Source organism: Engystomops pustulosus, chromosome 6 (assembly GCF_040894005.1).
Source record: "Engystomops pustulosus chromosome 6, aEngPut4.maternal, whole genome shotgun sequence".
NCBI lineage: Eukaryota > Metazoa > Chordata > Amphibia > Anura > Leptodactylidae > Engystomops > Engystomops pustulosus.
Window position 1 is genome coordinate 154,870,390 of NC_092416.1, and position 72,089 is coordinate 154,942,478.

A 72,089-nucleotide genomic window follows, 5' to 3' on the forward strand; every position below is an offset into this window, starting at 1 on the left:
GAAGCTGTTCTCTTATCTTTGGGGAAGGGATATACCATATATATATCAAGTATATAAATGATAAGAAACTAAAAACAGAGAGTGTGGGTCCCCTTAGAAATAACATGGGAGTCATGGTGGAAGGAGATGAGGAAAGGGCCAATCTACTGAATGTCGCCTTCTCAACTGTCTTTACCCAGGAAAATCCCCTGGTGGAAGACACAATGAGGAATAATGTAAATTCTTTTTGGAATGTCAACAGTTTAACCCAGGAAGAGGTACGGCGCCGCCTCGCAACCACTAAGATAGATAAATCACCGGGGCCAGATGGCATACACCCCCGGGTTCTTCATGAATTATGTACGGTGACAGACAGACCGTTATTTTTAATATTTGAAGATTCACTGAGGACTGGTTATGTTCCACAGGACTGGCGCATAGCAAATGTGGTACCAATATACAAAAAAGGATCAAATAGCGATCCTGGAAACTACAGACCCGTGAGTCTAACTGCTGTGGTGGGGAAAATATTTGAGGGGTTTGTTAGAGATGCTATCCTGGAGTATCTCACTGTGCACAACCTTATAACCCAGCGTCAGCATGGGTTTATGAGAGATTGGTCCTGTCAGACTAATCTGATTGGTTTCTACGAGGAGGTAAGTTTAAGACTGGATCTGGGGGATGCTGTGGATGTTGTATATCTGGACTTTTCAAAGGCATTTGACACCGTGCCACATAAAAGGTTGGTATATAAAATGAGACTGCTGGGAATAGGAGAAAATCTGTGTATTTGGGTAAGTAATTGGCTTAGTGATAGAAAACAGAGGGTGGTCATTAATGGCACATTCTCAGATTGGGTTGATGTTACCAGTGGAGTGCCACAGGGGTCAGTATTGGGGTCACTTCTTTTTAATATTATTATTAATGACATTGTAGTGGGTTTACACAGTCAAGTTTCAATATTTGCAGATGATACTAAGCTGTGTAAAGTAATAAATACTGAGGTCGATAGTTTAGCATTACAGAGGGATTTGTGGAAGCTTGAGGAGTGGGCAGAGAAATGGTTGATGAGGTTTAATGTAGATAAATGTAAAGTTATGCACTTGGGCCATGGAAACAAAAAGTATAATTATGTTCTAAACGGTCAATTACTTAGTAAAACTGGAGCTGAAAAGGACTTGGGGGTATTGGTGGATGGTAAACTTAATTTTAGTGACCAGAGCCAGGCGGCTGCTGCTAAAGCAAATAAAATTTTGGGATGTATCAAGAGAGGAATAGATTCTCATAATAAAGACATAGGGGGATATTTATCAGGACCTCTGCGCACCGCCAGTGGCGCAGAGGCCCTGAAATAATCGCAAATGCTAGCTTATTGCTAGCTTTTGCAATTATTTTCCCCAATCCGCCACCTTCACGCCAGTGGGGCGTGAAGGGGGGGCGCGGCCGGATGGGAGTGGGCCGGCGCAGGGCGTTACTGTCCCCGCGCCTGCGCACTTGCTGCTGCCGGCGACTTTTCATACGTGAAAAGTCGCCGGTTGCGTTTTTTTTACGCCAGGCCCTGCCTGGCGTAGGATAAACGCTGCGCAATTGGCAGCCCGATACATCAAGAGGCAGAAGCCTCTTCATGTATCGGGCTGCAAATTTGCAGCGGCGGGGCTATCATACACTGGCGCACGAGCGCCAGCGTATGATAAATATCCCCCATAGTTTTGCCCTTATACAAATCCCTGGTCAGACCACACATGGAATATTGTGTACAGTTATGGGCACCAGTGTATAAAAAGGATATAGTAGAGCTGGAACGGGTGTAGAGGAGAGCAACCAGGATTATTAGAGGAATTGGGGGATTAGAATACACTGACAGATTACAAAATTTGGGATTATTCAGTTTAGAAAAAAGACAACTGAGGGGAGACCTTATTACAATGTACAAATACCTGAACGGACAGTACAAGGATCTCTCCAAAGATCTTTTTATACCTCGGCCTGTGACCAGGACAAGGGGGCATCCTCTACGCCTAGAGGAGAGGCGATTCTACCATCACCATAGACAAAGGTTCTTTACTGTAAGAGCAGTGAGACTATGGAACTCTCTGCCGCAGGAGGTTGTTATGGCCGACTCTATGTACATGTTCAAGAGAGGCCTGGATGCCTTTCTGGAGAGAAAAAATATCACGGTTTATGGGGATAAAACATTTATTTAATTCTTAAAGGTTGGACTTAATGGACTTGCGTCTTTTTCCAGCCCTATATACTATGATACTATGTTTATTTGCTTTAATAAACCCCCCAGCGGAGAATCAATGTCAAAAATCTGTGAAATTGCTATTTCATGTAGCCATAGATTCGATGACATGTGAGGTCTGCATCTAATTTCCTATCCAGGATTGGAGACAACTGGTGTAGATCTTTTAACAATAATTTATTTGTTATTCTGGCCGGATGGCATTTCATTTTCTGTCGTCTCTTGTGCAAATAGAGATAAATGTTAAAGGAAGGGCAAGAAATTTGTATTTGTCATATGGCTGCAGATTGGTGAGATTGTGAAAAACTGAAGGGCGCATACTCAAGTAAGGGAAGGGAATATCATTTGTAGACTTTTACAGACTGGAAAACATTATTATGAGTTGCAATAAATGCCTTAAAAATTAAACATTTTAGTTAACATTTACTTTTAATTATGTATATCTCAAGTTTTAAAGGGTTTCTCCGGGATTGACGAAAAAAGAGGTTGTGGCTTATCAGTACTAAATGATGGAGCATGTGGCAACCGGATACTACACGAATCTGCATAGATGATGTTACTTCAACACAATTTTTGGGGAGAGATTTATCAGAAGTGTCTGAGAGCAGAACTGTTCTAGTTGCCCATGGGAACCAATCAGAGCTCAGCTTTCATTTTCCCACAGCTGTTTATGAAACTTAAGCTGAACTCTGATTGGTTTCCATGGGCAACTAGTATAGTTTTACCTCAGACTCTTGCAATAAATCTCTCTGTTTATGAGTAACACGCAGCACAGACGTCTTGGCGCCATTTTCACACCTTGTGGCTTTGCTTCCAGGAGACATAGTTCACAAAGCCTACCTCCGTTTTATAACTTCCGTCATCACTGAACTTTTCCTGTTTTTCTTTCCATATATTAGTGTAGCTGATTAAGCTGTTATCTGACTCACTTCTTGGTTAAGGAAATTAGTATTTTCTTGTGAATACATGTATTAATCACTAATTCTCAGACAATATCTTTGCAGCCACCATGGCAGCCTTGGCACCTGGTTACTCTTTGATGAGAAATGTAAAGGAGCAGTCTCTGTCTTAAAGGATGTGGCCGTTTCTTTCATATTTTGGTTTCCTGCTTCTGGCAGGACCAGCAGAGAGGCTTCCAGATCTAACCTGTGAAAAATATAGCAACACTGCGTCATGTACACCAGAATCTGCATATAGAATCCACCAGGCCTACATATAGTGCCATAGGGCTAATATAGGAAGCAGTGGCGTAACTAGGAGAGACGGGGCCCCCTAGCAGTGCAACTGCATGGGGCCCCCCTTCCCACTTAAAAAATATACATATTAGTATACCAACACATGCGAGTTACAATCGCATATAAATACACTCATGTGCACACACAGCATATACACACACATACAGTGTACACAGACACCATATACACTGCACAGATACCGCATATATACATCACAGTATATGTTGTATGCATATTATGCTGGACATTTGCAGTACAATATAGATATAATGGTGCATATTCTCCATTCTTTATTGAGTCAGGTCGGATGATGGGGCCCCAAGACACTGTGGGCCCCATAGCGGCTGCTATGGCTGCTACCACTGTAGTTACGCCCCTGATAGGAAAACTTGATTAACAGAACCCCCTCTGATGCCAAGTAGAAAAGGTCTACCTCTAATAGGAGATATGGAAATCAATATGTGGGGGGTAATATTCAGCTCCCATGTCTCGGGATAGAGAACAAGAAGCAAGAGACTCACAGGTTGTCGTAAAACCATTTGTGCCTGTAAGGGAAGCCAGGCGGAATTTCTTTTGCCGGTGGCTCCTCTGCCCACTTATCGGATCACTCCCACCGTAAACCTGCAATTCTGATAATAGAAGTGTGACATGGGAATATAAATAGGCTTATTATAGTCCGCCGTGTTCTGCTGCAATGAGAATTCAGTCACATAAGACATTTTCCCTGGTTGGGCTCACAATGTTATTATCCTGCTCCAGAGACAAACACTCCTATAGAGAGATTTCACATGAAACCAGCAGTGTATAAAGGCTTGAATGGAAATCAATAATCCTACATGTGAAAAACCTTCAGCTGTTCTCCTTACCGGATTTGACCTGTCAGACTGAGTTTCCTTGAGCCACCAGACAATATTTAAAGTCTATTAAATAGACCCTAGTAGCCCCCAAATTGGGTTGTCATCTGCTTGACCTTTGAGGGTCAAGTATTGGTTTAGAGTCTGTGCCCACTAGTGGATCTTTTGATACTCTGGTGGGGCAGTCCGACACTGCCTGAATATGCAAAACATCAGTAACCACCATCTCTACCTCCAACCATCTCCAAATCTTCACACCCATTAATCCTTGTTGATCCTCTGATTCCGGCACAGTTCTCATTTTTATTACTGCTCCCCAGAAATTATTACTGTTAGCTTTGACACCCAATATACTAATTAGTCTACTAATGGCAAGTGGGCAGTTTCAGCTAAAGACCGCCCATCTGACAGTAGAAAATCTTATAAGCAAATTGGTTGGAATTGCTTGGGAACAGTGGGAGCTTGGAAAAGAAATTCCAATCAGTGGAAGAACACCTATTAAAGTTTACTATGGGTATGGGGTGCCAGATTAGCATCTACAATGATGTATGTACCTCACTCTGTCTCTGTATACACTAATTCATATAATTACCTATAAATATTGTATGTTCTTGTCTCATGTCAGATGTATAGGTGCTATATTTTGCCCTTGAAGATATGTCCCTGTCTCTCCCTCCCTGCATACCTCTTCCTGCCTCTAATCATGCTTTGAGAAGGGGACATGAAGGTGACACTGGCATGACGCGACTCTGCCAGCGAGGGATTAATTACCGGCCTCTCAGCTCGCTGTTGACACAGAGACACAATCTCAAGAGGGGGAGACGAGGATCAGATCAGAGGCTGTACCTGCCTGGGAGGCAAGGAAGGGACGTGCACAGAAGCTTATTACGGGCTCCTCTGTCCTAGATAGACTCACCAACGCTCCTCTTCATATCCTAGTCAATGAAAATATAATTATTACCTCATCCCAGACATTATATACAGATTATATACACACCACAACCATAAAGGCAGTCAGTCATCTCAATGCCAGGTGACCATTTGTGGTGGGCTTCATGTCCACAATGTCCAAGCTGAGGATGTTCTGTCCTGGAAATGTCCTTCATTACCGTCAGGCCGTGATATCTAAAAATACTAACATAAAACTGTATAACATTTACCATGTATGCCGGTATAAACTCCTGATGCACATACTAAGGATTCATTACATGATGAAGGGCAAATGGGTGTTTGTATGCCTATTTCTGGGACTTTTTCTGGTGTTTACATCAAACGTAGGGCAACTGGATCTATGGGGTTGAAAAGATGGCCATGATGTTCTTTCAATGCTTTTTTGACGCCCTCCATTTTAGGGAAATTAACAGTCTAGACCTTGATAGGTGAATGTGCTTTGTTATGTAGATCAGATCTACACTGATTTTTTTTTTTATAATAAGACCCTGCTGAAATAAGGTGCAATATGGGGTAACTGAACACATTTAGACTATATCCACAGAGTCATGGAGTCAGCGGTGTCAGAATTACAAAGTAGCCGCCAAGCTGTTTATACCGTTCCTAAAACAGCTCCGACAGATAAATCACGTGTGACAGTCCAGTTTCCAGTGAAGACTCAGGTTACATGTGAGCGCAGCTAGTGACAAGTGTGTAGATGGGGTTCTATGTGCCATAGAGGCACTGTGCCACTGGGGCTGTCCTTAGTATGGGTCCACTATATGGCCGCCATAAGTATGGGCTCACTATGTGGCTCCACTTGGTATGGGTTCACTATATGGCCTTCCTTAGCATGGGCTTACTATGTGGCTGCACTTAATTTGGGCTTATGATGTGGCTGTCCTTGGTATGGGTTCACTATGTGGCTACACTTGTTAAGGGCTCATTATGTGACTGTCCTTGGTATGGGCTCATTATGTGGCTGCACTTGGTATGGGTTCATTATGTGGCTGTCCTTGGTATGGGTTCACTATGTGGCCGTCCTTTGTATGGGTTCACTATATGGCTGTCCTTGGTATGGGTTCACTATGTGGCCGTCCTTGGTATGGGTTCACTATGTGGCTGTCCTTGGTATGGGGTCACTATGTGGCCGTCCTTGGTATGTGTTCACTATGTGGCTGTCCGTGGTATGGGGTCACTATGTGGCCGTCCTTTGTATGGGTTCACTATGTGGCCGTCCTTTGTATGGGTTCACTATGTGGCTGTCCTTGGTATGTGTTCACTATGTGGCTGTCCTTGGTATGGGTTCACTATGTGGCTGACCTTGGTATGGGTTCACTATCTGACTGTCCTTTGTATGGGTTCACTATGTGGCTGTCCTTTGTATGGGTTCACTATGTGGCTGTCCTTTGTATGGGTTCACTATGTGACTGTCCTTGGTATGGGTTCACTATGTGACTGTCCTTTGTATGGGTTCACTATGGGACTGTTCTTGGTATGGGTTCACTTTGTGGCTGTCCTTGGTATGTGTTCACTATGTGGCTGTCCTTGGTATGTGTTCACTATGTGGCTGTCCTTGGTATGGGTTCACTATGTGGCTGTCCTTTGTATGGGTTCACTATGTGACTGTCCTTGGTATGGGTTCACTATGTGGCCGTCCTTTGTATGGGTTCACTATGTGGCTGTCCTTGGTATGTGTTCACTATGTGGCTGTCCTTGGTATGTGTTCACTATGTGGCTGTCCTTGGTATGTGTTCACTATGTGGCTGTCCTTGGTATGGGTTCACTATGTGGCTGTCCTTTGTATGGGTTCACTATGTGGCTGTCCTTGGTATGGGTTCACTATGTGACTGTCCTTTGTATGGGTTCACTATGTGGCCGTCCTTTGTATGGGTTCACTATATGGCTGTCCTTGGTATGGGATCACTATGTGTCTGCACTTGGTATGGGTTCCCTATGTGGCTGTCCTTGGTATGGGTTCACTATGTGGCTGTCCTTGGAATGGGCTCACTATGTGGCTGTCCTTGGTATGGGCTCACTATGTGGCTGTCCTTGGTATGGGTTCACTATGTGTCTGCACTTGGTATGGGTTCCCTATGTGGCTGTCCTTGGTATGGGTTCACTATGTGGCTGTGCTTTGTATGGGTTAACTATGTGACTGTCCTTGGTATGGGCTCACTATATGGCTGTCCTTGGAATAGGTTCACAATGTGACTGTCCTTGGTATGGGTTCACTATGCGACTGTCCTTGGTATGGGCTCACTATATGGCTGTCCTTGGAATAGGTTCACAATGTGACTGTCCTTGATATGGGTTCACTATGTGGCTGCACTTGGTATGGGTTCCCTATGTGACTGACCTTGGTATGGGTTCACTATGTGGCTGCACTTGGTATGGGTTCCCTATGTGACTGTCCTTGGTATGGGTTCACTATGTGGCTGCACTTGGTATGGGTTCACTATGTAGCTGTCCGTGGTATGGGGTCACTATGTGACTGTGCTTTGTATGGGTTCCCTATGTGGCTGTCCTTTGTATGGGATTCACTATACGGCTGTCATTGGTATGGGTTCACTAAGTGACTGTCCTTGGTATGGGTTCACTATGTGACTGTCCTTGGTATGGGCTCACTATATGGCTGCCCTTGGAATAGGTTCACAATGTGACTGTCCTTGATATGGGTTCACTATGTGGCTGCACTTGGTATGGGTTCCCTGTGTGACTGACCTTGGTATGGGTTCACTATGTGGCTGCACTTGGTATGGGTTCCCTATGTGACTGTCCTTGGTATGGGTTCACTATGTGGCTGCACTTGGTATGGGTTCACTATGTGGCTGTCCGTGGTATGGGGTCACTATGTGACTGTGCTTTGTATGGGTTCCCTATGTGGCTGTCCTTTGTATGGGATTCACTATACGGCTGTCATTGGTATGGGTTCACTATGTGACTGTCCTTGTAGTTCATAACATTAATCCATATGACTTCACTTTGATGTATGTTTCTGATGTATTTGTAGGAAAGATTTAGGATTGATTTAGTGTAAGATCATTACGTACCATAGATGTGACAGCACAAAATATCACACGTGCGGCCACTATTGTGTCACATGTGCCCATTTTCTGGCCCAGCTGTGCTTTTCTCCATGTGACATAATTTAGGGGGCGTTCCGGTGCTCAGTCGGACCGTGCGCAGGATTTAACATGCAAAGTCTGTCGCACGCCCTATGTTGAAGATGCACCACAAAAATCTTGGTGAACTCTTTCGGGGCAATGTAAGGAAAGCGACAGATTCATGATTTCTGGCGCACGTTATGAATCTGTTGCACCCAGAATTATTTACGGGCTGAGCACTTTTACTGCAGTTTCCTACATTCTTAATAAATGTAAATTCTTAATTAAGGGCTTTGCGCCACACTTTTTTCAGAATTTGCATGTTTTTGTGATCAGGGAAACGACAGATTCATGATGTCTGGTGCACAATCCTAATGAATCGGTTGCCCCGAGCATTATACGTTCGCAGAGCACTTTTAGTGAACTTTCCGACTTTCTAAGTAAATGTGCCCCAATTTTATTATCCCTGTACTGTGACATCACTGTGTGTATTATCCCTGTACTGTAACATCACTATGTGTATTATCCCTGCACTGTGACATCACTGTGTGTATTTTCTCTGTACTGTGACATCACTGTGTGTATTATCCCTGTACTGTGACATCACTGTGTGCATGATCCCTGTACTGCGACATCAGTGTGTGTATTATCCCTGTACTGTGACATCACTGTGTATTTGTACTGTGACATCACTGTGTGTATTATCCCTGTACTGTGACATCGCTGTTTGTATTATCCCTGTACTGTGACATCGCTGTGTGTATTATCCCTGTACTGTGACATCACTGTGTGTATTATCCCTGTACTGTGATATCACTGTGTGTATTATCCCTGCACTGTGACATCACTGTATGTATTTTCCCTGTACTGTGACATCACTGTGTATTATAACTGTACTGTGACATCACTGTATGTATTATCCCTGTACTGTGACATCACTGTGTACATTATCCATGTACTGTGACATCACTGTGTGTATTATCCCTGTACTGTGACATCACTGTGTATTATCCATGTACTGTGACATCACTGTGTGTATTATCCCTGTACTGTGACATCACTGTGTGTATTATCTATGTACTGTGACATCACTGTGTGTATTATCCCTGTACTGTGATATCACTGTGCGTATTATCCCTGTACTGTAACATCACTATGTGTATTATCCCTGCACTGTGACATCACTGTGTGTATTTTCTCTGTACTGTGACATCACTGTGTGTATTATCCCTGTACTGTGACATCACTGTGTGCATGATCCCTGTACTGCGACATCAGTGTGTGTATTATCCCTGTACTGTGACATCACTGTGTATTTGTACTGTGACATCACTGTGTGTATTATCCCTGTACTGTGACATCGCTGTTTGTATTATCCCTGTACTGTGACATTGCTGTGTGTATTATCCCTGTGCTGTGACATCACTGTGTGTATTATCCCTGTACTGTGATATCACTGTGTGTATTATCCCTGCACTGTGACATCACTGTATGTATTTTCCCTGTACTGTGACATCACTGTGTATTATAACTGTACTGTGACATCACTGTATGTATTATCCCTGTACTGTGACATCACTGTGTACATTATCCATGTACTGTGACATCACTGTGTGTATTATCCCTGTACTGTGACATCACTGTGTATTATCCATGTACTGTGACATCACTGTGTGTATTATCCCTGTACTGTGACATCACTGTGTGTATTATCTATGTACTGTGACATCACTGTGTGTATTATCCCTGTACTGTGACATCACTGTTTGTATTATCCCTGTACTGTGACATCACTGTGTGTATTATCCCTGTACTGTGATATCACTGTGTGTATTATCCCTGCACTGTGACATCACTGTATGTATTTTCCCTGTACTGTGACATTACTGTGTATTATAACTGTACTGTGACATCACTGTATGTATTATCCCTGTACTGTGACATCACTGTGTACATTATCCATGTACTGTGACATCACTGTGTGTATTATCCCTGTACTGTGACATCACTGTGTGTATTATCCATGTACTGTGACATCACTGTGTGTATTATCCCTGTACTGTGACATCACTGTGTGTATTATCCCTGTACTGTGACATCACTGTTTGTATTATCCCTGTACTGTGACATCACTGTGTGTATTATCTATGTACTGTGACATCACTGTATGTATTATCCCTGTACTGTAACATCACTGTGTGTATCATCCCTGTACTGTGACATCACTGTGTGTATTACATCCCTGTACTGTGACATCACTGTGTGTATTATCCCTGTACTGTGACATCACTGTGTGTATTATCCATGTACTGTGACATCACTGTGTGTATTATCCATGTACTATGACATTGCTATGTAGAATGTCAACAGATGTTATGCCTATTTTTCTGAACTAAGATACAAGAGATACAAATAAGTTCTAATCAGCGCGTTTTATCCCATTCATCATAAGATGTGTATACATTACATTTAGCAGAAATTGTTGAAACAGCTGCAAGACGTCTTGTGGGGCCTCGGGATCATTAGTAGGAGCACAATTTGTGTGAGTTATTGGGAAAAGAACTTAATGTACATTTCATTGTGGAGAAAAATCCATGGAATGTAAACAGATATATCACCACATTCTTTTCTTTGGTGTGGTTAACAAATATGGCATCGGCTAACCGAGTGTGATAAAGTGTCTTGCTTATCTAATAAAAAACATATTTTGGTGTAATGGACGCTTCTGCTTTCTTTAAACAGACTCTGTCAGGTCTAAAATACCAGAAACCTACTTTTATGCTCACAAACCAATGAAACAATGCACATATTGGGGCAGATTTATCAAGCAGTCTGAAAGTCAGAATATTTCCAATTGCCCATGGCAACCAATCACAGCTCCCCTTTAAAATATTCATGAGCACTGGTGAAATGAAAGCTGAGCTGTGATTTGTTGCCATGAGCAATTGGAAATATTCTGACTTTCAGACTGCTTGATAAATCTGCCCCATTATTGTTTATGGATCCTCAGTGTGCAAGTGCAGCAGGGGCGGAGCTAATTTGCCTAATTTGCCTTAAGACAACTGCAACAACTCCAGTTTTTGCCTCCAGTTTTGGAGGCATTTTGTCCCTTTCTCTAGGGGATACCAGAAGCTCTCATCTGCTGTTGCTTAGAGTTCTCTGTCTCTTCCTATTGTTTCTACCTGCCTCCTCGCTATTCACTGGTGCATTCAGCTGAGCCGGGATTTGCATTTTAATGAAAACATCAGTCATTTTAATTGTCGGAGGAGAAGGTTTTTTTGGCCTATTAATTATCTTGACATTTATTGCCTTCTTCGATATATCACGGCAGAATAGAATGGGAAACACTTCATTTACTGCTTAAATTTCACCTACATGTATGTCGGGTTCGTGTCTAGCACATCTTTCCTCATGGCCAGTTGTTGCCCGTCTGCTACCAAATCAAAATCTTTCTGGAATAGATTTACTGGTTTGGCTTAATCCCACATCATGTTATAAAGGCTTCTTGTCAAGGGTCCACCTTTCAAGGTAGCAAAAAGAGGTGCGTTGTCTGCCCATCTGCCGCGATTCATGAAGATCGTGCGCCCGATTTCCTGCATGCGTCGCTTCCCCGATCAGGTCCGGCGGAGTTCACCATCTTCCTCCCGGTGTATGCAAGTGCATTGGATGCGACACAAATTGATTCGTTAAATCCTGCGAGTTCTTCGAATCTGTTGGATCCTCCATTGGCCCACCCCTCGATTTGTGTCGCATGAAAAAGCCGGCGCGATTGCCATACAATCCAATCACGTGCGACGCATTCTCCGGCACGATCCCCGAAAACGTAGGAAAACCCATCGAAAATGTGGCCACGGGACCTTAGTAAGTAAGCCCCATTGTTTTCCATTTCCCCCCTATTTGCATATCTCCCAGAATCCCCTAGTGGATCATCTATGGCTTTAGATCTCCACACGCCTATGAGGCGCCCTTAATTGGCAAACTCTCCATAAGGAGAGCTCTTACTTCCAAACCAAATAAAAAAATACAGCCTACTTAGAAAGCTGGAATTCCGCAAGGAACTCACCTCTCCTGAAAGCCCAAGATGTGCTCTCACACATAATGTTGGGGGTCGATGCTGTCTACCATAAAGCCCACTCTGAAAAAAGATGAATCCATCTCTGCAAACCTTTTACAACCCTTTAAGCCATAAGGCCCCCCCAACGGTCAAGATTTGATGTCTTCCTCTTTCAAAGCTTGCCAAATTGCTCCCAGCTCCCTTTTGGCCATTGGCACCTGTCCTTGTTGTCCTAGGAGCCACTCCTCTGAAGATGGTGGCCGAGGTTTCAGGGATGCAAGAAACTTGATGGCCACATATACTCCCCTAGGGGGTCTTCCAGAAGCACCAGCCACACCTTGAAAAACTCCTTGTGAAAACAGGGTTGTAGATACTTTATGAGTTGTAATGTGACGATGACCCAGACATAGGGAACTAAATAAATTCCTTATCAGAACCAGAAATAATAGGATGTGCTTAAAATTGGGAGAGTTTAGTGTGTGAAAATGTGCTGACACTACCAAACAGTCACGACTCCTGAGGAACGTCTTCAAATGGAGGTTTTCCACTATACGGCTTTTGGCTTTGATGCTGTGGCTACTGGTCATCAAAGAGGTGTTCCTTTGGCATGCAGCAAACACCTACCTCCTTCCACCCTGTGCCTTTACATCTTGCACAAAGGCCTTGGAAAGAATGGGTACTTCACATGATCTCCAGAAGGAGGGTAAGCAAGAAGAAGTACCCACCAGCAACTCCAAGAAAATCCCACAATCCCTTTAGCTCTAAGATATGCCGATTGACCTCTTAACAGAAAGCTGAGCTTCTAGCGGCATCTGTTGGAAGATGTCTGTCCTTTCCATCAATGCCCAACCCTTTGCCAAGCCTTGCCATGTCACTAGGATGTAAGCTGATACAAATGCACATGGCTGTTTTAGGATATTTGGCTCTAGTTGGCTGGTTGGCTTGATGACGACCAGATTTGGTGTGTTATAAGAGCCCCTATTGATGACACACTGAGTGTCCTATATTTTAGAAAAATTCCATAGATTTAGAGAACTCCTTCAACATCTTGGAAGGAAAAATAAAGTAAAAAGAACAAAAACAAACATCTGGGGATTAGACAAGGACACGCAAGTTTAATACATCGAAAGTCTATTGACCGAAAGGTATTAGAAAATTCATCAACAATAAATTGTAAATTGCGTTATATTCAGGCCTATGATTTCTGGATGGATTTTCGAAGTATGAAGTATTTGCAGTCAGCTCCCAACAATACATAAAATTACAGCTGCGCACACAAGCTGCGCACAGATTGCTTTTGGTATTAGATAATAATAATACTTAGGCAGCACTTTTCTCCCATGGGATTCAAAGAGCTTTTCAAGCAAATCCACCGAATAAATGGTTGAGTTAAAGATTCAGTCAATATGATGAAATGAAATTAATTGCTGCCAAATGCCTGAGTGAACAGATGTGTTTGGAGTCGGCTTCTGAATACCTCCGTCGAGGGTTTCTTATGGGTTGTGCGGAGTGGAGGGTCCTAGACAACAGGTGCAGAAGGGACTTGAGCACCAATTTATATGTTAGATTTACTTACCCTTTGGCTGTTTATATAGTTGACATTATGCTCCCACCGCTTTGAGGTCCTGAATAGTAGGGGAATTTCTGCAAAGAACTTTTATGGTGGTTTATAGGTTCCTCCGAGGCTTAATGGGCAAATTTGGTTTCTATTAAAATTGGTTAGAGGTAGGTCAAGGGATGGTCTAGAGCTTGTAAGTTGAGGCTCAACAGTGTGTGCCTCAACCATCCCTCCAGCCCATTATAAGGAACACATACCTAACTATATAGGTTGATGTGGTGTTGATGCACTGAGCACCTTAATATGGGTCAAATATCAGAATTTACTATTTCTAGAATCCATAGTTTATGATAATAGGTTCTTGTTACAGGGCCTATATTAGCAAGGCCATATGGAGGGCAGAATGGGCAATTGTCAGGGAGATTTGAGGGAACTACTAACTAGAAGAAATCAGTGTCAAGTGAAGTCCAAGCAAACTTGATGGCACTTAGTAGGCTCCTACCCAACTCCTAGGGAACTTCTGTACCAGGGGATTTCTCAATGGCTTCTGGGGCTACTGGTCATCTACAAAGGGTCCCTACAAGCTCTTGGCATACAGGATGTTGAGGGACAATCTGGTAATGCTAATTTTTAGAAAAACAGAACTGGTATAGGAGAATCCAAAACTTATGGAATGTTGAAAACCATGGGAAATGGTCTCCACCGGTCTAAACCAGATATTGTAAATTAAAATGTAACTGTTATTTCAGATTATTTTTAATATTATATGTGTGTGTGTGTGTGTGTGGGGTGCTATGAACATTTGTCTAATTCATTAAGATATTCTGATTTACTTGTGTTATCAAGGCTGATCTGTCTGTATTTGATTACACAGCTCTGAGCAGTTAGTGTTAACCCTTTCTCTCTCTCTCTCTCTGTCTGTAGTATGGCATGAGAATTATTTTCAAACATCACTCGGAAAGTGAATTGGTTAATCCTCATTGCTCACAGCTGTGTAAACAAACACAATGAGATTAAATGTAAGCCACACACTATACAGGCGGTATATGGGATGTGCTTAAAATTGGGAGAGTTTAGTGTGTGAAAATGTGCTGACACTACCAAACAGTCATGACTCCTGAGGAACGTCTTCAAATGGAGGTTTTCCACTATACGGCTTTTGGCTTTGATGCTGTGGCTACTGGTCATCAAAGAGGTGTTCCTTTGGCATGCAGCAAACACCTACCTCCTTCCACCCTGTGCCTTTACATCTTGCACAAAGGCCTTGGAAAGAATGGGTACTTCACATGATCTCCGGAAGGAGGGTAAGCAAGAAGAAGTACCCACCAGCAACTCCAAGAAAATCCCACAATCCCTTTAGCTCTAATTTAGCTGGTCATCTACAAAGGGTCCCTCTTGGCATACAGGATGTTGAGGGACAATCTGGTAATGCTAGTTTTTAGAAAAACAGAACTGGTATAGGAGAATCCAAAACTTATGGAATGTTGAAAACCATGGGAAATGGTGTCCACCGGTCTAAACCAGATATTGTAAATTAAAATGTAACTGTTATTTCAGATCATTTTTAATATTATATGTGTGTGTGGGGGGGGGGGGGGGGTGCTATGAACATTTGTCTAATTCATTTAGATATTCTGATTTACTTCTGCTATCAAGGCTGATCTGTCTGTATTTGATTACACAGCTCTGAGCAGTTAGTGTTAACCCTTTCTCTCTCTCTCTGTCTGTAGTATGGCATGAGAATTATTTTCAAACATCACTCTGAAAGTGAAGGGGTTAATCCTCATTGCTCACAGCTGTGTAAACAAACACAATGAGATTAAATGTAAGCCACACACTATACAGGCGGTATATGGGTCTCTAGAAGAGGGAGCATTATAGCCTTTTTTTTACAAACTATGCAGAATTTCTTAATAAAGTATATTAAAGGAAACCTACAACCTGGATGAAGTATTGTACACCTAGCACACTGACATACTGGTGTGTGCCTACTATGGTAGAATCCACTCTTTTTTAAGCTTCCTATGCCATTGTGTTTAGGAAAAAAAGGCTTTAAAATTATGCACATTAACACCTATGGAGCCCCTCAGATTCATTTGCATAATTTTAAAAGCTTTAAAAAAAAAAAAAACAGGGCATAAGAAGCTAAAAGAAGAGGGGGCACACACCAGTATGTCAGTGTGCTTGGTTTACAACCCTTCATCCTGGTGGTAGATTTCCTTAAAATAAATGGTCACAACAATCCCTCAAAAACAATATTTAAAATGATCTCAAATGACGGTAATGCTATAAGGATACTTACACATCGCATATCCAACAAACGTTCTACTTGACAATGCATAATTACTTGACTCTACACTCCTGATCTTACATGATCTGCTGTTGATCTGTTGGCTCACATCATACACATAAGATGGTTGATGGGTTTGGGTTATTGTCCTCACATGTACATGGGGACCTTCAGTTGACAAGTCATTCTGAAGGCAGACTATGTTTAATATGTGAAAAAAGTTACCTACTCAAGGCATCTTAGTTGTTGTTTTAGTGTTGTAGCTAAGGCCATCGATGGCCCCGAGTATAATCGGCCCGGCGGTTATAAGAAATGTTGTGCACATAAACATCACCGTCACTAAGAAATCCACACAAGTAACTGCAGCACATGCAAAATCCTTTAATCTCTCTGTACAAAGCCATCTGCTGCCTGTCACCTGGACCTGGGAGCTATGTCCTTGTTGTTTCCCATGTGTCTGCGAGCCAGGAGGGCAGGGCAGGTCTTGGCAGGGCCCTGACCACCGATCCTTTTAATACCAGGAGAGCTGCATTCCTCCTTCTGTTGTGGGGTTGGAGGAGATCCAAGGCTGTTAGAGAAGAAGGCCCCTGAGAAGTTGTAAAGGTGACAGTCCAGGTGATCTCACTGCAAGAAAAATTGGGTTTTATACATCGCAGGGGATCATTTTAAAGGGGTCATTGGTGGGGCATTTTATGAAATTATAAGGGATGGATTCCTGCCCTTCTCAAATTGTTCTGTAGCATTTATCACCATTTTCTGGTAGATCCCATACAATGCCTTAAATACTAGTTTATAAGATCATAGATTTGTTATTTAGCCTGTCTTAGGCCGCATTCACACTGCCGCAAGGGGGGCGTATATACGGCCGATGTATATACGGCCGATATACGTCCCCCATAGACGGCAATGGCCACGCTGCGCCCAACGGGACCGGTACGGTGCAGCACATGTGCGCTCTCCCCCTCCTCCTTTCCCCGTGTGCCCGCCGTGCTACGGTACGGCGGGCAACAGTCGTGTGAATCCAGCCTTATACTGTGGATATTCTCTACAACAAATAGTAAACCAAACGCTTGATAGGGCAGAAGCAGATTTACCCATCGGACAATCCAATGGATTCGAACAAACAGCAGGATTTAACTTTAAAATTGTGTCACAAGCCAAGCACTTACATGCACCGGGAAGAAGAAGGTGAACTCCGGTGGACCTGAGCAGGGAAGCGACACATGCAGGATCTACATAGATCGCGGCACGGTGCATCATCGTTGGACAGTCCGGATCAGGGATGGTGACAAGGACGGGTAAGTAAATGTGCCCAATAATGTCCATGAGGATATACTGACACTTTCTCTATCATATAACAGCATTTAAAAGGAACCTGTCACCACATTTTCACAAATACAGCCAGTGATAGGTTCCCATAGAGCCCTACTGACTAACTGACACTCTTCTTTTAGCTAAAAATTGTCCTGCTCCCATCTACATCTTTCCATGTCCCATGCCGCTTCTCAGCTTGTGACCATGTGAGCATAACATCTAAGGTTATGTTTGCAATGTCTGCCACATGTATGTATCTGATAAGTGGCAGCATCATGGCATGATCACAGCATGCCTCCATGGACTTCTACTCCTCCCCATCCTCCATGGAGGCTGCTGCGATTTCATGTGATCAGATACATACATGGGACTGTGCAAATGTAACACGACCCAAGATGATGTCACCCTGGTCACATGACATGAAGTGGCCAATGATGTAACAGAGCTCTCTCTCTCAATGTTCCACATAGCACCATGTCCTAGCAGTGAGACCTGTCAATCAGGTACCAGGAGGTAGGGAAATGCAAGTAGAATATACTATCTGGGACTCACTTAGTGTCATTGAACTCACATCAGGTGAGTTGTAAATAAGTTTACAAACTGATTTTTATTATTGCAGCCAATGCTTTTTTAACAAAGTTTTTAATGAAATATTTATTTTGGGTGGGTTAATTTGCATTGCGGGTTCTCTTTAACATTATTCTCTTATCTCCTAGGAGGAATATTAATATGGGATCTGGAGCACGGCCTCTGGTGCTCTGCCTTCATCTATCTATAAGGTCAAGGTTATACAGTGAGTGGCCCTGGATGTGCACGGCATACATAATGGGTGGTAACCATAGGGCTGCACAATGTATGGACAGTAATGTCATAATCGCTACTGGAAAAAAGGCAATGGCACTTGATGGATCTCATCTCCCAGTATCCGGCTGTTTATAGGACAATTCTCCTTGGAATAAGAGAAAAATTTGGCACAAGAGGTTTTCTCTCTAGAGTTTGTTTCCATATAAACAGTATTGTAAGAAAGTGTGACCTTCATGTAACCTTCAGGTGCGAGCAATAAGAGAGCGGATACCACTTACCAGCTCATGGTACTGAACATGATGTACGGATGACTAAGGACCAGACCTGTAGGTAGAAAGCAGAATATTCACCCTGGTGCCATATCTACCTATTAATCTATATGTTTTTATCATAAAAAAGTCTATTAAAAAATCACATTGAGATCTTTCACTGCTATAAAGTCACCCAGGACGATTTCTATCATGCAGAGCCGGATTCATAAATTGTGACATTTAGTGTATAATAAGTTGCAGGTCACTGCAGGCCCCTGCTGGTGTGTGTGCTGGGACTGTTTGTGCATTTTTTGGGACTTTTTGAAAAAAAAAAGTAAGCACAGCATATGAACATTTATTAAAGGGCCAAAGCCATTTTAATGAATCTGACAGAACCAAAGACTGACATATTGGGGGATTTTATCACGGCTTGTATGTAGTGATGTAGTTTACCTTATTATTGCCATCTTTTCTGGTTGGCACGGAGGAGGTGCCGCCGGGCCATGTGCAATTCTACGTCAGGTCTATGCCCTTCCTATTAGGAGGCTGGAGCCTGATAGATTGTGTGTCGGGGGACTAGGCACCATCATACGCAGGCACACATAGCGCCAATGCATGATAAGTGTACCCCATAGAAGCTGACCTAGTGATAAATAACCCCCATTGTATCTATCTATATAAAATATATCCATATCAATCTATGGTATCTTTATATCTCATGTCTGTCTAATTTTCTATCATAATCATCCATAGTATCCATCAATCTAATATCTATCCATACTACCATACACAGCTATGTATTATTCTGCCTTTATATCAGTTATCTCTTCCAGGTTCAGGCACAGGCTACAGCACGGTTTATGCCGCTGGAGATATATCAGGAGACAGGAGCACATATGTTTATAGATTACCAGATTATAGATTATAAAGTAAGGTTCTGTTCACATGTGTATTATGGTCATATCTTAGAGCTGGATCTGTCACATGATGGCACCGCCTGACCCTAGTGACTTATAATGAAGTCCATCCTAGTTCCATCATAGATCTTTCTATAGAGAGGAACAAAGCTACAAGTTTTCCTATTCTTTGTATCAGATGGAATCTTCTATGGAAGTTCCCAGCATTTATGTGAACATAGCCATCCCTTCTATTATAATAAAGAATATCTATAGGACTGTATCTAACATTAGGGCAGCACGGTGGCTTAGTGGTTAGCATTACAGCCTTGCAGAGGATCTGGGTTTAAGTCCAGGGTCACCATCTGCAAAGAGTTTGTATGTACTCTCCATGTTTGTGTGGGTTTCCTCCGGGTGCTCCGGTTTCCTCCCACATTCCATAACATACTGGTTGATTAGATTGAGAGTCCCATTGGGGACAGGGACTGATTTGGGAAGCTCTATGCAGCGCTGCGTAATCATTATTATAATCACTGCCTATAATGCCCAAGAACTAAGGATTTTTTACAAGGATATTTGCAATATGGGAACCAAACACCACCGTACAAATTCTACTTTGTTATTTATATATATATATATATATAATTTTGCAGTGGACATGGGACATTTCAGTCGTTTATTGCTATTTCAGCCTTTGGAAAGTTTGTGTATAGGTATTTATGTAACTTGTATACATCTGTTTAGCTAGAGATATATATATAGTAGAAGGATTGTGCTACATTGTGTCTTCTCTATGTATATGTTACTACATATAAATATATACTATACACAGGGCTGGAAGATATTTGCGGCAGATGTATGTGAGAGCCCCGGCGGGTGTGATGTGTATCTGTGGACCTCCAGTCGCCCCCCTCCCCTCTCTGCAGAGAAGATTGATGCTGTGTATTTGTAATCTGCTGTAGCACACAGCTCCCCGCTGCTCCCCATCTCCCAGCATGCTCTGCCTCCACAGGCAATGGAGCTCAGCCTCAGCGTGACTGGACTGCAGAGTCTCCTTCCCCATCTCCACACCTCCCCCTACATGTCTCTTTTATTACAGGGGGGTGGGGAGTCCCCTCTTTACTTCCCAATACACCTGATATCGGTTGTAGAGGAGAAACATCTTTGCACCAGTTTTGCAGGAAATGCCAGGTAATGGCAATGTAATAGAATAAACTGCAATATTCTCCGACATCCAGAATCCAGGGCACATGATATAATCTGTATAATCCCCTGCAACAGCTCCAGTATATTTCCCATGACACGTGCAATCTTCCCTGTCGGGATCATCACCGCGCTGTGATAGTCTAAGCTGCTGAATGATGCTCGGCGTCTCATTGAACTTTTCAGTGAGGCCCTAATTTTTTTGTGAATGTCATGTACAACATTGATTTCCTCCCAAAACGTGAAGTATTACTGCATAACTGCATACACTATTTCATAAATAATCCTCATACATAATCCTGTGCTAATCTCATGTAATTATTACAAATCCATGTGCTACCTGAGAAATAGATCTCTTCAATCCCTTTAACTCATCTATCTAGTACATTGTTCTGTGCTGATGAGTAGAAACAACTCTGAAACAGCTGTGTACAGGTAGGTGACTTACCTCTGATGGACAACTAATTTGTACAAATGTTTCCCTTGAAGCATTTCTGGATCTCCTTAATAATATTTTATATTCTCAAAGCTATGTTAAAGGTAACCAGTTTCTTGTTCTGTGCTGATAAGAAGCAACGACCCTGAAACAGCTGTTACTTCCCTCAGAGGGACAACTAATTTGTGTCAATTTTATGGATGTAAATTGCTGGATCTCCTTAATAAGAGCTGATATTCTGACAGCTATGTGGATGACGACCCTATTCTTTGCTGATGAGAAGTAACAACCCCGAAACAGCTGTTCACAGATGGGTGACTTTCCTCTGAGGGACAACTAATTTGTGTACATTTTACCCAGAGAGCTTTGCTGGATCTCCTTAACAAAAGAAGATATTTTCGAAACTCTGTGAAAGGCAACCAGTTCCCTGTTCTGTGCTGATGAGAGGCAACAACTCTGAAACAGCTGTCTACAGATGGGTGTCTTCCCTCTAAGGGAAAACTAGTTTTCATACATTCTTCCCACTAAGCATTCCTGAATTTCAGAGCTTATGTTCTCAAAGCTATTTAAAAGGCAACCAGTTCCCTGTTCTGTGCTGATGAGAAGCAACAACCCCGAAACAGCGGTCTAAAGATGGTTGACTCCCCTGAGGAGCAACTAGTTTAAGTAGATGTTTACCAGAAATTATTGCTGGATCTCCTTAATAAGAGCTGATATTCTGACTTCTATGTGGAAAGCAACCCTATTCTTGTGCTGACGAGGGGCCACAACCCCTTAACAGTTGTCTACAGATGGCTGCCTCTGCCTTTTGTCACTACTACATATAAGGAGAGATTCCTGGGTCTATGTTATTTTGCAGAATGAATGGGATATTCCTATGTAAAGTATTTTTATTTATTCCCTTGCTATGTGATTGACGCTAGATAGGTTGGGATCTAACTGTTGCCCACATCAACCACTAGAACAAGTAGCTGACTATGTACTTCACTATTTCTGGCAGTGCCGCCAGAAATATGACCTACTGCCCCTCGATTCAGTCTCTTCCTGGCTGTAGTCTTGTCAGGGGATCTCAGAGGTTGGACTTCCACCTACCTAACCTTTACACCATAACATCTTCTTAAAGGTTTTGTTTATCGAAGACAGTCTCTTTCTAGGGCAGTTATTTCCAGTCACGTAGGCTATAAATATCCCCCCTCAGCCGTCACTTCAAAGGAACGGTTGGACTATGATATGACCATGCAAATTAGTGACCGACCAAGTGATATATGGAAACCTCTTGTAGACCAGACTGGATTGTTGTTCAGTAGAAGTTTTCCACTGGTTTATCAAGAGTAGACTTCAGGTGGAAACCTCCCACTTTGACGTCTACCTGTCCTTATTTCTCATTATGGCAGATTATCCTCAGCTTACAATATATAGCAAGCACAATGGATACCCCGGCACTACCTCCTCCTTTCAGGACTGGTATAAGTAATACTTCTTACCTCACTGTTCTCCTATAATCAGTGCCATCAGTTTTGGTGCCCAATGCCAGCAAACTGTCAAGTAGCCACTCTCCAGTGTTCAATGTCCATCCCCTCACTTGAAATGTCGCTATCATTGGGCACCAAAAAATAACACAGGAGAGGGTAAGGAAAACTGTGTTGGTATCAGGAAAGCTTCAACTACAAAGCAACATATATAATGTTACTTTCTGCAGGATGCCTCAGGAAACCCCTGAAGGGAGTAATGTGTGCTTGTGCGTTCATCAATTATGTGCCATATATATGTACAACTTATGAGTGGATGTCCAATTTGGTAAAATTTGGTAACAGGACACATGAAAACATTTCTCTTACACAATGAATATAGGAAGACTATACATAAGACTCTACCTTCTCAGACTTCTCGAGAGTGGACATAGGCTTGGTTTCAATTCAACTTCTCGTAGACCTAGACAAAATAAAACAGACTTATTGGAAGATCTCCCAACAGGATTGTCTATGGATATTAGCATAATACTCCAAAATCTCCCTTAGTCTTAAGTAATGTACCTATGTCTTACCTCTATGGACACCTACTCACCCTGGTGATGCTGATGCCACATGCAGCCCCCGTGCCGAGTTATCATCAGATCCTTCAGGAAGTCTGAAAGATATTAAAAGATCCAGAGATGAAACGAGGTAAAGGGAAACCGACTGAAGAATCCTAATGTGGATTGATGAGATTCATTTCTGTAGATTTGATAGTTGGGTGAGACAATGAGTACTAGGTGCTGGGTGGTGTGCGGCTGGTTCTTGGGATTTAGTGCTGTCAATGTTGGGTGCCAAAGTCAAAGAATACCTACGGCTGCACTTTGTTGAAGAAGTGTCGTCGCAGCAGCACAGCAAGGGTACTGATCACCATAACCGTGGTACACATTCTGCCAGGAGCATCACCAGCATGGCATAGCACCAGTTACTTATCTACTGCATCGTGAAGCTTCGGGCATAGAATAGAAGCACAATCCTAGTTGTGGTACCCAAGCAATCTCCAGTCTTTCTCAGCCCTGAGAGTCTCCTGCTACTTTCTTTCCGTAACTGCCTCTGTCATGGGTTTTTAGAGAGGATTATGGATCAGTTGAGATTAGTGGACTACACAAGTTAGTGACCTCCGAGGTGGTGTGAGCGAGGGCAGGCATTTGGCTCCTGGCATAGATTCCTAGTTTACAGACACGCTTTAAGCATCGTCTGATGCGCACGTCATGTAATAGTCAGGTTATAGCACATCTTATCTGAAGGCTTCTGGGTCACTGGATACTTATATTCTTCGATTCACGTACACCTGTAACCAGAATAGTTGTATGAGCTCTAACAATAAATTAAAAACTCATGTGACAAAAGGGGAACAAACTAATATGACCGCCAACACAATGGCGCTTCCACCACTAACATTGTGGAGGGCTGGTGTTAGATGCGTTAATGTGGGGATCCACAGGTATGCATCAACGTGGCCAATAGGAGGGGGAGACAAAAAGCGCAAAGGATTCAAGTGTATTGTTTGATAAGGAAAATATATAATAGAATGTCTCTCACCTGGTTCAGTGAAAGATAGAGCGTAAAATAGATGGAGGGACTGCTGCCGACGGGACTCAGGTCCGGGCAAACCAGAGTTGACGGACTTGGCTGTGTGCTGAAGAACCACAAGGAGTCGTCCCGTTCTGGAGGCGCTGTCACACTCAGAGAATAGACTGGGATGGTCTATCCATAAAACCAGTTTTAATAAAAAGTAAAAGGTAAAACACTACGCGTTTCGGCCCCGGGCTGGAGCCTTCGTCAGGTGGATAATTACCACCTGACGAAGGCTCCAGCCCAGGGCCGAAACGCGTAGTGTTTTACCTTTTACTTTTTATTAAAACTGGTTTTATGGATACACCATCCCAGTCTATTCTCTGAGTGTGACAGCGCCTCCAGAACGGGACGACTCCTCGTGGTTCTTCACCACTAACATTGTGCAACTCAACACCCTACAAAGGGTTTTCAGGATTGTCTATGGCTTCCTAGAACTTCCGAATGTGGTACAGACTATTTATATTTACCAAGTCGCTTCCTCTTTTGTCGTTGATGTATTAGGACAATGTGTGTTCCACATGTGTCCTGAATAAATTAGCTTATGAAACTACACCAAATAAGCGTCTCTGACACCCTCCCACGGTGTTGTGACCACCTTTGCTCATGGCTCTGAAGTGGCAGGCTACCCAAATTCCAACATTTTCCACTACTTCATTTTTATTATTGACTCCAAATGGTGTTTATTCTGTTTTTCTCTTAGTATAACACAATGGGGATTATTTACTAAGGGTCCGCGGCCGCACTTTGTCTGATTTTCCGACGTTTTCGGGATTTGTGCCAATGTGACAGGTATTTAACTGGGGATTGTGTTGCACAAGGTTGGATTTTGGCGCAATCGTCCAGGCTTTCATGCGATAGAAGTCGGGGGGGGGCGGTCCGTCGGACGATCTGACTGATTCGGACTAAGCGCGGGATTTAACTTTAAAATTCTGTCGCAAGACAATTCACTTGCATGCACCCGGAAAATTATGGTGAACTCCGGCGGACCTGAGCGGAGAGTGAAACATGCAGGATATTGGGCGCACAATCTACGTGAATCGCGACACAATGCATGATCATGGGACATTCAGGATCGGGGATCGGTACATGGACGGGTAAGTCAATGAGCCCCATTGTTTTCCACCAGATATTTTTTAAAAACTCAGACCATACTGAAATAAGTTTAGGCCACTTTGAACTCTTATCTTCTGTCCACAGAATAGGGGATAAGTATCTAAACAATGGGGTCTGGCCACTAGACCACAAGAATGATGACTTAGAAGTGCCCCTTGATTCTGCACATAAATGGGGTGCAGGTGTGCATGTTCAGCTAGCGCCCCATTTACATCTATGGGACAGCGGGAAGTAGTCATCGTGGAAGTCTCATAGATGTGACCAGTGCCCTGTCCATTACTCCCTGCAATAAGGTATAGCCCTTGGAGAGGGGAGGGGGAGCAGTGAGTAACAGCAGCTATAGGTCTCCATCCACCAGCACAGAGAGATACAGGCCGAAGCTCACTGAGGTGTCAGATTATATAGAAGGTCTATGGAGAGGGGAGGGGGAGCAGTGAGTAACAGCAGCTAGGCCTCTATCCACCAGCACAGAGAGATACAGGCAGAAGCTCACAGAGGTGTCAGATTACATAGAAGGTCTATGGAGAGGGGAGGGGGAGCAGTGAGTAACAGCAGCTAGGTCTCCATCCACCAGCACGGAGAGATACAGGCAAAAGCTCACCAAGGTGTCAGATTACATAGAAGGTCTATGGAGAGGGGAGGGGGAGCAGTGAGTAACAGCAGCTAGGTCTCCATCCACCAGCACAGAGAGATATAGAAAGAAGCTCACTGAAGTGTCAGATTACATAGAAGCTCTATGGAGTGGAAAGGAGTAGTAGGGAGTCACAGCAGCTAGGTCTCCATCCACCATAGAGAGAGCTACAAATTCACAGAGATTGCAGTATCTAAAGAAAATTAGGATCATGAGTCACATCATAACCAGCAACACTTTCACTCCTTATGTACACTCATCTCAGCAAAGTTTACTGAAAGGTGAGGTATGTGTTTTGTTGGTTCTCTGGCTTCCTGGATTGTGCAGAAGAATTTCGCACACACTTCACCGTCTCCTGGCACAAGTGCCTAGTTCTTGCTACATAATCCGGAGTTTAAATTACTGATACCTAAATCCTGGCAGGAAAGAGAGGAAACCGGATCTATAAGAATGTGTGAAACACAACAAATTAGGATATAATTACCAGAAGGAACACATCATATGGCTCATTGTTATACAGAGGCAAAACACAATAATAACATTCTCAACTATGAGCCAATGACAAAAGTGAAAGAATGGAAAACGTTGGAATTTGGATAATGTGCCACTCCGGAGCCATAAGCAGATGTGAAGGCAGCGCGGTAGGAAGGGGTCGGAGACTCTTGTTTATGAGCTGATGTCTTGTAAGCTAATTCATCCCGGACACACATGGAACACAGCTGTAGTGATATTACACCAGGGATACTGACAAATAGCTCGTATCCAGAGATATTCACATGATCGCATTACCGCAATGTTAACACAGCATTGACAAATGTGTTAACATGCTGTTAACATATATGTTAACACTTGTGTTTGTTAACACCATGTTAACAGTTACATAATCAGGTAAATCTCTTCTTCTCAGCTGTTCTTCTGCTTTTGAAAACGCATGCGTTACTGCCATGTGTAAACACACCCTCAATGGAATTAATTGACATTTGATACAATATGACTTTATTGATCCTTGGGGTGGGGGTTTCTTTTGTACATAGTGTCCAGGCACATAGTTACTTATAGTTAGGGATAGGCTTACATGTTACGGATATCATATATGTTACAATACATTTATTTACGAACAATGTTATGCTACGAGTACTTGCTTAATTGTACTGGTCCTCTTGATCTATAACATGCTGCCTGCAGACATGAGTATATAAAATCTTCTCTGCTTCATCTTCTCTATAACTTTCTGCCTGAAGATAGGACACTATGAACTATCTGCTAAGCTCATCCTGCCCTATAACACGCTGCCTACAGACAGGACACTATGTACAATCTGCTCAGCTCCTCCTGCTCTATAACATGCGGCCTACAGACAGGACACTATGTACAATCTGCTAAGCTCCTCCTGCTCTATAACATGCTGCCTGCAGATAGGACATTATGTAAGATCTACTCAGCTCCTCCTGCTCTATAACATGCTGTCTGCAGATAGGACACTATGTACAGTATGCTCAGCTCCTCCTGCCCTATAACATGCTGTCTGCAGATAGGACACTATGTACAATCTGATCAGCTCATCCTGCTCTATTACGTGCTGCTTGTAGAGAAGTGTAAAAACAGTAAATATTTGTATAGTTTTCCCATGAAATATTTATTCTGCATATTTTCTCCTTTTTATGAATGAATTGACAACTGGTTATTGCCATTCCCCTTTGTTAAAGGGGTGTATACATAATCTAAATTGCCAGCACTGATTGGATAATATCCTAGTATATTGGGACACACTCCAACTGGTAGCGTCCATCTGTCAGATTATTCAGCCGTCTGTAGGAGGAATAACAGAGGAACCGCACAATTCAGAGTTCTAGGGAATTGCTTTATCATAGGGGACACCATTATTTCCTAACACAGGAGAGATGACAGCTCCTCTTTAGCATGCTCGGCCCACTACATTCCCACAGATGGACACTTCATCGGTAATACGCTTTAATGTCTGCCTAGCAGATCTCTATGGTCCTCTGCTGACAACCGGCATCCTGTGATTCTGACCAGAACACCAGAATTGGTCTCGACGGGGTCATCATTACAGCAAATAACCTAAATCTGACTACAAGACAAATGTTAATGGTTCCAGCTGAGTAAACATGAAGTATCTGGGGTCTTAACACAGAAAATACAGAAGTTATATTTAGATCAGAGAGCTCAATCACATGAAGATCAAGACATCATTAATGGGTCCCAAGCAGGTCACCATCCATGAAGATAGTCTTCAAACTCTATGACGCAGTATTGTACTTCAAAGTGTCTTAAAGGGGTTTTCCCACCAAACAAGATCGGCCTAACTTGCTGATCGGTGGGGGTCTGAGTGATGAGAACGAGAACAGGGGGATCCGATGGTGTCCAAGATACCTCCGTCAGACCCCTCGTCGCACCCCGAAATAAGTGGAGGAGACAGCCGCGCATGTCCTTTCTGCTCCATTCATCTCTATGGAGATGGCGAGCACCTTGGATAGGGCCTAATTTCCTTGGTTGGAAACCCCATTTATATGGGGTTTTCTAATATTTTAATATTGATTAACTATACCTAAAATATACCTAAAATATCAGATTGGTGGGAGCCCAGCTTCTGGCACACCAACATGAATAACGGGGTCATAGCTACTAACAAGTGTTACTAGCTACTATAGCTACTATCAGTATTTGCATCTAGTTCGTCTAAGGACCTAAATACAAACACGCGGGCGTTAACCCTTTAAATGGGTCCACTCATCTACCGGTAACACCTGCGATTGGTGCTGCCACCGATTGTGGGTGTTATCCTTTGCATGCAGCTGGCAAAGCCTCTCGCAGAATGTAATTAGCAGCAGCGTATGTGCATCGCCATTGAGGCAGCGGTCCCTCCTCTCCCTGTGACAATTTTTGTTAGAATAGCCCCACCATATTGGCAGGGATCGTCCCTCCTTGTGATGGCACTTGCATGCCCTGGGTGGTTTTACCCATGATATGAAAAGGATAACAATCTCAATCGGTACAAGCATCAGTCTTATCGATTGGAGGGGGGTTGAACCGAATCCTGACTTCCGACTAATGTCCATGTTCATTTTCTGTGGACTGGTTTCTGCAATGTCAAGTACAAGTACAAATTCAGGACAGACAGGTACCAAGACGAGTCAAAATGATCCAGATAGAGTCCAAATTCGGGACAGAGAAAACAAGTACCAAGATAAGTCAGAGTGATCCAAATGCAGGCTAAAATCAGGACGGATCACATCAGATGACACTAATGGGAAGTCAGGCATGCAGGCACGGGTCAGGGCAGAAGACAAGTACAACATTAGACAGACAAACAGGTCATAGCAGGGGAAATCAGGATACACAGTTTTAGTGCTTGTGGAGGAATCTCTATATAACCCTTACAGACACATAGCTGATGGTGGTCGTAGACTGCTAACATCTGCTATGTAGTCACAGTATAGCGTGAGGAACATGTCCATTTACTCATACAAGCCAATTCATACAAACTATTCACATTCTTCACTGATTTTCTTCTACTACCCACATACTACCCTCAGCTATCTATAGAATTTGACATAAGTCAATAGGATTAATGGACTTATCAAGGTGCAGACCTGTTGAGGGTTCTTGATGGTTCAACGGCTCATTGACTTTCTCCACAACTCGAGTACATCTTGGTATTTCATAGACATACCTAACATTTTTCACACAGTAGGGCTATGGATTATGCAAGACTTAATACAAAACATTGGGGGCTTCAAGGATTCTGTAATGCAGCGCAATATTTCACAGATCTGTTTATCACATATTTCCTTTACTATGATCCCATTGTTTACATAGTGTCACTTCTCCCAAGTGGTGAGTGGGTGGTTAATCATGGAGCCCATCAAACTTTTTACTATGCAATGAAGAAGTTTTATAAGTCAAATACTTCAGAATATGAACATTCCAATTTTATCTCCATTGCAACTTAAAGGAATTTTAAAGGGGGGGGGGGGGTGCACCACAGGAATTGGATCCCACAAACTGAACATAAATGTATTGATGGCAAATCATACTAAAATGTAATTTACTCTGTACCGGAGAGATGCAACCACATTGAAACAGTGCTGTCTACAGTTGGGAATCTGTTTATTCTGAAATAGATAGACTGGTTTGGTTTTAATGCCACAACATGTTATTAGGCTTCCTGAAAGTCATGCTTGATGGTAAGGGGGCTGTCTTACAAGGTAGCAAAAAAAATATTTGCATATTTCCCATTATTTGTGAGACAACATGTGTAATGTTTTGTAAGTTTTTTGCCATGTTTTTTTTGGGCTAATTTTAATTACGCTTAGCTTAGTTTAATTACTTTAACTTCTGAATGAAAATCCAGCTTATAGGCCCATGCATTCTATAGGCTGCAGGCTGTATACTACTGGGGGCTGGTTGGCTGTACACTTCTGGGGGCTGGCTGTATACTACTGGGGGCTGGCAGGCTGTATACTACTGGGGGCAGTGCTGTATACTGCTGGGGGCTGGCTGTATACTACTGGGGGCAGTGCTGCATACTACTGGGGGCAGGCTGTATACTACTGGGGGCTGGTTGGCTGTACACTACTGGGGGCAGTGCTGTATACTACTGGGGGCTGGCAGGCAGTATACTACTGGGGGCAGGCTGTATACTACTGGGGGCTGGCTGTATACTACTGGGGGCTGGCAGGCTGTATACTACTGGGGGCTGGCAGGCTGTATACTACTAGGGGCTGGCTGGCTGTAAACTACTGGGGGCTGGCTGGTTGCATACAACTGGGGGCTGGTTGTATACTACTGGGGACTGGCCGGCTATACACTACTGGGGGCTGGCAGGCTGTATACTACTGGGGGCTGGCAGGCTGTATACTACTGGGGGCTAGCTGGCTGTATACTACAAGGGGGCTGGCAGGCTGTATACTACTAGGGGCTGGCAGGCTGTATACCACTGGGGGCTGGCAGGCTGTATACTACTGGGGGCCGTCAGGCTGTATACTACTGTGGGCTGGCAGGCTCTATACTACTGGGGGCAGGCTGTATACTACTGTGGGCTGGCAGGCTCTATACTACTGGGGGCTGGCTGTATACTATTGGCAGCTGGCTGGCTGTATACTACTGGGGGCTGGCAGGCTGTATACTACTGATGGCTGGCAGGCTGTATACCATGAGGGCTGGCTGTATACTACTGGGGGCTGGCTGTATACTACATGGGGGCTGGCTGTATACTACTGGGGCTGGCTGGCTATATACTACTGGGGTCTGAATGGCTATATACTACAGGGGAATGGCAGGCTATATACTACAGGGGGCTGACTGGCTATATACTGGAGGCTGTGACCAATGCATTTCCCACCCTCGGCTTATACTCAAGTGAATAGGTTTTCCCAGTTTTTGGTGGTAAAATTAGGGGCCTCGGCTTATACTCGGGTCAGCTTATATCCGAGTATATACGGTAGTTTATATAAGTTTAATTCACATTACCTGGCTCTCTGCCAGCAGCGTGTAGTGAGTCCCGGGGAGGGGGTAGCTGCAGCCTGTGTGTGCCTCTATCAGTCTCCTCTTCTCCACACTCATGCAGCTCCCTCCCCACTTCCTGTCATGTGCATTGAGCAGGGGGAAGGTATGGAGTAGAGGAAGAAAACATGAGGAGACACAGGCACATACAGGCTACAGCTGCCCCTCATCTGGGACTCACCAAATGCTTCTGGCAGGAAAACAAGTAATGTGAATTAAACTTATATATTGTACTGAAATGCTGACAAAGGCATTTTTAAAATCAGCATAGCATACGCTATTGGAACCTGTCACCATCTAAAAATCACATTCCTGGTGACAGGTTACCTTTAAGGAAGCACATATCATATCAGAGTCACTCTGAGGGGACATGAGTTGCTCAGATATTATCAAATATATATTTCAGTGAAATTGTAATTAATTCTTATTTATCTGTAATCTAAACTTATCTTCGGAGAAGCTTCCCTTCCTGTTATTCTCTTGCAGCTCTGTCTGAAAGTCTCCCTGTCCATTCTCATTGTTCTATCGGACTAATTTTAACTTTTTGGAGATAAGTCGGTGCCTTATGGATTCGGGTCTTTGGATTACGGTGGCACCCGATTTATATTCATCAGCAGAGGGAGAATGTTATAAGAATAACTTCCCATCTACTCTAGATATGTAACTGCTGCAAAACGCCACAAAAACATATAAATCTTGTTGTAAAAACATCCCGGTCATTATCACTGATTATGTTTTTGTCACAGGAACCTTCATTACAAAGACCTGCTGGCATTTCCTTAGTAAGAACAGACTCCTGACAAGGAACGTTCCTAGATGAGCGGAGCCCGTCGGCACTGGAATGTATTATGTTACATCAAGATGTAGAGTGAATGATTGATTTTGTCTGAAATTTGATGTATGTATTATTATATTATTATTATTGTGTATAATGTATTTTTGTGATCACTAGTGAAAAGTTGGGTTGAAGGGTTTCAAAAAACTGTCAGTTTTCTATACATTTTCTTTTATAGTATATTTGTCACATCTGCGCTTATACCATCCTGTGTATGTGGAGGATGGGCTGATGGGTAAGTTTGATTTATGCTATTTTCCTGTGTGAACACTGGTGTATTCCTTTCCCGGACAGCCTTGATTGAACTGCACCAAACCTGTAAGTCTCCACTTCAGTTCATTAATAGTTTACCCGCTGTTACTGACTGAATCTCCGTCTACTAACATAACTCCCTTGCTATTCTTGTATTCTGGTATCTTGATCCTTTGCTTGTATTCAGACTATTGTTTTGCCTTGTGATTTTGTTCTTCTACGTTTGTCCTCTTGGTTCTTGTCTGTTTGCATTGTCTTGTCTTTGTCACTGTGTTTTGCACTTTGGCGCAGGAAGGGAATGTCAACTACTAGTCCCCTACTGCTTAGGGTAGGCGAGGCAGTGAGGCAGGGAGAGTTAAAAAGGAGTTTGTTTCAGGGGTCACTGTCTCTGTCTGTGTAACCTGTTGATTCCCAGATCCTAAAAAAATATTTAGTATTTTTTATGATTGTTGATTGTGATCATCATGGGATCAATCATCTTTCCTGAATTGATTTTGGCAGGATTCAGAGATATATATATATACTCGTGTATAAGCTGAGTTTTTAAGCACAAAAAATGTGCTAAAAAACCTTGCCTCGGCTTATACACGAGTCAATGATAAAAAAAATTATTACTCACCCTCTGGTGTCCTTGATGTTCGTCGCGGCTCGGGGCGGCTCCTGATCCCTGTCGCAGCTCCCGGTGGCTCCCCGTGTCTTCTCTTCTGTCTTCTCTAGCCGGCAGAGTCGCGTCCATGTGATCTGCCGGCCGTCGCAGACTGTGATGACGTCATCAGCGGCGACAGCGCTGCATCACAGTGTGCGACGGCCGGCGCGATCTCCCGGCCAGAGAAGAGTGAAGAGTGAAGAAGCCGCCGGGAGCCGCGATGGGGATCGGAAGCCGCCGGGAGCCGCGACGAACATCGGGGACAACGGAGGGTGAGTATTAAGTTTATTTCTTTATCTGTATACTACCAGGGGTTGCTGTATACTACTGAGGGCAGACTGTATACTGATGGGGACAGGCTGTATACTACTGGGGACAAGCTGTATACTACTGGGGGCAGGCTGTATACTACTGGGGGCAATCTTTATACTGATGGGGGCAATCTTTATACTGATGGGGGCAGGCTGTATACTGATGGGGGCAGGCTGTATACTGCAAGGGGGCAAGCTGTATACTGCAAGGGGACAAGCTGTATACTACTGGGGGCAGGCTGTATACTACTGGGGGCAAGCTGTATACTACTGGGGGCTACATGGGGCTGCTGTATGCTACGTGGGTCTGGCTGGCTGTATACTACATGGGGGCTGGTTGGCTGTATATTACATGGGGGCTGGTTGGCTGTATACTACATGGGGGCTGGCTGGCTGTATACTACATCCTCGGCTTATACTTGAGTCAATAGGTTTTCCCAGTTTTCGGTGGTAACATTAGGGGTCTCGGCTTATACTCGGGTCGGCTCATACTCAAGTATATACAGTACTTTACTTTAGCCACATGGACCACAAGAACCTGTATTCTGGAGATAACTTCTAAGAGATGGGTGTGGGAATGCTCTGTGAGCTTTGTTGGGGTGGGGGGAGGTAAGTTTTGACATTTCCTCTTGGGAATGGAGGATCTTTTATGATCTCTATGTAGGTATTACCTTTCATTGTAATCCTATTTGAAATGGTAGTAAAATTACTAAAGATAACTAATATCTACAGGAAGTTGCTTGCTCAATGACCAGTGTTAAAACAATCAAGAAATGACCCCCTAAAATAAAAACTTGATTCAAAAGTATTTCTTTTCTGAATGTGTTGTGGATATTTGAGTATTATATCATGGTATTTTGTGAATATGACCACTAAAGGGCAATGAGCCTCAAGAGAATCTGTCACCAAGTTTTACCCCATTAAACACCTATCCCCCTGAGGTCGAGTAGTGCCACTTAACCTCAAGTTTTTTTAATTGGGTACTTTACCTATATACATATATTAATGATTCTGCTCCACTTTCTTGATATGTAATGTGAAGCCGCCTGTCAGACATTCCTGACTATAAAATGGTCACAGGTGATTTCTAACTGTCCATGAGCAGGACCTTATGAAAGTGTTCATGAATAAAAGATTAAGGTCCTGGCAGGGCCTTTGCTCATGGAGAGGGACGATATTAGCCTTTTTGGTGCCTTAGGAAATAAATTTGATGCTGAACAACCCCTCGACCAGCCCTTCAGCCTACCCACACAGCCCCAGTGCCTTACTGGCACTACACAGGCTGTCGCTGTGTCACACACTAGAATCAGTCAGTGACAGACATTAATGACTTCTAGTACCTTACAGGTGACAATCTTCTCCATCAGGAAGAGAACTTCATTGTGATTTCTCCTGGCCATTATTTATCACTGTTGCATTCGACAACTGTTGTTTTCCATGCAGAACATTTCCACACTGTGCCCCTAAAAATACACTGGTACAATGAAACCTGAATAGCAATGTTCCACATTCTGCTCCTGAATAATATTTTTTAATAATAATTAATATAAACAAAATAATTTATATGTGCCCCACATATAAAACATCCATTATATAGTCCCTCATTAAATTATAGTATATTGTATACTGTAGCCTCTTATAATATTAATATATGTCCCCCATAGTCGTAACATATATCGTGATTTATATATATATATATATATATATATATATATATATATATATATATATAACATATATATAGCCCCAATAGTAGTGATATATAAAGTCTCCCATAGTGGTGATATATATATATATATATATATATATATAGCCCCCCTAGTAATAATATATAGCCCCCACAGTAGTAATATCGTCAGCTCCCATTTAATAATTATAAACATAGCCCCCAATTGTAGTAATATACTGTATAAATATGTAGCCTCCCATTGTTAAATGATCTACAGCCCTAGTTTAATAAGTATACATCCCCCCACCTCCTGGGTTTCATAAATATACAGCCCCCTCCAGCGTTTTATTATTATACAGTAAGCCAGGAAATAATAAAAGTAATATTCACCTCGGCTCTCCGTTGCTGCAGATGATACCCTGTTCATGGACATCTCTGGCTGATGAGGTAAAATACAGGAGGCTTCACCTCACAGATCAAGAAAGTGGAGCAGAACTATTAATAGATGTATATTGGTAAATTATCTAATATCCTGCCCCCTCCCCACTTTCACATCACAGTAGAAAAACATGAGGTAAAGTGGCCAACCCCTTTAACTGCCGACACTGTTCTGTCTAACTGCTCACAGAACCATAGGCTAATGCAATTTGAAAGATGAGATGCTTATCTTTCAAATGACACCAAATGTATGTTTTTAGGACTATTCAAAAAAGAGAAACTCACTTCTTCAGGGTTCCTTTGTGTCAGGATTTAATGAATCCCCTTTAAATGATGAATATAATGCAATCCCTGCTGGTCTGATGAAGATCTGAAAATCCAATAAAATGGAGGGACCTTTAAAAGGTTTGCCAGGTTTTTTTTTTAATTTTTAGATCTGTTCCCCTTCAATTTTCTTTAAGATATCAGATTATTCTTTATTTTTATAATAATTGTATTGTGGTAATTACCTGCATTATAGATTCCTATACTCCTATTATGTTTATCTACACATATGGAGAGATTGTGGACAGTTATTATATTTTCTACAGACATTTTCTATAAAAAAAAAAAACCTCCAGGCTGTAATTATTCAGTGACAGGAAAAAAAAAAGAATAAATCGAGGAACGTAAAGGTCACTGAAATATCACCAATAACTGAGACGTAACTTTCCTGACAGACAGGACTACATTGTCACTGTGCCATAATTTGATTGGAATATTACTCTGAAATTGCCTACTACGGTATATTGATCCTGTCTAATGCTTAGATCAAAAATTGCTATATTTTTCACCATTATTTTATTGCTGGAAGAAGTTTTATTTGTATAGAATTACTAGTGTCTACAGCTCGTGTGTATAAATGCATTCCCACGGCAACAGACAACAAACAGCTATGGGCCAAATGTATCATTCTTGTTTGTGACTTTTTGGTGTGTTTTTTGCAGCTTTTTGGGGTCAAGTATGTATGTGTACCATATTTGTGTCTTTTTTTTTTAGACTTTTTTGAGTCATTTTAAAAGTCAGTGGCGCATGCATTATTAGACAAAATGGGGCTCATTTACTTACCCGGTCCTGTCGTGATCCAGTAGCGCGTTCTCCAACGAGGATTCGGGTCTTCCGGCGATTCACTAAGGTCGTGCGCCCAATGTCCACCAGGTGTCGCTGCTGCGCCGAGGTCCGCCAACCTATTCCTGGTGCATGTAAGGGCGTGTCAAGCGACACATTTTTAAAAAAAAATACTGCAGTTTTTCCGAATCCGTTGGGTTTTCCGACAGCCACGCCCCCCGATTTCCGTCGCATGCAACCCACCGATGCGTCACAATCCGATCGCGTGCGCCAAAATCCCAGGGCAATTCGGCGCACACCGGTAAGTTTTGGGAAACCCAACAAAAATGAACGATTCAGGCTCTTAGTAAATGAGCCCCAATATCTCAAAAAAGTCTCAAAAGTGCTCCTCTACAGAGCAGGCACATTTAACCAAAAAAAAAACCACAAAAACAATTACATTTGATAAATCAACTTTCTTCTTTTTTTGGTTTAAAAATATAGGTAAAAAAACTGCCTGTCTGTTCATCTCTGCACATGTTGTAGATTGTCATGCGCAAAATCTGTATCCAATACATGCATTTGTTATATCCAGTTTTATAGCAGATTTTACCATCTGTTTTGACTGAGAATTCTGCGTGGAAACTGCACATTAATGTAGATTTTTACTTTCCCGTAGACTTCAATGTGAGAAAACCCTTTTTTATGTTTATGTTTATTTTTTACATAAACATTTTGTCAGATACCTGTTCTTGATGTTTTTTAATAATTTTTTGATTGATTATTTTAAACAGAAAACAATGATGATAGCTTAACAATATAAACCATCATAAATAATATGGGGCTGTTCACATTAACCCCCCCCCCCTTCTACCTGAACACAAGTGTCACTCAGCAGGAGGGAGGTCTCCAGTGATTTCAGTCTCCATATAAGGGCACTGACCTCATTGACAAATACAATGGCAACAGCCAATCACTATCTTTTGCTGAAGTTGACTCCTCCCCCTGCTTTCAGGGGGGAGGATCATGCAGCGTATCGCCCTCTATACGCACACAGTGATGCGTCAGTGATATACAGTGTAAGAACACGTTGTTGAGCCGCAGAAGCTCTCCTTATAATGTATGTGATAAAGGAGCGGTGACTGCGGCCGCACCAGGTACAGGACACACAGGGATAGGACATCTGTGTATACAAAGCTGAAACAGTATTATTACAATTAAAACATAAAAAATTATATACATTTTTTTATTTTTAGATTAAATCCCCCAAAAAAGAACTATTAGTCTGAAGAATATTCCTAAATGGTAAATAATTGTACGTTTCCAGCAGAATTTTCTCACCTGAAGCTGATTTATAGAATATTTTCTCAATGAGACTTTTTACAAAAAGTCGCAAATATATGAAAAAGTCACAAAAACAAACCACAGAGAATAATCACAACTATCCAAGCAAATTTTGACATTAGACAAATATATGACATTTTAGGTGCAAATAGAAAATCTTAAGATAAATCTCCCCCCATCTGTAGTCTGAATGTAACACATTATGATATCATTCTGAATAAGGTTTATGTATTTTGATATGAAATAAATATAATATTTGGTAAAACTTGAATACAGTATGTATGGCTTTAGCCTGTGTAGATAATGGGGGTCATTTATCTTATTTCTGTTTGTTTCGGCTGGTTTTTGTGTCTTTTTTCCGTCTGCTACTTTGGTAATTTATCGATCTCACTTTTTCCTTTAATTAAATGGGTTTTTTGTTCCCTTTTTGAGACGTTTGTTACAAATGTCACCTTTTAGGTGACTCTAACTGTGTTGTAATGGTGTCTGTGTTTGTCCTCTGTGTTGGTGCTTTGGCAAAAAAAGCAATTTTAATCTCCTTGATTATCTCCTTAGATGCAGTCAAGGCAGGAAAGAGTCCCCTGCTTCCTCAAAGCTTCTTCAGGTTGTAAAATCCACCCCACCACGCTCCCCGGGTCCCAGCCGCCAGCTCCACGTCACTAAGAGCTATCGGAAAACTCACGCACATGCAGGGGCGTAACAGCGATAACAGCTATAGCAGCTACCATGGGGCCCATAGTATCAGGGGGCCCAGGCATCCGAGCTGACACACTAAAGAATGGAACATGTGAATTATTATATACACATACATTATACAGTATAATGTGTATATAACAGTGCACATCTTCCACAGTATCCAGATACTTGGACAGATCTGTGTACGTGTATAAATTTATATATCAATGCATAAATGTGTGCACATAATTGTATACATGTGTGAGTATACTAATAGGGGGCAGGGGGGCCCATTCAGAAGTCTGTTATGGCGGCCCTGCCTCTCCAGGTCATGCCCATATGCACGTGCGTGGTGCGTCTGACGTGTTGGCGCGAGGGGCTCCACTAGCTGATCCGATGTTCATAAGTGATGTCAATGTGCATGTCAGAGTGTTGTATCGATAGTTCTCTCTCGCCGGTGCCGTACATATAATACTTGCTCATGTGTAGTGCATTGCTACAGCCGGCGGGGATGAGCCTACTTTCACGAATATGTCAGACGCCGCACCACGCATGCGCTACAGTATTCAAATAGCTTGTCTCTTTCTTTGAGACAATTAGGAATAACTGTTGTTGAACGAGTGTCTATTAGCTATTTTATGATGATGGCATTTTTAGGTAGTTTTTGAGTCCAAAATCAGTCATTGCCATAAAAGAGGAAAACAGATTGTACTGTACGTCTCTTCTTGTTTTAATCTACTTTTGGTTTTGATTCAAAAGAATTAACGTCAAATAAATGAACATGTAAACCCAGACTTAGAAATCATTTTTTTTTAATCAAATACACATTTGCGGAATTTTTAAACTTTTTATTCAACTCATTGGAATGTGAAATATTCTTATGTAAGCACATACGTGTTTAGAAGGATTTACGGAATATTGGTCATTGCTGAAGATCAGCAATGAGAGAGGAGGAGGCCTAAGCTCTGGTGTCTATCCTGGCAAGAACGCAACTGTATGGAGGCTGGAGTACCTGGATGAGTTAAAACCTTAGGATATTCCATAAATATTGCCATCTCATGAGCCCTTTATTTCGGGTCCACCACCAGACATGTGATGTCACTTGTTGCCCATCTATGGTTGCTTTTGATTCTACTGTCCTTCTGGTTCACTCCTGTAGCCTTACCGATGAGCGGTGGACAATTCACTCCAGGTTAGGTATTAATGAACAATGGTGCCGACCACAAACTTTGTAATATATAGAATTAAAAAATATGGAGACATTCTAATTTTTTTAGCAACTATTGGTGCTATACTGAGAATAGTAGTATAGAAGGTAAAGCAGGGTAATATATGTAAAGTGGAGGCTATGCTTCAACTCTGCCTTGGGCCTTTAATTTGCCACTGCTGTGACTCTGCCGTTCTCATTAAACCACCTTAAATATAATCCAAGCGGGGGTCCATCCAGGAAAATTTTATCAATTTAATGCCACAATGGCCCACATTTATAAAAAAAACAGTACAAATTACACTAGGTTGAGTTTGCCTGTGGAGTGTGCAGGGGGCGCAACAATCTGAATCTGGCAACATGAACAATAGTCCAATAAAAATAGGGGGAGTTTTAGCAAACTCCTATATCAGTTAACAAGCAAGGTGTTCAGCTGTCTTCTTCAACCCTATATCATGCTGCTGCCAAGGTGTGGCAATAGAGGTAAATAAGTGGTGGAAGTCCCTATTGGGTGTTGGAAGTCCCTTAGACAATTGATACATGTGCCCTTCCTATCATCCATTCCTTTGTATCAGTCTCTCACCTTTTTGATTTCTTGATCTATCTATGGATTTTGTGATGGTTGCTTGGTCGCAGTTTGCTGCAGTGACCCAATTCCTATGAAGAACTATGTGTAACCCACCACAGGTATTTTTATTTTCCTAATATAATTGACTGTAACACACGGGCTCTCCACAAGGGGACAGAAATCCCTATCACAACAACCAGACAGGTTCCTGTCACACAGTTATAAAAAACTAATGGCAGTGACATGGGTCTGTCTATTAATTGTCATGTCATGTTGTCCTGAGACATCATGGGATTTATAGCAAAGTAGAGAGTAAGAAAAAGCCGGCAAATCTAAAAATCAAGAAAAAGTTTTTGAGGAAAGAGAGTCTGCACAGTTAAACAGAATATGATATTCCTCTGCAGTGCTTCTTCAAGGCTTTATCCATATGTATGAGTTCATATAAAGTTTTACTATAATGGTGATCTACAAATCATATCGTTGCTATGATTCCTAATATTGATATTAGGCGACAGTATAAATTAAACAATTGCAAAAGTTATATAGAAAAATAACTCAAAGACAGGAAATAAGTAGGGCAAAGGTAGGGAAAACAAAGTAGGAGGGCGATTAATAAAATCAGAAAGCATAAAAGCAACAATACAGACGATAAACATGAAGTGGAGGCCAGAGGGAGGGTAGCGAAGGAGATGTGAAGTATAAAGGGAGGACTAGAATAATAGTCTACATGAACCAGTCAGCGAGAGAAAGAAATTGAACGGAAATTGGAAGAGTAAGTGGGGGCTGGAGGATAATTATTGTTTTCTTAGGAAAAAAATGCAACAAGTAAAAAGTCAATTTTACCCCAGAGAGATTAGAAGAAGGATGGAAATGTCAGCAATAAGAGCATCAGGATCGGGGAGATAATTGTGCAGGTTTTGCTCAAGTCTCCAAGCAGTGTGAGAAAGGAAAACCCATCAATCATCAAGTCAAGTGCGGCCGTAGACATGAGTAACTTTATGTTCTATTGGACCGGCATGTAACTGTTACAAGATACTCCCCGGGCAGAGGACTCCATAAGATAGATATGACTGAATGAAAGGGGAGAGTTGTGTGTGGCCTGGGAACACAGAGCAAGGTCATATCTGAAGGAGAATGAGAGAGAAGCCAAGGAGGAAGGAGGGGGAGGCAGAGGGAAGAAAATAGAAAACAAGAGGGGACAAATGATGGGGGAGATTAGAACCTAGAGGCTGATCTGGAGGAATGCAGAGCAAGATGGCAAGTCAATGAAAACAAATGAGAACTGTGGAAGACGACAAGGCATGGGTTAACAGGGCGCAGAAATAACTTGGCTTCTAGGTGAATTAATTACGAGAGACTGGAAAAGACTTAGAAGAGCAACGGGATAGATGGAAAAGTGATAGAAGTGGTGAAGGGAAACAAAGATGGGATATGGATTGGGGTTGCACACAATGAAGAAAACTTCCAGGAGATAAGGTTGGGTTTACTTATGTTCAGAGGTGTACCAATGCCAAAGGATAACCAATGGCAAAAGTGATCATAGTTCATTTTCATCTGGCAAATCAGCTGGTTACGCACTACAGACCGCTGCATAAAGTCCACAAAATTGCCAAGTTGGGACCAATTCAACTGGAAGAACACAGATATGATATGTGACCTCGGAGCAGCAAGACATCCCACATTTCCAAATTTTCTGCCTGGGGTAGGGGTTCACATTATTATCCCATAATCTTATGCATACACATCCACTATGGACAATTCCAGAGGATGTAAGCTAAAGTAACCCTGTAAAAAGATATACAGATGTATACAGTATGGAAAATAGAGAAGTGAGGAAAGGATAAGACAAGGGCATCGAGAATAAGAAAATAAGAGGATGGAAGAGCAATGGGTACATAGAATAAAATAAAAAAGGGCAGGAAGAAAGAGTTAAGAAATAGAAGAAGGTGAAAAGGGGTGGGAAGAAGGCTGGGACTGAATGCGAGAGAAGGAGCGAAGAGGAGGGGGAAGAGGAGGGACAGGAGATTTGCTCCCTGCCTCAGCATTCTGACAATGCCTTGAAATATCTTACTTTTGATCAGTTTATTTCTGGGCTGAGATTCTCTCACACACATACACACGACAGCAATGGACAGAGCTCAGAGGTCTGACAATTAGACAGCTCTGTGAATAGACAAGCCACAGCATCCCCTCCCCTCATACATCCTGATCTCTGCAGGGGGCTCTGATTCCTGCCTGGGGCTGTGTGTGATTTCATCCTGACGGGTCCATGGAGAAAGTCCAAGAGGAGAATGAGACGGAGCGATGGGAGAGACCGGAGGAGATAACGGAGAGCGAGAGGGGCATCATCAAGGAGACCTGGGCACGATTGTATACCAAAAGTGAGGATGTCGGGGTCTCGATATTGATAAGGTAATGTCACAATGCATGAACATGGGGGTCTCATATAAACACAGGACTTGGAAAACACTCAGTGTCAGCAGAATTCACGTAGGAGAGGGAGATCCCTCCATGTGTCACCAGGACCCTCTGCCAGGGAAGAGGACCTGTGCACAGTCTGCTGGGAGCAGGGGGCACGCTCTGCCGGCTAGTGGCACACACGGGGCAAGGGCTTCCCCAATCCACCACTATTTAAAGTCTGCAGCTTGCAAAAGTGCAAAAATAAGTTATTCACAAAAATGTATATAAGGCTCCGTAGATGGAGGCGTATGGATCCGCACACAGCATGTATGTCAATGTATGTTGTGTCCCTGTCCAACACCTAGGCATAGGGATCCCTAAGTAATGTGTGCATCACTGTATGTTGTGTCCATGTCTAAGGGTCCTACGGAGGTATACGGATCCATGAGCAAAGTAGGAATCACTATATGTTGTATCCATGACTTGGATGGAGGCATGCGGATCTATAAGCTATACACAGGTCGCCGTATGTTGTGTCGTCATTCAAAACATTTAGGGAGGGATACTGATCCGTATGTAATGTAAGCATCTCCGTATGTCGCGACCATAACCAATACTTGTACGGAGGAATACAGTTCTGTAAGCAATACATGTGTGTACATATATAAAACTTGTATGGAGGCATACAAATCCATAAGTAATGTATGTATCACATTATGGTTGTGTCCATTTGCAAGACATGTATGGAGGCATCAGGATCTGTAAGAAGTGCACAAACCCAAAACTATGGGTGCCATACAGATTTGTAAGCAGTACACATGTGGTGTTTCTGTATGTTGTGTCCATTCAATATTCAATACATTTGGGGAGCCATAATGATTCTTAAGCAATGTATGCATCCACGTATATTGTAACCATTGCTAAGACCTCTACACACACATACAGATCCGTCACCAATGCATGTGTCAATGTATGTTGTGCACCGTTGAAAAACAATATGCAATAAAGCATAGACTATTACATATTTTTGAGGTTGGACCCATAGCATGATATAAGAAATCCACACTACACATATCTCTAATGTAACCCTAACACGATATATAAAACTCATCTTAACCTGCTAATCTTGTTACAACTTGTCATCTAATTTGTATAGATTTCGAAAGACAGATAGATCAGAATGTTGGCTCAACATGCCCAATCCATATGCTCTTACGAAAGATAAGCTACCAGAGTTGTCACACTTACTTTTACCATTGGCTGAGATGAGCGTGCATTGGTTTGATGGGCCATTGGTATGGATAGGCAGTAGTATAGTGGGACATTGGTATAGTGGGACATTGGTATGGTGGGGCATTGTCATAGTGTGGCATAGGTTTTGTGGGGCATTGGTTTAATAGAGCATGGGTATAGTATGGTATTGGTTTGTTGGGACATTGGTATGGAGGGGCATTGGTTTGGAGGGGCATTGTCATAGTGCGGCATTGGTTTGATAGGGGAATTGGTATAGTATGTCATTGATATAGTGAGGCATTGGAATGGTGGGATATTGGTAATGGTTTGGTGGGGCATTGGTACAGTACAGCACTGGCATTTAGGAGCATTGGTATGGTGGGTCATTGTCATAGCGTGGCATTGCTTTGGTGAGGCAATGGTATGGTGTGGCATTGATATGGTGGGGCATTGGTATGGTGGGTTATTGATATAGTGTGGCATTAATATAGTAGGGCTTAGGTTTTGTGGAATATTGGTTCGGTGGGACATTGGTTTGATAGAGCATTGCTATGGTGGGGCATTGGTATAGTATGGCATTGGTTTGTTGGGGCATTGTCATAGAGTGGCATTGGTTTTGTGGGACATTGGTATAGTGTGGCATTGGTTTGATAGGGCATTAGTATGGCGGGGCATTGGTATAGTATGCCATTGGTTTGTTGTGGCATTGTCATAGCGCGGCATTGGTTTGGTGAGACATTGGTGTTGTGCGGCATTGGTTTGGAAGGGCATTGGTATAGTATGGCATTGGTTTCTTGGGACATTGGCTGGTGGGGCATTGTCTTAGCATGACATTGGTTTGGTGGGGTATTGGTATGGTGTGGCATTAATATGGTAAGTAATTTGTATGGTGGGGTATTGGTTTTGCGTGGCATTGGTATAGTGTGGCTTTGATATGGTGGGGTATTGGTTTGAAGGGGCATTGGCATAGTGTAATATTGGTTTGATCGGTCATTGGTATAGTATGGCATTGGTTTGATAGGGCATTGGTTTAGTATGGCATTGGTTTATTGGGGAAAAGGTGTGGTGGAGCATTATTATATTGGGGCATTGCTTTGGTGGTGGTGGGGAAGAACAGATGTCCACCAAACAAGCAGCCAACCTATCTAAAGTGTATGGCCAACTTCAATGTTCTTAAAAATTTTCAGAATTGGAGGTATTTAGGATGCAGTAGTTATTATAGGGGCAGACACTGGTCCTATCGAAGACCAATACAGATAACCTTTTCCCAGCCTAAAATACAGAACACAGTAAACCAGACTGATAGCAGATCTGGATAGACTCTATGATACTATGATATGAAAAAGTTGGTTGCAGAAATTGTTTAATCTTAATAAACATGAAAATCTCAAATCCTAAGACATTCACCTACTTTACCCTTTAGTTTAACCGTTTGCTTTTCTCAACGTTGGTGGTGAAGATGATGATGATGTTATTATTACTGGTGGGATAAGCCATAATAACCCCATCTTCAACTTCACCATCAACGTCAGGAAAAGACAAAAGGGTTAATATAACGGGTAAATGAATAATGTCTTAGGATCTGAGATTGTGATGTCACTTTATCCTGAGGGAGACAACCCTGTGACTTGTGTTTATGTTAAGTTTTCTATTTTTTACTATTCCCTGTACAAAGCTTGGCATCCTAGAACAGAGAGGAGGATTCTGGGAATGCTACATTTGCTCATAGTCTTAGAGGCACCCAGGATCATGGGCATATGCCCTGCAAATACATCTATAGGAATGTGGTTCCCTAAATTCAGATTATGGAATAATGCTTTATGTGATTATGTAAGAGCAGATTAATTTATTATTTCATTAAGCTGATCTTTCACCCAGAGGCTAAGGCTTCACCGCAACTCCCACAGCCAGGGATAGGTAAAGGTTATAATGTAAGGTTCTCCATCCCATAATACATGTATGGGCTTGTTAACATAACCAGAACTAAGGCAAATTCAGGCAGGTAGGAGGAAGAACCAAACAATATAAAAAACAAAATACGGTACTGATCCAGAAAAATGAGAAGGGCTTTATAGCTAATATGGGAATGATGATGATTTAGGATGGGAACATAAGGAACATCTATAAGAGTAGTGCCTATAGGAAGAAGTCTGATGTCTGCGTCATATTAAGGTTCTACCACAGATATGTAACCAGTTTTCCACTTTATTTCTTCTTCTAAGCTTATACTTTGGCCTGACAACAGTTGCGATTACTATCCAACGTCCAAATTCCCATATATAACATAGGGGGTTGCATTAGCTGCTTATTTACCTTACCCAGACCTACTGCTCTCCTACAAATATTCCCACCGTGTCGCAGACACAGCTAAGTAGCTTCATAGTTTGAGAACCCAAATAAATAGATCCTATATCTCAGCCCTAAGAACATCAGATTAAGGTTTATCCATAAAAATCAAATTTCTGGGTTTTTATTGACGGGGGAAATATTAAATGAAAACCGCGGCACTTGATGTCAGGTGCCATATCTAAAAGTAGGATATCATAGAGAAAGAGAAGCCAGGCTCTGTGATGTAAGGGTTCCTATAGGATTTGGAGCAGGATATCTGAGTAAAAGCTGAGTAAATCCTGAGAGGACTCCTAGGAGAGACAGTGAGAGCCCTGATTACTCCGCCCACACACAATGATTGACAGTGAGAGTCCTGATTACTCCGCCCACACACAGTGATTGATGGTGAGAGCCCTGATTATCCCGCCCACACACATTGATTGACAGTAAGATTCCTGTTTATCCCGCCTACACACAGTGATTGACGGTGAGAGCCCTGATTACTCCGCCCGCACACTGTGATTGACAGTAAGAGTCCTGATTACCCTGCCCACACACAGTGATTGGCAGTGAGAGTCCTGATTACCCCGCCCACACAAAGTAATTGACAGCAACAGTCCTGATTACCCCACCCACACATGGTGATTGACAGTCAGAGTCCTGATTACCCTGCCCCCACACACGGTGATTGACAGTGATAGTTCTGATTACCCTGCCCACACACACGGTGATTGACAGTGAGAGTCCTGATTATCCTGCCCACACACAGTGATTGACAGTGAGAGTCCTGATTATCCTGCCCACACACAGTGATTAACAGTGAGAGCTCTGATTAACCCCACAAAGCCAGTGATTTCCAGTGAAAGTCCCAGTGCAATGTGGTGGCCTGTATATAAGGAAAGGGATATAAATTGAAGGGTGGTGACATAACTACTATTTCTGAGTTAAGATGGTCCCAACAGGGGCAGGAATGTCAACCACACAGACATTCTCTGACATCTAATATTCCGTGTAAAGTTTCTACAGTAATAAGAGATCGTAAAACTTCTCTTGACCCCCCTGCTGTGACATTGTAAAATAAAGACATGTCCCCTCTCCTGACTTGTCTGTATTAGTAAAACTTTTTATTGTAATGGAAGCAACTGTTATTATAATTCTGTGGTCTTTTCCCACTATTGTACCTGCTAGGTGTTCCTCCTGGGTGTTACCGACTGGGAATCTGTACACTGTAATTGGCTAATCAGAACTGTCAATATTTAGGGTCACGCCTCTTTGACCGGGGTTATGATAGAATTCACATTTAGATGGAATAATAGAGCAATAGCACAACACAGAGTTATAGGTGGTATTCTACAATTAAGTAAAATGTTAGAAGTAATGTCCTGGGTCTTAAATGAAGTGTATATTGTTCTTTGGAGATGTCGGTACATCTCTGCTCTTTTTGTGTTTTTTTAAATAGCTGTGCTGTTTTAATATATTTGGTTGGTGAATGGTCACACGACCACTAGATTTCTTGACCCAATTTTTGCACTATAGATTTGTTAGAAGAAGACAACAGAGATTAAACTCCTCGTAGACTGTCCACCATTGTTCTATATGTAAATGATATAATTAAATTGGGTTTAGTATTATAATTTACATATGGTCCTCATTTTAATTGGACGACTGCTGCCTCTGAGCCATTAAATCAATTTTCTACAATAATTTATGTATATATTGGATATATTCCTATATACATCTCTTTAGCTGACAGTGATCCAATTCATTTCAAAGTTACACAAGATAGGGGGAAAAAATCGCCGTATACATTATAGAATTGAGGAAATAGGTCATGTTGTCAGTTCTGATTCCATTACTACCACACTTAAAGCTCTAATCTTTCTCTACTGTTACATCCCTGATCATATGACATCTACAAGAGATATCCATTCTATACCTAACGCCTGAAGGATATGTATATCAGCCACTATATGTATATATATATATATATATACAGTCACATAAGTGAGGGGAAGCCCCCATAGACCGGTCTCTTCCCATCACCTGTATCCTCCTCCACATTCCCTCTACCTGCTACCTCCTCCTACTCCGTCTTCCGTGAGACCCTCCTCTCCTCCTCTTCTCTATCTGTCTCCTGCTGCTTCCCTGGCATCTCCTGGACCATTTGTGAATTAGCCGAGGGCGGCTGTTATAATTACATAGTTAATTAGCATCTGCTCATTAAATTGAAATTACATGCTGGCTGTGAGGGGCCAGGCCCTGCCACTGTGCACCGGTATTAATATATAATGTGTTTATATAACATATAGACTTGTGGGTATTCATGCACTTAATGTATTCAGGCCCCTCTAGCCCAGGAAATTGTTAACCCTTCCACATGGGGATAATCAGAGAAAGATAATGTTCTGAGACTGTGATATGGGAGTCCGGCAGCGAATAGTAATATATCAGTTTAGTACATATGGACATATAGGGGTATATCTAGTATACGCTGATTGCCCCTCCGCTGCATTTTCGCAGCGGCATACATCAATAGGCTTCCTCCTCTTGATGTATTGGGGCAGGAGGCCACGCAGCCGGCAACTTTTCACATATGGAAAGTTGTCAGCAGCAGCAAGTGCACCGCCGCAGGGACAGTCACGCCCCGCGCCATCCTGCCATCCCCCCCTCCCCCCTCATGCGATTATTTTGCCCTCTCTGCCACCTTCACGCTAGTGGGGTGTGAAGGAGGCAGAGAGGGCAAAATAATCGCAAGTGCAAGAAATAAGCTAGCATTTGCGATTATTTGAGGGACTCTACGCCACTGACGTGGTGCAGAGGCCCTGGTAAATATGCCCCATAGGGACTCATTTACTTTAAGGGTTGCGGATCGCACTTTCGTTGGACTGTGTGCCTTTTTCGGGGATTTTATGGCTTGCACAGTTATTTAACAAGTGTCTGCGCTCGGATTTTGGCACACGCAATCCTTTTTGCCACAGCTGCGCTGGCTTCCATGTGACACAATTTGGGGGATGTGCCATCGGACGATCCAACTGATTCGGACTGAGCGCGGGATTTAACTTTCAAATTGATTAACAAGACAATGCACTTACATGCACCAGTAAAAAGATGGTGAACTCTGTCAGAGTTCGGGGAAGCTACACATGCAAGATAACGGCCTCACAATCTTAAGTGAATCGCGGCACAGTGCATGATCGTCGGACAATGCACTTTGGGTGAACTACAGCGGGAATGTAAGTAAATGTGCCCCATAGTGCACATACACTAATACCGTGATAAGAAATGTGTTTTTGTTAGATTGTACAAAAGCATTACGGTTTCACAATGGATGATACCTGCTGTTGAACTGAAAGGATGGGCAGCTACCAGGATATATATATTGTAGTGATCCCCGATCCGGAATGTCCGACGATCATGGATTGTGACGCCATTCACTAAGATCGTGCACCGGATATCCTGCATATGTCGCTCCATGCTGTGGTCCGCCGGAGTTCACCATCTTCTTCCCGGTGTATGTAAGTGCATAACTTGCGACACAATTTAAATGTTAAATCTTGCGCTTACTCCGAATCAGTTGGATCATCTGACGCCACTCCCCATCCGATTTGTGTCGCATGAAAGCCGGTGCGCCAAATCCCGATCGCGTGCGGCAAAAAACCCTGCTATATGCGGCGCAAAATGGAAATAGGCGGACTATTCAACGATAGTGTGGTCCCCGGACCCTTAGTAAATAAGCCCCACTGACTTTAAAGTAACAGGCATCCTTTTAAGACAGCTATGGGGCCTTGGGGAAAAGGCCCTAGCTCATGTTGGACCAATATGTTTTCTCCATAGTGTGTATATGTGTAGTGCTCTCCCAATAACAGGTGCGAAACCTAGCGAGTTGGTAAACGGTCCATAACTCATGTGGTACCAATTTCCTAAAAAATTGATTCCCATTGTTTAGTGAAATGGAATGAACAAACACCATGAGACTGATTCTTGTCATGTACCTCTTCTCCTACCCTATCAAAGCTGTTTACTCTCCTATTGGCCTGTACTGATGCTACGCTTCTACTGGTTTGTGATAGAACTTTACAGAACTTAGAATTCAAAACTTAGATTTAAGTTTAGATTTAGCAGAAAAATGGCTTCCACCTCGCTGCTCTACTTTGTGGCTCTGGTCTTTTCAGATTCTATGGCCCAGATATATTATGGCATCTTCCCCAAAAAACTGTATACCATATAAATCTCCCCATCCCCACCACTTTTCATTTTTCTATGATCCGCTCACCACTTTGGGTGTGTCGGGGTGTAGAACGAGCAGGGCAGGCAGGGTGTTAATGCAAGCGGAGACGAAAGTAAAAAACTCTGCCATTTCCACCCTGGTCTACAGGTCAGTATTTTTAGGAGCTCTTTCACCGTGGACTATTAGTATCTGTCTTTTAAGCCATATAGACTGTGTTGTACTCATAGAAGAATTCTTCCCATCTTGAGGCCGATTGGAAACAGCTTTCATGTTGCTGTTCTGTCTTCTGGCTCAGTGACAATAGACATTGGGATCTTTGAAAGGTTGAACTTTATGGACTCTCCACAGACTTGCCTTGCTGGGAGATGTCCTGTTTGGACAACAAACTACTTCCATGTGTCCTTCAACCCTTACGAGCTGGAAGTAGAATCTATTTTTATGTGAGACATGCTGTATATGTCTTGTTATACATCTGAAATTGTAAAGATAGACATGTGCTGTTCTCATTTAGGAGTCTCTGAGTTATCCCTGGGTTCTTATAGGACTTATGGACAGGGGTTTTCTTTAGAAGACAAACCCTTTAAGGCAATATAGCAGCTTTTCTTCGTGCCCGATTCCTCTTATTAATTTATCAATTTCAGTTTGATTCATATGATGATCTAACATGTATGGGCTTCCCAAATCTACCCTGACACTGCTCCAATGGCACATGTCTTGGGAGATAAGGATCAGGCAATATTTCTTCCCAATTCTACTGTTTTTCAAAGGTCTGGAGTAGAGTCCGGCAGCAGCTTTTTCCATCACATGGAGTGAATTGTGCATGTGAATGAGGAGCTTGTCAGCTGACGGCACCTTCATATGTCTGGAACCCCATAGTCCGACAACGGACTGATAACTGTGACCATGCAACTGTATGTGACAATGGTATAGCGACATTTTATCCTATGAAGGGCCGTGACCACCGACTGTACACAGATCATTTATAGCATAACATTTTTTCATAATAGAATTTATTACTGCTCGAGCATTTCCCTTTAAAGTCTGTTTCTGGGTCCCCCTATAGAGTGAGTTTGACTAAATGAAAAAAAATGAGTATTTCCCTATATTGCTATCAAGCGTAGACATGAAATCCCAGCAGACAATCACATTATTGTGTATAGCGCAAACCAGTACAATGATGTACAATCTGATAGAAATCAGTGCATTGCAGCAGGCAGTCAAGCGAGAACCTCCAGAAGAAATGCAAACATACGATGGGAATTATTATCCCCATGGAAAATTGTTTCCATCATTGCAAATATGAAAGCTCTTTCCTGACCCCAGAACGAAAAATATCACCGCAGTGGGAAGGGGGGGTTGGACTATTAGATTTATGGCCAGCTTAAGTGCTTTCAATAAACAGATCTGTGGGCGGTCATGTGGACATACCCAAAATACTCGAAAAGTAAGATTTTTTTTTTATGTTGTTTTATCGAATCATATAAATTTAGATTTTGTAATTTGTGTCTTAAAATGTAATGGGAAATATTTCCAAGCATATTACATTCATCCAGCAGAACTAATGGACTGGAACGTAGTGTGTGGATCTGGAATAAATCACCGATATGGCATGCAACGTTTTCTTTGTAATTGTCGCATAATGACATAATATAATGTAAAAAATGTAGAAATGTATGAAAGCAGATGTCTCACCACCTCTACAATCTCCAACTCTTTGCCCTCTTTAATAGGGCACTGGCTCTGGCACAGTCTGAATTTTTTCTCTAGTCTCCATCATTCCTAAGTATTATTATTTTCAGCACCTAATATGCTAATCAGCACCCTACTGTCAGGTAGATGGTTTCCCACCTGTTGACAACTGTACAAGCATTGTGAACAATGGGAGCTACAGAAAAAAATCCAACTGCACCAGAATCAGTGGGATGACACAGTAAAAAAAATACAAAGAACTGGAGGAGAGGTTGTAAGAGGTAGCAAAAGGTACTTTGTAAAGTGAATCTTGATGACTTGAACCCCGCAGTCTTTTCAACAATTCTTCAAGTCACCAAGAGTGACCAAATTTTATGTTAGAGCCATCTTCAAGGTCCATATGAAGATCCAGATTTGGAGATTGAAGCATTGCACACATGTAATATATGTAGAGGCGTAGGGTATCTTCTAGTAGGTTTGTCTCATAGGCAGTGTCACACAAGTCACTGTGGTGCTGGTGACCTGTCTACAGTGAAGAAAATAAAATAGGATTTGTATATATCTGGGGCTTTGTCTGGAGTCACCACATCGTGGCCTTTTGAAGTAGTCATAACCAAAACTAACAGATTTCAGGGATATTTGTGTCTCATGCATTCATAGCATATCCACAGGATATTTCCCAAATATCCACAGTGAATGTGAAGACATGTAGCAGCCAATAATATTCAGGAGGTTGTACTTGGCTTGGCTTTAGCACAACTTCTATGGACTTCAGTAGAAGTTTGCTTTGTTTTTGTGACCCCCATTGACTCAGAGTCCCCGTAGGTGGGACAATGGAAAGTTACAGTTTCCCAATGTCATACTAGAGACAAGACTATGCCTGACCCACTATATAAACACACATTCTGGCAATTCTCTGTGTCTATTAGTTGTTAGTTTTGGCACTTTGATCCTTACATGCTTTATTTTCTTGTACTAATGCCTGATTCTCTGTTTTTCTTCCCTTTCTATTTGTTCCCTTTTCTGACCACTCAAATAAAGGTTCTTTGTCAACTTCCCATCTGCCAAGCAGTATTTTAGCCAGTTTAAGGACATGGAGGACCCTCTTGAGATGGAGCGCAGTGTTCAGTTGCGCAAGCACGGCCAGAGGGTAATGGGAGCAATTAACAGTGTGGTGGAAAACCTATCAGATCCGGAAAAGGTGGCCACCGTCCTGGCTATTGTGGGGAAAAGCCATGCGGTGAAACATAAGGTGGACCCTGTATTCTTTAAGGTGAGAAGATGCTAATGCCAGTTTACCTGATCTGTCTTGTGAAATGTCTTAAATTTTGGTCTTGTTTTATAAATATGGCCCACTGCTATCACTAGTAAACCAGCATGGTCACTTGCATGAGACCAAACTGTAGTTCCCTGTACAGCGGGTGCTCACCATATTAGACTGGGGCTCCTTGGGCACATAAGAGAAATTTTTTCTGGAAACTGCTTCTCTTTCAACCCTTTAGGAAATGGACCCCACCAAAATTCCAATTGGGTTGTCTTCTCCTGAACTTCTGAAACCTTTTATATTTTAAGACGTGGCACACTCGAGGATCCTCTGTTGCTCTAGTGGGCCAGTCCAACACTGGGTAGCTGGGTCTTCATGGTGCAGGCTAAGCAGTGGAAGAGCTAAACCAGCATTGTCTTACCATCTTACCAGCATGGTCTTCATACTTGACAGCACTGAAAAGCATGGTCTTCATACTTGTGATGGGTTGAGGACCAAGAGGTCCCCTGATCATAAAGCATTTGTGAAAACTAGCAATAATGGTTGTTTCTAATTCCTATGGTATACCTATCTAAGACTAGGATAAAAAATTTGGTGACAACCAAAATAGAGGTCAGTACAGGTTCTACAATGGTTGTCACCCAGCATCTTCTAAAATGCTTTTATTGGAGGCGTTTCCATGTATGCAGTGATATAGGTTTAGTCAATGTGTTATTGTCTATTCCCAAATCAGAGAATGTGAAAGCTATAAAAAAACATTGTTATGAACATTCCATTCCCCCAAAATGTTTTACTTTATAAAACTTACATTAGTTATATTAATGGGATTACCCAGCCACATCACAAACTACGTAGCCCAGTTATAGCAGCCCTACAGATCACAGTTTTACCATTAAATGGATAGAGCAGTTAGTTACTTGTGCACCTGTTGCTCTATCCATCTCTATGGAGCTGATGGGGACAGTGGAGCGCAGGACAAGCCTATTTCTGTAATTGGCATAGACAGGGTATGGAGCAGCAGCACATATGCCTGACATGCCACTCTAGTTAATTTGGGCACATCAGATCCCAATTCTCAAGATCTAAGTCCTGCTGCTGGAACCACAACCGATCAACACGTTATCCCATTGATGTTGCTGGACAACCCCTTCAGTTATCACTGTCCATAGGTGATCTACTATTTACACTCACCGGCCACTTTATTAGGTACACCTGTCCAACTGCTCGTTAACACTTAATTTCTAATCAGCCAATCACATGGCGGCAATTTATTGCATTTAGGCATGTAGACATGGTCAAGACAATCTCCTGCAGTTCAAACCGAGCATCAGTATGGGGAAGAAAGGTGATTTGAGTGCCTTTGAACGTGGCATGGTTGTTGGTGCCAGAAGGGCTGGTCTGAGTATTTCAGAAACTGCTGATCTACTGGGATTTTCACGCACAACCATCTATAGGGTTTACAGAGAATGGTCCGAAAAAGAAAAAACATCCAGTGAGCGGCAGTTCTGTGGGGGAAATGCCTTGTTGATGCCAGAGGCCATAGGAGAATGGGCAGACTGGTTCGAGCTGATAGAAAGGCAACAGTGACTCAAATCGCCACCCGTTCCAACCAAGGTAGGCAGAAGAGCATCTCTGAACGCACAGTACGTCGAACTTTGAGGCAGATGAGCTACAGCAGCAGAAGACCACACCGGGTGCCACTCCTTTCAGCTAAGAACAGGAAACTGAGGCTACAATTTGCACAAGCTCATCGAAATTGGACAGTAGAAGATTGGAAAAACGTTGCCTGGTCTGATGAGTCTCGATTTCTGCTGCGACATTCGGATGGTAGGGTCAGAATTTGGCATCAACAACATGAAAGCATGGATCCATCCTGCCTTGTATCAACGGTTCAGGCTGGTGGTGGTGGTGTCATGGTGTGGGGAATATTTTCTTGGCACTCTTTGGGCCCCTTGGTACCAATTGAGCATCGTTGCAATGCCACAGCCTACCTGAGTATTGTTGCTGACCATGTCCATCCCTTTATGACCACAATGTACCCAACATGTGATGGCTACTTTCAGCAGGATAATGCGCCATGTCATAAAGCTGGAATCATCTCATACTGGTTTCTTGAACATGACAATGAGGTCACTGTACTCAAATGGCCTCCACAGTCACCAGATCTCAATCCAATAGAGCATCTTTGGGATGTGGTGGAACGGGAGATTCGCATCATGGATGTGCAGCCGACAAATCTGCGGCAACTGTGTGATGCCATCATGTCAATATGGACCAAAATCTCTGAGGAAGGCTTCCAGCACCTTGTTGAATCTATGCCACGGAGAATTGAGGCAATTCTGGAGGCAAAAGGGGGTCCAACCCGTTACTAGCATGGTGTACCTAATAAAGTGGCCGGTGAGTGTATATTTTACATTTCTTGCACCTTGGCTGCTCTAGAGCTCAGTTCCATTAGGGAAGAGCTGTGATCTGTGACACATTGGCCCACATTAATTAAAGTGTTTGCGCCAGTTTTCTGCCTGACTTTGTACTGAAAAGAAAGTGCAAACTGCTTGCACATGTGTTTATAAAGCGTCTGCGCCAGTTTTGTATCTTGGCTGCTCTGTGTCTGACACGATAGAAAATATGTGCGCCTAAAGGGGATGTTACTGCTTAATCGGACTGTGCGCCACAATTCTGTCCAACGTACGCCACAGGCAAACTGCACATAGTACAGACTGCACTAGTTTTAAAAAATGTGGGCCGGTGTGACCGCTTGCAAGGGTGTGCTAGGGGTATGTCGGCCGGCCCCCTTATGTATACCGCCGACCAGTTGGATCGGTAAGAGGTCGGATCGGTTTAAATCAATTTGCTGCACATAAATTTTTTTAAAAGTTGCTACGGAGCAGCTGGGGGAGGATTATAGGGGGCACATTTGGTGGGTGGGTTTTCCGGGGTGACAGATACTAAATGTAACAGTTCAGATTATTACAACATGGTGTGTCTTCTCTTCACTTGGTTCTGAGGCTGGTACCAGGCTTTGGTAAAGCTTTAATAATCCTGGTAATATTGGAACATCATAACTCCCAACCTCTGGGTTGAAGAAAGAGGGAAAAAAACAGTGGCTCCACAATGCCCCTCTAGTATGCCTACACAGTATAATACCTAGAATAATTGCTCTTACATAGTATATTATCACCCTGTACAATGCCCCATTTTCCCTCCCCTCCTATAGTAATCCCTTTCTCTGCTCCCACTCTGATTATAAACCAGTCTTTGCTTCCCCTTTCCTTTCATTTGTCCCCATTTTTTTGCAACCCTTCTTCATTACGCCCCTTATATGCTCCCCCTCTTATTGTGCCCCTCTCTCTGCTTCTCTTATTATTGTGCCCCCTCTCTGCTCGCCCTTTTATTATTCGATTCTCTGAATATTGTGGCCCGCTGTCCTCCATGCTTGCTTATATTGTGTAGTATAGGGAAGAAAAGCTGGAAAAAAGGGGGGCGCTATATCAAATAACCACTAGTAGGAGTGTCAGTATTAATTATGATGACTAGTGCTACTCATAAATAAGAAAAAGGTGTTTTTATTGAGCAAAAAAGAGGATGACAGTCCTTATAACGTATTTTGGGTCGCTAGGACCCTTTCTCAAATAATGGACAAATAAAAAGCTGGAAAACCATTCCTGATGACCACTAAAGAAATAATGGAATGGAATGTAACCGTTTTTTACAATTCACTTATATTGTGGCCTCTCTCCCCTCCTGGTTATTAAACAAGATAAATACCACTCACTTTTCCATCGTTCCCCCACAGTCCTTCTTCCTCCTCTTCCCGGGGCTCCAAAATGACAATGTGGAGGGAGTGAGGTCAGTCTGTGGTAGATCCTCCCCTCGGTTTGCTCCGCTCCTCCTTCTAGTTATCTTGGAGCCCCCAGGGAGAGGAGGGAGCAGGACTGCGGGGGACAATGGAAAGGTGAGTAAAGTTTATTTTTTTTAAACAGAGAGGAAGAAGCAGGAGCTGATACTGCCTCCTGGTCTCAGCTCTGTACCTCTAGTGTGACGGGGTGGACACCAGGAAGCCAGGGATTGCGGGACAGCACAGGACATACTCCCAACCATCCAGGACGACAGGACAGTGCCCAAAGAACAGGACTGTACTGCTGTATCTGGGACAGTTGGGAGCCATGCAACATACTGCCCCAAATATATGAAAACTGGTGCAATCTGCAGTTTGCCTCGCTAATGTGCCGTCTGCATCACATTAAGCTCCAAACGCACTTTTTTCATGCAAACTTAAGCCGAACTTTCGCAAACACAATAATTTATCTGGGCCATTATGTGTAGGTGCTACCTGCAAGGGACTAAAGTGGGTTCTAGGTTTCTGGTATGGGATTATTATAACAATGGGTATTGTTGCCTTGAATTTGTATATAAGACCCAGATGCCAAGTTTCTTCTGGAAATGATCTCTTACAGAAGCTGCACAGATTCTCCCCTTAATCTGCCCAGTTAAAGGAAATGCCAATTACTGTTCTCAGTCCTGGTTCCTGGTATCTGTCTTTTAGTCCAGATCTGACATTTCTGAAGTTGTTTCCTGCAGGGATCGGACTTGTTACAGTCTTCCTGTCCGTCTCTGAATTTGATCTTCGCTTTATTATCTTAACCACATTTCAAGGGGGTTTATTAAAGATACAGAACAACAAATCCAATCCCCTCGACAAGATTAGCTAATCCCAGGACCAAATAGATTAAAATAATGTCATAAGCTACATAAATAGGCTGCGGAAGGAACCTCATGTCATAATAGTGTCGGGCCTGGGACATGGTTGTAGATGACTTGCTGCTTGTGACTATATTGTATATGGTTTAATATGTCTCTAATATGAGCTTCTTCTTCTCTGCCCTAGATCCTGACTGGGGTGATACTGGAGATCATTGCAGAAGCGTTTGCCAAAGATTTCACCCCTGAAGTAGAGCTTGCTTGGAGTAAATTACGGAGCAACTTATTGAGTCATGTACTGGCAACATACAAGGAGGTGGGCTGGACACAGTACCCCAGTAATTCAGTGTGAACATGTCCATCTACCAGAGAGAGCCAAGCCAAGGACTTCAGATCCTAGCTATCTCAGATCTCTGGGACAGCTGGGGAGTACGGGTGGTGGGGAGATAGGATTGGGTAGCTGGGTGGGTATGGGGTTATAACTACAGGGTCTCTACAAAACAGGGTGGGTCGGGCTTTTTAATATGGCAGGAAAGTGCGATAAGGTTTGACCTAGCCACAAGCTAATACACTTTATACAACAGGACAAATGAACAGGGTCAATCTCCATGGGAGGGAGCAGAGACATATCATTCCGAGGATCTAATGTTTCACAGTACGGCTTCCATGTCCATCCTTAGGGTAATATTTTACCAGTGGAAATAGCTAGCATTGTAAGCCAGGCTATTTTGAGATTGTCCTTGCCCTGCTATCCTCTGTCCCATATTTTCCAGGCGTTCTCTGTTGTATTAGGCATGATGGTTCCTAAGAGATCCGTAAGCTCATGAATGTGGCCCCTGGACATGATGGGGGTCAACACGACTTCGCAGCTTAGTTCTGACCCCACTCTAGATCCCAGCGTATTGCTTGGCATGCACTTGTATATGGCAAATACTCTTCTTTTCTCATAATCTTGCTAAGGCTGGTTTTTCTTCCATCAAGTGTCTTCACCAGACCAGTATATAGATATTTCCACCAGCCGGTTTTTGATTTATCTTTAGTTATTAAAAGATTCTCTATGGGACCAAATGTACAGGGATATTTAGATTTCTATGGGATATAAATGATCACATTATAAAGAAGCAGCATCTGTTTATAATGTTGCAGTATATCAGTTGGGAAATGCTATCGCCCAATGTCAGTAAGTAGGCCCATAAGCCACGACTAAAGATGTAAGACTTTATGGCAGAATGTTTTTGGATGGTGGTGTGGGAGTGAAATTGTGGAATAGAGATGTATACACACCTGGCCTGTGACCTATTGTGTCCAAATGTGTCTGTCCATATATATAATGTTCTGTTTTACTGTGATATAGAAATAAAAACATACTATTGGATCTATAATGGAGTTGGCGTCTATGTCAATGAGTTATGGTGATCATCACAATCTCATTATTTTTTTTTATCTAAATTTACCAAGATGTGGGAGGGAATTGGAGAGAGAAATACCAGTGAGAAGATACAAACTACATGTAAATGTAGTCCTTGATTGGACTTGAACCCAAGACCCTGGTAATGACATACTCTTTAGTAATGGTATTAATATTTTCTGTGATATTGGGTGTATCCTAGGGCCCAGTTCCAATATAACATCCTTGGTGCAACCAGGCCTCAATACCTGGTCCGCACCGAACATAGTGGGTTCTGGTCCCCAAACCCAGACTTCTGCTAGAAGTCTGTTTCAGCGTTCAGGCTAACCTGGTAATACCTCTGATTGTTGCTGTCAACGATCACAGTTGTTAACCCTTTAAATTCCAGTGCACAGGCCACTAACAGCGGCATTTAAAGGTCACCACATGCAATCGGTACTGGGTGTGTGAACGGTTCAGGTCAGTTTGAGTGCCAAACCCACCAAACCTGATTGGGTCGGCTCATCCCCACTCAATACTCTTCGACCAGTTTAATAGCCATAGACTGGTGGATCCGAACTACAGATGAAGAAAATCATCCAGGATTGACTTTGCTGAATCTACAACAGAGATTTGACATGAAAAGCTCTTTTCTGGATTTGAGAACTTTTTTTTTTTTTACAAATTGTTAAAATTACCCTCATTCCTATGTACTCTCTGGGATGAATGGCAGCAGTAATTTTTGACTATGACTCTTGTGTACCACATAGGACTAGTCCAAAAAATGTGAAATATGGGATACCATATTATAGAAGCATTTAGGAAAGAATATATGCATTATTTTTGTTCCCAAATTTAGGGCATTTTACACCCACTGCATGACAACCCAGAACTTTTGGGTGGTATCAATCATGTTGCTTTTTACAAAGGAGAAAACAAATTTGCTGGAATTGATTCCAAAAATGTCCGCAAATTGTGGACTGTCTGCAAATTCTTGGCTCCATAAGGAATATGCAGTTTCAGCTGTTGAATGGGTTGAAATCGCGCTTCCAAATATTACCGAAATAGTAGTGTGGATTCAGAACTCTATTAGCCAAATCTTGGAGAGGCTGAAAAGAGTCTTTTCTGGTGGGTCTTGAGATTTTATCAACATCCTCCTATCACAATGCACAATGCTTGAGTATAAAAATTTGGGTTTTTCCAAGTAAGTATTTTTGTCAGGTCCCAAACAACACACAAGCCTATTCTTACCTGTCTCTTCTGCGCTGAGCCCTACATGGCCCCTCAATGTCTAGGTTCTAAATGTACTACGACTGCATGGATTGAAGCCTAGTGCATGCCCCAGTGATAGGCATTGTCTAATATTATAGGGTTAACCATATAGTTATAATTATTCATAGAGCACAGAACCCGCTGCTGTCATGTTGCTGCTTCCATAACTCAGCAATTTTTTCTTGCTGCTTTCAACGCCTTCAAATATTGGAATTAAACGGCTTTAACCGAGGATAAAATTGTAAACCCCCTGAGCAGCCAGCACTGTTTAAAATCCATCTGCTTCCACTGCCGATATTTATAAATGCCTCATACCCAACAATACAATATCTGCAAATAGCAAGCCGCTCACGGATCTCCAGCTGTGAAAGGATTCATTTCATACAGATATTTTACTGGATTATGTCTATGAAAGTAACTGAGCAAATGAGATTCACATTCCGCTTCTTACAAAGGGTATTATTCACAAAGAGATAGTTCATAGTTTCTACGGTTGAAAAAAGACACTTGTCCATCAAGTTCAACCAAGGAAGGGTAGGGATTGGATGAGGAAGGGATTTAGGGGAAACAATTCTATAGAACATAACCATTCTATAGAACATAACCAAGATATGAATATAAAGGAGCATGTATATATATATATATATATATATATATATATTTATATATATATATATTTGTATATGTGTATATAAATTACAAAATGTTTCAAAAACTGTATTGTATCTACTCAACTCCTCCTGCTCTATAACATGCTGCCTGCAGATAGGACAGTTTTTAAAAAATCTCAGGTTGAGGAGTCCCCCTTTCCCCCATTCTTAAGTCATTTGTTGCCACAGGGATCGGATTCCAATAAAAACACGAACATGTTCCTTTTATTTTCCTCCATGACACATGATCCTTGCCAGCATATCTCAAGAGTCCAATCTGCAGTTTTTTGCATTACCCCCTATACGGAGTCACCAACATAGTAATTAAATACTCAGATCCTTCCTGGACTACCGACCCTGAGCTGCCGCCTGTACCAAATATTTGGTGAGCTTTTGTGTTTCTTACCACTGCAGAAGTCTCATTGGGTTAAAGTCGCCTGACGCCGCTGTTTTGATTGGCTTTTACTAATGTTTGACATTGCAAGATAGATGGACCAAGTACTGTATGTTGTATTTCAACATACCCCTATCTTGTGCTCCCCTAGGAGATAAGCCTCTGTCATCACACGGGATGTATACAACTGACTTACTGGGATTTTTCAGAACGAGGTGCATTTATAAAAACTACCATGCAGAACGTCACAAAAAGAAAGAAACTTTTTAAGGAATTGTCCAACAAAAACATGTTCTCCCCTATACATGGAATATTTAAAAAATGTATGAAGACATTGAAGTCCATGCTGGACCCCCCATGATCACAAGTATAGGAATCCCAAACACCCGTTCCACTATAGCATGATGTCTACAAGGGGGAGTTTGAACGATGTGATTGTCACTCTCACACCCAGATGTTCCATTCAAAGTGTATGGACTGATGGGGACTTCTAAGTACAGTAGTCAGTAGTCCGCCAGTAAGTACTAAGCAGTCAGCCCTGTTAACAGAAAAAAATGGTTGTACCAAGTTTGATTGTTTTCCCCAATCCACACAATAGGGTTTGACTATCTGATCAGAGGAAATCTGGCTCTTAGGATCCCAATAATCACAAGACGGGATGTCTGTTTTTCACTATTTAGTAGAGCATGCGTCCGGCCAGTCCAATGAATACTAAGGGAGCGTCGGAAATTGCTTCTTTAGTGCCCGCTCTCGTGATGGAGGGCAGTATGTTCTTAAGATCCCAGCAGTTGTACACCACTGACAAGATTGTTATCCCTTGTCTTCTGGATAGTGGGTAACAATCAAACTTGTACAACCACTTTAAATCTCCTTCTCCCTCTAGCCATAGACTACTATTTGGGTGGAAAGATCTATCTATGGATAGGTATTTTTTATGGAATATTCCAACAGTATTCCCAGTTGAAACTGCCATGGTGATGACATCACCATCATTTCACATCACATGACTATAGTAACCAACCAGGGCCATGACTTTTTGGCCATTTTCCATTAACCATCCCTCTCCATGTGTGTACATGCGGTTAATTTGGCCAACAAGTATAAGTGTGGTAAGTTTTGTATCAGTGGTTCATGTGGGTGAAAAAATCTGACATTGATCAGAGGTAGAGCGGTGAATTAAAGCTGCTGGTCCCCGATGGGAAATCTGTACCAAGCTGCCCGACCCTAATGTATTACGTTAAGTAATGTTGTCTTTACATTGAGTAGAGACAACTTATGGACAACCTAAGGCTCTTGGACTCCGGTGAGCCCAAGCTGCACCCCTGGTCAGAAATTGCACCATGTAAAGTTCTGTAAACATGAGAATGTTACATAGAGATCACCAACAAGTCAACTGGCCAACTTGTCAGAAGAATTTATTATTCACATGACCATCTGTATTCCTGAACATGATCTCATATTCCCCCGCCAAATACCCTAACGTAATAAATATAAAATATGGCAACAAGTTCCCACATAATAATGAATGTGAGCGCCAAAGAGATATATACTGAGAGGTGACCACCCTATCTTTGGCAGAAACATCAACCTTCGCTTCCAAATGGAACATGTACCGGGACTAGACCTACCACTAAGTGGTTCCTGATAATGTGTGGCCACGTGGTTGGAAAACCCTTGACTGATGTATGTGAACCAGTGTGTGGGAGAATGTCTCTGGATGTCACCGGGTTATTGCTCCAGTATCGGGGTTGGGTTAGTTAGTATGTGTCTGCCAAATTACAACACAATCTGGATCCAAGCAATTGGAAGGCAAGATGTTATTCCTCCTCAGAATGCGGATCCTTGAAGGGTCTGCAGATAGGACAGCTGGTCCTTGTTGGACACACAGATTATTAGAGGAAGTGGATAATTATCATAAATAATAGTCGATTACAATGACCCATTCTTGATAGAATTCTTGGTATTTCTCCTAATTTTCTCATGAATGGTTATGGCTGCCTGACTTAACCAGTTCACAGCCGGTGGTCCGACGACATCTCGTCCAAAGGGTTAAGGCGTCATTCTGTGTGATGAGTGCGTGGGTGACAACTGGTGGATCCATGCAGAACCAGAGGTGACAAGCAGCATCTGTATGAGCTGTCACATCCCCAGCACCGGAGAGAAGAGGTCACAAAACAGGAGTCAACCCCCCTCCTCCTCCTCTCATGCATGGAAGAGCAGGGAGCCAGCTAAGGAACAGCTGAGAGGAAGCTCGGGACCCCTAGAGACCTGCAGAGCATTGCACAACCAATTACATAGCATGTAAAAGCATCGCAGAGACAATTACATGGGATGTGCGGTGCACGCAGGAACCTAATACATGTGTATGGCTCTCCACAAGGTGAGAACAAATTCTTATAGTCACATAGGCGATTACTTTTCCATCCGGTTATTTAGGAAACGCCAGGAAGACATACAAGGTCTCCAGGAAAATACCTTTTACATCATCATTAAATGGGTAATCCTATTACCCATTACTTATTGTGTACAACTCTAAATAGGCCTTAAAGGGATTGTCCACGAAATTTATATCATTCTCGTTAAAGATTCTTTCAGGGTTAAATATATGATCCATAGAATAGGTGCTCCAAATAAAATTGGTAGAAGTCCAACACCCAGAACCCCCATGAATCCTCTGCCTTAGTAGCTACTAAACAGAGAATAGAACAGGACCAGACAGCGCCGTTCTCTTTGTAGTTGTCAGAGCGGTTTACTGCAAATCTGGTCAATAACAGAAGATAGAACATAAACAATAGAAAAGAAAAAAAGTATGAGCCTATTGTAATATACATATCATATAAAGCAATGTAACGTCCAGGATCGGAATATTTGCATTGTAAATATAGGAGGTCCACCCAAGTATTGCAAGATAGAATCCATCTAATTGAAAACTGGTGTTCAGCACAGTCCAGGATGCTTTTTCCTATACCACAACATCTATACCATCTGCTATTCAGGGGTTTAGGGGTAACTTGTGTGATTGCTGGGGGGCTTCATCTCTGAGACCACCACCATCACTGTCAATGAATCAAAGGCAAATTGCTTGACCTCATCCCAATTTAGTTGTGCTTTGGGAGAATTGGGAGCTTAGGACCATCATTCTAGTGATGTAGGGGGTCCCCAGTGCTAATAAGTATGATAGAGGGTCTTGTACATATTTTATGGACCAGGAATATTTCCGCAGCATTCAGAACTGGTCCAACCAGTAAACGCGTATAAAACATTGATCGCTTCTTCTCCATACTAAGCGCTGATTACATCCTCTGTCCCGGGGGCCAATGTGACCTCAGATTGTATTGTCCTGGACTGAAATCCCTGTCCTGAATACTAATGAAAGATTATTCTCATAGATAGCCGCTCTGTGTGGAAGGACGCATGGAAATAGAGATGGGCAGATTATTGGACTGTGTAAGCGAGCGCCTGCAGCACATTGCACACGGCGTTAGAATCTGCAGATCGTTACATCACGCTGTTTCTGGGAATGTGATGTTACAATTAGGAGCCAGGAGAAGGGAACAGCTGCAGCGAGACTCTTTATTTGTTCCGTAACGCAGCTCCACATCAAACATCACAGCCGTCCTTTCAGAAATTCTGCCTTCTCTCCTTTCTAGCCTCCTTCCTCCTTTCATCCCTCCGCTCGCACCATCTCCCTTTTATCTGTCAGTTCCTTCTGTACTTTGCTTTCTTTCTACTATACACACTCTTTTATTCTCATTTTCTCTATCTCTCCTTTCCGTTCATTTACATGTGGCCCAGTTATGATCCCAGTGAAGATTCTGGTACTGGTTTTGATGGACACTATGGCTGCCATCTTATGGGGTTTGCATTGAAAAGAAGGTGCAAAGTCTGACAGAAAACTTGCGCATAGTGTTTAGTAAATTTGGACCAGTATGTTTTGGGCATCTTTATTGGTGCCACATTGTATTATTGTGCTACACAAAACCAACGTGACACTATAACATGGAGGCTTCTTCACTTGTAGTATTAGATAATAGGGAGCTATTCATTAGGCCCCATTCACATAGTTCCCTAAAATACTGACTGTATGACATTAGACATTAAACAACTAGACTGAATACTCTATAGCAGTGGTGGCGAACCTATGGCACGGGTGCCAGAGGCGGCATTCGGAGCCCTTTCTGTGGGCACCCAGGCCATCTCCCCAGTATGAAGTTCACCAGACAGGAATCAAAGAATCTTCCTGCAGAATCTTCCTACAATGATAGAAGAATTTGCCCTCCTCCTTTCAACTTGGTTGGTGTCTTTAGGGGGCTGAACGATTGAAAGTTGTCAAAGAACAAGGAGAAATAAATTACCGCTTAAATTGCTGTGCTGGCACTTTGCAATAAATAAGTCGCTTTTGGTGGAAGTTTGGGCACTCAGGCTCTAAAAGGTTCGCCATCACTGCTCTATAGGGACCCGGACAAGCATCATTGTCATATATTATCCTAACATATATCACCAAACAATCGCTGATTGTGCTGTACAGTCCAGTAATTTTGGGTCTATCCTGCGGTTACAGTCGGCATGCCATGTGAGCTGTGTCTCCACTTCAATAGAGTAGAATATAATGGTAGGTAGAGGGGCAAAAAAGGTGCATTGTGCTACAAAAAAAGGGGACATTGTAAGGAGGAGCTACAGAAAAGGGGATATTTTAAGGTGGAGCTACAGAAAAGAGGGAATTTTAAGGAGAGGGGTTACAGAAAAGGGGACATTATAAGGATGGGCTACAGAAAAGGGGCAAATGTAAAGGAAATCTACCAACAGGATGAAGTATTGTAAACCAAGCACCCTGACATACTGGTGTGTGCCCCACTCTTCTTTTAGCTTCTTATGCAGATTTAAAACTTATGCAAATAAGCTTTAAGGTCTCCAGACACCATAGCTATTAATTAAGCCCAGAGCCCCTCAGGCTCAAGGGCATAAGAATCTAAAAGAAGAGGGAACCTGACAGACGGGGCACACACCAGTATGTCAGTGTGCATGGTTTACAATCTTTCATACTGGTGGTAAATGTCCTGTAAGGAGAGGGGTTACAGAAAAGGAGGCATTTTAAGTAGGGGCCAAAAGTAAAAGAGGCTTTATACTATGGGATGAGTGGCAGGAAGGGGACATTATACTAAGTGGAGGCCAAAAAGGGGTACATTATTTATATGGGCACGCTATATGGCAGGATTAGGGGTAGATCAACGTCAGGGCTTGCAAGTCAAAAATGATGTCTTATCCATAAGATAGATTCTCAATATCAGATCGGTTGGTGTCACATTCAGCATCAGAAATAGCACAAACAAAAAACATGGAGCCAGGCTTGGTCATGACCTAGAGGACCTTAAGCTTAGGGGTAGGGAAGAGGCAAGGAAATACAATATTGTTCACACCACAATCCATCTCCTCTCAATGATACCATCTCTTTGATACCTATGACTTTCTCCTTATGTTTTTCCACATCCTCTGGCCACCCAGATCCCTGGCGTCCAGCTGTTCCCTGTTACGTCTCAGATCCTCGTGGTATCTTTGTAGTTTAATGTGAAAAGGCCGTTTATTTAAAACAGTAATTTTCGCTGCGGTCACAAGAACTTTGCCAAAAATAAGTTCAGGCTGTCTCTGGAGAGGTGTGAAGTGATTTTCTTTACTCCCTGAAAGAGGTAGATTTTGGGGAGTCCGTCCTGTTAACCTTTAAACTTCCATATTGTTACGGAGATCATTACTGATTAGAAAAACAATTAGGAAGTTGTGCTGGTTCCAAAACTCACAGAGTGGAGTTTAGAGACGGATTCTTATCCTGAATATATATATATATATATATAACGGTAGCATTTTCCCATAGGGGCGAGGACATAGTTGAGAAGGACGAGGAATTGCAGAAGCGATCAGATTTGGCTTTAAGTATGGAGGACCCCACCAGGAAATTTAGCCCTAGGGACCTGCGGCTGTTTTGAAAACAAAATGTTATATGCTGCATAAACATTGGGATCTCTAAATATACTGTGATATAGAACAGAGAGATAAATGTGGAATGTTCGGGGTCTTTAAGATAACATGAAGTAACCTTTCCCATGATTTGCTTGATGGAAACTCCACTTCAGCTTGAGGCCTACAGGGGGAGCTCCTTGTAAGAAGAAGCTAGTTAGATCCTTCTTGAGTTGCGAGAAGGCTAATGGCCAATGCACCCCCTTTTTTGGTTCACCTTGAATGCTGAACCCCCATCCTATAAATTCTGAGGTGCGTAACATATTACCATGGGACCCTAGAGTTAAATGTAAAACAGGACCTCTCAAAACCTTGATCCAAACATTCAACATTTATCAGATAATAAACTGTTAACTCTTATATCCTGACCCTAGTAAATAGTCTCTCACTCAGCCAAACCTGTTCCCTACACTGTACTAAAGAGACCCAACCAGGTTGAAACAGTTCTGTCTGCATTTGGGAATCTGTTTATTCTGGAATAGATATACCGGTTTGGTTTTATTCCCACATCATGTTATTAGGCTTCCTGAATGTCATGATTGATGTTAAGGGGGATGCCTTAGAAGGTAGCAAAAAGAGGCATTGCTTTCATTGTCCCACTGGAAAATGTATTTGCATATTTCCCAAAATTATTCCAAGCATTTGAGAGGTAATAATATCAACAATTTTTCTCCCAGATGTTTTAGGTAACGCAAAAGACCTGCCTAAAAATATGTGTTTTTCAGGGAAGACCTAAAACTGTGGATTGTCCAGGATAGAGCATTCTAGAGAACTGGTGCACCATTAGAATCGTCTTTGGATTGAGTTTGGTTAATTCTGAGATTCAGAGATCAGAGTCTGACATCATTGGCAGAGTAAGGAGCAAGGAAAGGGCAGTGATGGAGAAGAACATATAGGATGGTTAAGCACAGTGGAGAGAGACATCCAGCGCAGTGACTGGCACAGGGTACATCAGACAAAACTCACTTTTGCAAACAGGCCTAGTTTAGAGATGTCAATGTAATCACTGATCTCAGCCAACCAGGTTGAAAACAAAGTCCATTCAACTGAGACTGTCAGAGACATCCTTTGTGTTGGATTCATCATACTGTAATTGTGTCTCACATTCTCTTCCCAGAAGATAGTAAACAGATTCTGCTCCTCTGCCTCTGTCACACACAATTACCAGCAATCCTCATCATCCTTTGTTGTGTCCTGCTCATACTTTTCTTTTTTGCCTCTTCCTGGCTCTCTCGTTTTACTCAATGTCACGCAAACACTGTCTCATTGTCAACTAGCGAACATTTTGTACCTTTCTTGGACCAATAGTAACTTCGGTAATAATTCTACTAAAAATACATTAAGAGTATAAACATACTTTAACTTTTGTGCTCTATTTATTCCACTGTCAAAAAGGTGGGGTTTTAGTAGGAGCAACAGGGCTGTGAAAACAAAAGTTATAATCCAGCTCTTCAAGTGCTTGGACTCCGCTTTCACCCTGAAGAGCTTTCTGCTCTCTGCACTGTTCCACAGCACCTTCCATTTGCTAAGAGTAGGAGCTGTATCAGGATTTTGATTGGATACTTACAACAGTCACTCAGAGAAAAGAGGAGAGGCTGTGGATCAGTTCATTACAAAGAGCAGAAAGCTCTTCAGATTGAACGACCCCCCTCCCCCTAGAGCACTTGAAGGAGCAGCAAAACTGGATTAAACATTCACTTTTCACAGATATGTTATACATGCCATGATATCCAAAAACTATCGTAGGCTAAGCGCTAAATACATAGCAGAGACCCTAGAGATAGCTATTGGGGACAATGTATTATTTTTAAGATTTTAAATTGAAATGGGTTTCCAGACTTTACAATTCTGACATAAGCATGATGGAGTGGTTGTTTCACAAACCATGTAAGACCAAGTCTGGGATAGACTGGCCCACCAAAGGATTGTCTAGTGGCCCAGGGTATGACAAGTAATAATGGGTACCAAGGTCCAACAGAGAAGAAACCAAGGTCTTTTATAGCTGAAGGGTGAACCTTCATCATTATGAACTTTGGTTGTCACATGGTATTTTAACACGGGACCAGCTGGAAACTGTGGGATTTTGTAATCATCTTGAATTTATAGATGAAACTTGGATCATCATATTTAATACATAGACCAAAGAAGTGTCCAAAGAAAGGAGATATTGCTACATGTCCATAAAAGTTGACAAGTCAACAGGGAAAGTTTTTTCTGACAAAGTTGGAGTTTTGGTACTAAATAACCATCACGACAAAGTATTACATTGCACTTCCTGACAAAATGAATCAGTAAGGCTTCATTCACACACATGTATGGGGGACGTATATACGGCCGATATACGTCCCCCATACACTTCTATGGCTCACGGCCCTGTACGGGAGCGGTACGGTGCAGCTCACGTGCGGCACCGTACCGCTCTGTAGCCCATAGAAAGGTAGGACATATCCTATCTTTCTACGTGATACGGCGCCGAGCGCTGTATATTCCTATGGAGAGGGGCGAGGGTGAGCTGCGCTCATCCCCTGCTCCTCTCCGCAGCGCCGATGTATGCCTGCCGTACTACGGGACGTCGGGCATACATCGTGTGCATGTAGCCTAACTGGCCTCCAAACTTTGTCAGGTTTCACAAAGAAACCCTCCTTCATTAAAGTGACCCTTCCACCAACTCCTCCAGCTCCAACTCTACCCCTCATGGTTCCAACAGTCATTGTCGTTAGTTTCTTAGGCTCTTTATTGTCAAGTGGGCAGTACTATGAGCTAAATTTATAGAACAGAACTATAAAATGTCCTTCAATGATAAATAGTATTGTCTACCCCTGTAGTGTAGACGATGGATGAGGCCAGTTTATGGACATCTTTTTTGATACAATTGAACAAAATATTTGCTGGCTGCCCAAAAATGATCATGAAAGCCATGTAGAATATGGCTGGCCATCATGGCTAGCTTTGCACAGAGCATGGCAGAGTCATTTACTTTTCCAGCAAAGCTAAAACGTTGTGAAATCCGGCCGTGCAACCAGAGAACACTGTATCAAAGGTCACTCGGGTAGTAATGTCCCTAAGGAAAAAAAATCTGCACGTTTAGCGTTTTGTCGGTAGGATCCTGCCCAGGTTATTGCTTCCTTTCACATATATATCTGTCAGCTAGAAGGGAATGCAATATTTCGTTCCAGGAGGGAAGTACATTCCAGTGAGGGCAGCTTTGAATAGCTATACACCTGCAATACCTCCCTGCATGATTCCCTTATCTTTATTGACTCCATAATTGATGCGCATTTGGTCGACGTCCAAACTGAATAAAAACTCAACAAATGCTCAACAAATAGCCCTTCTCTGGAAAAGAAGGTTCTCCTCTGTATGTGTTTGTGTTACCATAGAAGAGAAGGAAAATCTACGATTTATTTATATAACTTCAACGCATTGCACAGCCCTGTGCAGAGCTCGTCACCGTTCACACTAGTTCTTGTCTTCAGTAGTGGATTATAATAAAGGCGGATGGGGCGGTAGCCCAAGGCCCAGCCTTCTAGGGGGCCCATGAAGACCCAAAGCACCCACCAAATTTTATAATGAGAAGGACCGTCACAAATGAATCCTTGTACATCTGTTTCTGCTCTCAATACACATTTACACAACAGCCATTTTAGGACCTTAGAAGGTCCCCTAAAGGTCCTGGAACCACATATTAAAAGCAGGTAGAAGGGATTCATCCTCCATTCCTCAAGAAGTTTGATTCTGGTACCATATGAAAGATGTGATTCCAGACTTGTAGGGGCTATAATAAACAGCCCAGGGCCCACGGTGGTCTTGATCCACCCCTGCTTGTCTTAACACAAGTCCTCTATCACAGACATACTCAATAATCACAATCTGTTACATACCAAACAACCTAGCTGCACATGTTACCAGGAGAAAAAACACATGGGAAGAACATACAAACATGTATCAGGCCCACATCTTGTATGTTTCTATGTTTTAAAGGTTTGAAATA

The 72,089-nt window shown here is 42.5% G+C and overlaps 1 protein-coding gene and 2 long non-coding RNA genes across 3 annotated transcripts; 2 read left to right on the plus strand and 1 right to left on the minus strand.

Moving 5' to 3' along the window:
- Window positions 1-16,090: 16,090 nt before the first annotated feature.
- LOC140064752 (uncharacterized) lies at window positions 16,091-18,700 on the minus strand. The gene is made up of 2 exons (XR_011847802.1): window positions 18,649-18,700; window positions 16,091-16,876 (listed from the first exon to the last, which is right to left on the minus strand). It is a non-coding gene; the product is annotated as an uncharacterized lncRNA (long non-coding RNA).
- A 2,365-nt stretch (window positions 18,701-21,065) lies between these two features.
- On the plus strand, window positions 21,066-33,331 carry LOC140064753 (uncharacterized). The gene is made up of 3 exons (XR_011847803.1): window positions 21,066-21,155; window positions 32,262-32,413; window positions 32,529-33,331. It is a non-coding gene; the product is annotated as an uncharacterized lncRNA (long non-coding RNA).
- Window positions 33,332-42,559: 9,228 nt separating this feature from the next.
- On the plus strand, window positions 42,560-59,768 carry CYGB (cytoglobin). Its single transcript, XM_072111960.1, has 3 exons — window positions 42,560-42,958; window positions 53,466-53,697; window positions 58,574-59,768. The coding sequence occupies exons 1-3, from the start codon at window positions 42,816-42,818 to the stop codon at window positions 58,736-58,738; spliced, it is 540 nt and encodes a 179-aa protein (XP_071968061.1). The 5' UTR covers window positions 42,560-42,815; the 3' UTR covers window positions 58,739-59,768.
- Window positions 59,769-72,089: the final 12,321 nt, after the last annotated feature.

Coding starts and splice junctions, on each gene's coding strand:
- CYGB (XM_072111960.1), top strand. CDS start 42,816: ATGGAGAAAGTCCAAGAGGAGAATGAGACGGAGCGATGGGAGAGACCG. Junction 42,959..53,465: donor GGGGTCTCGATATTGATAAG/GTAATGTCACAA, acceptor ACTCAAATAAAG/GTTCTTTGTCAACTTCCCAT. Junction 53,698..58,573: donor TGGACCCTGTATTCTTTAAG/GTGAGAAGATGC, acceptor TCTCTGCCCTAG/ATCCTGACTGGGGTGATACT.